Here is a 72089-nt window from a genome sequence, read left to right on the forward strand (position 1 = left end):
TTTTAATTTATGTTAGTGTTTTTAGTTAGTTTAGCATATTTAGAAACAAAACAACAAGAAAAGAATTTATTTTCTCCCCCAACCATTAATGGCTGAATTTACCATGTAGTGAGTGAGGATGAGTTTGATTTTATTCTAGGAGAATTGGTTAAGGAATGATGAATTATGAGCCTAGAAAAATAATGGGAATTTTCGGAGCAAAAATACGAATTTTTACCCACTAGGGGTATTTTCGTAATTTGCTGTTGGGACTGATAATTTGCACCACACTGAGGGACATTAAGTTAATTTGGGTGCAATTGAGGTATAGAAACTGAAAAGAATTAAATTGGAGTTTAAACGGACCCGTTAGGAATTTAATCGGGTGATAAGACGAATTAGGCCAATACCGGGTTTAGATAGTTACCAGTGCATTTTTGCATTCCATATCATGCATTGGTAGTCTAAATTAGTTTAATTTTGATTTAGTACCAACTTGGTGAAACTCTCGATTTTGTACTGTGTCAAGGTGGTGAGTCCTCCGATAAAGGCAAGGAAATTGCATCCGAGGACCAGTAGACAGAGTGCTTCGAAAGTCTGCATTCTAGACATTGTGAGTAAACTTACTGTCATTTTAATTATCTAGGGTGGTTTTTAGATGCTTTCATGAATTCTATGGAAAAAGGAATTTAAAAAGATAAATTTTCATGTTTTATGAATAAATGAGTTTCAATGAAATTAAATTATAAATTGTTTTGAAATTAATAGTGATTTTGAAAAATAGAGTACACGGAGACTGTTAATTGTGGCAATTTGATTGTTTAAATTAACTGGCTTATGATAAATCGAGCATGATTGGCTAGTTGGCAATTGTATTGAAATGCGAATTGTTTGGTTACCTTGAAAAACTACGAATTACAAAATTGCCATATCATGTTATTGAGTTTTATTATATGGTGGATTATATATTAATTAATCACTGCAGTAGGGGGTTTCTGTGGACCAGCCTTTTAGAGGGGCACGGTAAACCCCATTATATTCTTACCTCGAACGGAGAGGCGCGTAGGGTATCTCCTGGGGTAAAGTTTAGGGTTCACTTCACGCTAAACCACCACGTGAGGGGGAACTCAGCCAACGCCAAGGAACGGCTATGTTTTCAAAACAAAAACATGATTTATGTGAAATGTGAATTTTAATAGCCTTGGCGGTCTCGGTAGGATGCCTCGGCCAAGGTGTCCCCGAGAATGGATTTATGGCACAAGCCTAGATTTTTATGAGATTCATAAGCCTTTTTACGTATTTTGAACGAGATGTGTTCTAATTGTATAACCCAGTTTATGATGATTTACTTTATTGTCTCCATGTACTCAACTCTAGATGTTTATGATGATGTTTGTTTACTCATTGGGATTTTATAATCTCACCACCCTCCTTTCCACCCATTTCAGGTTCAGTATAGACTGTAGATAGCTGATCTCATCGAGGACTACAGTGGGATCTGCATTTTCCAAACCGTAGGTTCACAGTCCTCTTTACTTTTGTTTATTCGGGGGCACTCTTGTTATTGTAAATTAAATTAAATATTTTGGCTTACTGTATTTAAGTATGTATAAATTTATTTAGCTTTTACGCTATAAAAATTATTCACGTATAACTCTATAAATATTGTTTTATAAGAAAATAGAATATTTTACTTAATATTTCTTTTATTTTCTTATTATATTCAAATAACCATAATTTCGTTTTAAATGAAGATTTTAGACTTTTAACTCATTTTGAATTTGAATTGTGTGTTTTGTACTTGTATATATTACGTTTTAGCCAGTTTTTAAATTTTTGAGAAAAATGACCCAAATACCTTGTGAGACGAAAAATTAATATTTTATTTGTTTAAAGTTTGGAAACAACTTAAAATCTTTTAGAACCACGATATTTGACAATGGTTGCTCACAAGGAAACAGAGAAACTGATAGTAAAGCCTTGGGGGGTTTCGGGTTGACATTCCGGGCAATAAGTGTCTACCGGGCACCGCGGCGGTTGTCACGAGCTCAAAGGGAGTACCGGATCGTGACAACAAAGAATCTCTATATCTTACATTAAAAATAGTGTTTTAAGTGCAAAAATATACTCCTGTGGTGATACCTACTAAGTATCTATATCAGCAAAGTTCACTGATGAATAAAATTCAAAGATTACCTCTAATGACCAAGGAGGCTGTGCAGACAGAGATAATTCTGCCAATTGGTTGAGATCTACATTTTTAGGGAGAAACATGACAATTCTGCCAATTGGTTGAGATCTACATTTCTAAGGAGAAACATGACAATTCTGCAAGCAATTTTCTTTGCAACATCAAACAAGAAATATCTACAGGAGTACAATTGGAATGAAATTAAGACAACTCTTAAGAGGTACCAATAGCAAAACTTAAATATTAGCTTTACGCAAAACGTTTTGGTAGCACAAAAAGGAGTACCCATCACGTGGCCTAAGCATTGTCTTGAGGTCATATATCTTTACTTTAGTGTAATCCGGACCACCCCAAGGAGGTGATAAGAAGACAATGTCTGCCTACAGCACTAGAAATATTGATGTAAAAGACATTAGAATAAAGCTAAATAGAAAGAAACAAATACATGAAAAAGATTTATATGTTTTTTCCTAGATTTCAGCATCAATCATTAAGAAGCAATAACAAGAACTAAAAATCAAATCAGCCACAAAAAAAAATGTGTAACTACTAGCAGCTGGAACCACAATCCACAACAATAAAAAATCCTAGCTTTCTACCAACGATACTGTTAAACCCACAATAGAAAAGGAAATCATAGAACAATCAAAAATCACAACCAAACAACAACCAAAACATACCAAAAAAAAAAGCCAGATTTGAAAGCTTCTGCACGCCGGCGGTAGGGAGAGAATAAAATGAGGTTTTTGGGTAGCCAGCCAGCAAAGGACAAAGGAAAGGTGCAGTCGTTGGTCAGAGTAATGGAGAAAGGGAGAAAGGGAGAAAGGGTGTGGCGCCAGTTGGAAAGGAGCTCGATTTGGGTGTTGCGTCGATTCTGCTCGCTGGTCGAAAGAAAGAGAGACAGAGAGGCTGAAATTTTCATAAATAAGGCATAGAAAGGGTTGCGGCTAAAAAGAGAAAAAGAGAGTAAAAAATGAGAAAGGAAGGGGAAAAAAGAGCTTAAATACTTAGGGTTAGAGTATTCAAAATGACACCGTTTTGAAGACTCTTAAGTGGCCATTGAAGCACCAAAACGGTGAGTTTTGACAGTAGCAGTTTGGGCCTCTAGAAGCCGATCCGATACAGCATATTTGGGCTTTTTGTGGGTTTTTGAGCTGGGCCAATTTTAGCCCAAAAAGGCATAACCTCTCTCCTTGATTTGGGCTTGTTTTAATTAGTTTTGGGTTTAAACCATTTTGCTTAAATAAAATATATATTTTTAGTTTCATTTTATTCCAGGGAAAAGTTGTATATTTAAATATATAAGTTTACTTTAGTATTAGAAAATCAAAATAAACAAAAAAAAAGAAAAGGAAGAAATATTTATACTGTAAATATATTTAGATACTCGTAAATATAATAAATAATCTTATGCACCAAAGAAGAGCTTATATAGGCTCACGAAATTAACAAAACATGCGGTTTATGTCACTCACAACTGGCGAGTCATTTTTAATAATGTTAAGTTGGGGAGTTTTTAAATTAGTTTGGGTGGGTGGTACACTTAGTTAAAGTCTAATTCATTTTTCATCTGGACACAGGTTCAAGTTGTCATGACCCGAAACTCCCCATCGAGCCCGTGACAACCTCCGCGAGGCCTCGACAGACATTCTTCACCCCGAATACTGATCGAAACCCCGCAAGGCTTAGCATCAACTTCTGCATCTCCCTAGTGAGCAACAATTATTAAATCTCGCATTTTAAAAAATCATAAGTCATTTTCAAATAAGAACAATAAAATATTATTTTCTGGCTCATAGGGGCATTTTCGTAATTTTTGGTCAAAAATCCCAAAACTTGCTAAAAATGTAGTAGGTAAGCAGAAAATATATATTTAATGATTTAAAAACAAAATAAGTATCTAAAACGTTCATTTGAAAGCAAATTGTTAACAACTAGTACTATTCAAAAATAATCAATAAAATATTCTATTTTCTCATAAAATAAATTTTTATAAGAAATTATTTAGTAAATTAATTTTTCGTGAAAGTAAAGTAAAAATTGTATGAATAGAAATACAGATAACCAAAATATAAGTTTTGATCTGCAATGACACGTGGGCTCCAATTGACCAAGAGGATGTAAGACTGTGAACTCTTACTTTCTATAATGCAGTTCCGAGCTTAGTTCTCGTCCTACTCGACTATCTACAAACTGTCCTGAGCCTGAAAAATGTATAGGAAGAAGGGGTGAGATTTTATAATCCCAGTGAGTAAACAGATACCATCTAAAGTATCTAAAGCCGAGTAAATGGAGACAATTAAAATAAGTCATCATACCGTAATTTCATTACCTTTCAGTTCATTTCAACCAAATAAAATCAATCCATATAAATCGAGTAATCAACTTGGCTTATGAATTTCTTAAAACTTTGGCTCGTGCCAAAACTCATACTCGGTGATACCTTGCGCAGGGCATCTAACCGAGTCCGCCAAGGCTGTTAAAATTTTGTATACACTTAAAATATATTTTTGTTTGAGAAAAATACAGCCGTTCCTTGGCGTTGGCTGAGTTCCCCTTCACGTGGTGGTTTGGCGTGAAGTGAACCCTAAGCTTTACCCCAGGAGATACCCTACGCGCCTCTCCGTTCGAGGTAATAATATAATGGAGTTTACCGTGCCCCTCTAATAGGCTGGTCCACGGAACCCCCTCTGCAGTAAATAATTAATATATAATCCACCAATCAATAAAATTCATTCTAGCATGACATGGCAATTTATCGCAACCTAGCCTCTCAAGGCTGAATACACAGTATAAATAATTCTAACACCAAAATCAGTTTAGCCATTCATGCTCATTTATTGTCATAAGCCATTCAATTCAAAACCATAAATTTGCAACACAAACTAGCAGTCTCCAATTACTCTATTTTCAAAACCAATATTCGATTTTCCAGAAAATTTATAAAATCATTTTATAAAATCACAATTTCTCTTAAAACATAGCAATTTACCATTTAAACCCATTTTTCATAAAATCACACAGTTGTATAAAACTACTCTAGATAATTAAGACGATAATAAGTTTACTCACAGTATTAGGAGTAGAAATACTCCTATCTTCCGCCCTCGGGTGCAGTCTCTTACCCGAAACAATTGACTCACCACCTATCCATAATCCATGACACAAAATTCAATAAATTGTGTCAATTTATCATAAATTATTTCAGGCTCTTATCCATGCGTATGCACTAGATAGGATTTGAAATGTCTAGACAATCGCTTAATTGCGGTGTCCGACCTAACTCGCCTATACACGGTGTAAATTCCTAAAATCCCCAATTCGACTCCAATTCCATCCATTTCAATTTCAATTATCCAATTATATCCACAATACCTCAATGACTGTGAATTTGGTCCAATTTATCAGTCCGGACTATAAATTACGCTTTTACCCCTAGTGGGTAAAAATTTCAATTTATTGCACCGAAAATTCCCATTTAATTTCCAACCTCATAATTCATCATTTTTCCACCCAATTCTCTTAAAATAAAGTCAACCTCATCCTCACATACCATTGGCTAGATTCGGCCTAGGGAAATTCATGGAGAAGATAAATATTTTTCTTGTTGTTTTACTCATAAACATGCTAAACTAACACTAAACACTAACATAGCTCAAAATCAAATTTATCTAACAACTTTCTCTCTCTAAACCCATATGACCAGAATTCAAATCATCCTCAAATCACATGATTCAACCATGAAAAATGATGGAAAATGCATGGGAAAGGTAAAGCACAAGACAAATTTAAGAAATGTTACCTTTTTTCACTTGATTTTTGAATTTCCACCTATTTTCCCTTTAAATTTCTTAGCTAGGGTTTTATTTTCTCCTTTCTCTCTCTTGTTTCTTGCTTGGCCGAATGTTGAAGAAGAAGAATGGGTGGGCTGATTTTTTTATGCCTTTTTTATTGTTTAATGAAATAATATTATTTTATTCATATTTTAAATATTTTATTAATTCATTTTTTTTTCTAGCCATCCATTTGTCCTACTTTTTCCACCATGCATTCCCTTTGACTTATCCAAGTCTTAAGTGAAATTTCCAGATTTTTCCAAAGTTTTGGTGGAGCAAATTCTTCAAAATTACACTTTTGCCCCCGAACTTTTCAAAAATTACATTTTTGCCCCAAAAATTGAAAATTTGCCATAATGCATAATTTGCACTCCTCATACTCATTTCACACTCCAAATAATTAAATTTGATCAAAATCCTTTCAAAAATTAAATTTTTGATTTCGAATGGTAAAATTACCATTTTACCCTTTTACTCCAAATTATACCGAAATTAAAATTTTTCACTTCTAAACCTCAAATCTTACTCCAATAAGTCAAATGGGGCCAAAAATCTTTTCTAAAAATTTCCATTTTGTCCCCAGGTGGCAAATGACCATTTTGCCCCTAGATAGCGAAAATTCCAGTTTGACTCCAAATTGATCCTCGAACTCCGAATCACCATATTAACCCATTCTGGGACTTTAAAATTCTTAATTTCATTGTAAATTCTCTATTTGATCTAGTTCGAGGCTTAAATCAACTTTATTGTACCTCTAGGTACAATACCGACTTTTGTAAATTTTTCAAGACTCTCTTAGCATGTAAACATGCTATCCACCACATGTATGTCATCACAAATATTTCTGTAGAGTCGGGCTTGTCATCTTCTCCCCCACTTGGATCAACCATATGATCCTCCTTCTTGATTGACTTCGACATCCGGCTAAATATTAATATTTTAATATTATTTTATTAATAAAATATTATTTTATTCTAAAAATTTTATCTTGTCTCCTTGGTACCCAAAATACCTTATTATGCCTCACTTGACTTCCAAATCGCCTTTTATCTCACAAATTCTCCTCCGATAAAATTATTATTATTTTATTATTATTTTCTCACTTGCGAAACATTTTATCCTAAACTACTCCTTTCGTCTTTTATCACTTCTAAACATTTTAATTGACCTCAATTTGCATTCGATCAACTTTATTTATCACCATATCAAAGTATGGGGTATTTCAATCTCCCCCACTTAAATAGAATTCGTCCTCGAATTCCCGTCGATGTTGCGTTATCAATCTCCTTCTATGATCCTACTCCTTGTTCCTTCTATAGGGACATTCAATTTATTTCCCTCGTTCACCTTCAGTTCAATTAAATGCTTTATTTACGGCAATTATCATCCTTTGGAATCGGATCAGTAATACTTTTCACAACCATGATCTCTTATATCTAGACACTAAGCATGCCTTTATCACCATTATTACATTTGAACCATAACTTCATCTCAATTATACCGATTTCGATCACATATCATACTTACTTATGTATACCTATTCATCGTTTTATTAATTTGCTCCATACCAATTTTCTCAACCTTGATTCATCCATCTTATACTGGTCCAAACCCTTCCTTTAATGGAGTTCCATTAAAAACTTAAACAATTCAAGGTTTACTTTCAAAGTCATTCATAACTTTAATCGTTCATTACATGTCTGTTAACACTTTAGCTCACTAACCTCTCTGGACACTATTTCAAAATCTCCCAATTACCGAGAACCATTCTTCACTTCAGTTAGTAAAATTATCAATTTCATATATACATATATACATGCATTTTCAAATGTCAACCTCTCTCTTTATATATAGGAATCCATGTGTTCACATGCCTTGGACTACATTCCCCCATTATTCATCCGTATCCCAATCCTAGTTTCAATATAATAATTCTTATAGTGCATGTCAACCTTCTTATTATACTTGTGTATAACTTCATATCATTCATATCATTTCCAACCATATGTTTGAGTTTCCTTATACTATATATCATTCATCACAATGTCATCTCCATTGAATTATAATCTATTATGCGTGTATGCTTTATAATCCTATTGATGCCTCAAAGATTTATCTCAACTTGATCATTGCATCTCATGCAATACCACAATTCCTAAGAGTCATCCTTTTGTCCTTAATCATCTTTCATGCCTCTATATTACCTTGTATCTTTCTTGCATTACGATATTGATTTGTCACTTAAGACTCGAACCCATTTGAATCATGTATGCCTTAAGCATTTTCGAATTCCAATTTCCATAATATATTAGGAAAGTTTCATTATCTGACTTCATTTTCAAGGTCAACTTCTATCATCCTTTGTTCCACTCCTTCATATGAACATAACATCATTCTTCCTTAACTAATTTATAAATTGTACTTGAAATTGTAAAACTTAAAACTAGATTCTCCTCAAGTATTTTTCAATATTAATACTAATATCACTCTCAGCTTACAGCTTCCTTTTTATAATCACATAACTTAGTGCTTGCTTTAACGAGATCCAGAGCAAAACTTCTCTTGAGTATTTCCTTGGGAATATCTATCTTAAACTTATGTCTCACAGCATGTGATCCCTTAACTTGTGATTTAGCCGTTAGGCTTCTCAGCAAGTTTTAAAAATTTTACGTTTCATACTTGCTGTGTATGATTAGAATCTCTTCTCAAAGATGTTTATGTATTCCTAAAACACTTAATCTTAAAGATATATAAATACGTACTCATCCATTCAATCCCTAACTCATCTTCATAGGTTTCTAGGGTGTCACACAATTAGCCTCATGTTGTTCCTAACTCTTGTCATTTTACTGTATCAAAACAGATATTACAAATTCTCGTAATGATATTCTATATAAACTGATTTTCTATACCAGTCTCGTAATTCTTCCTTCACACTTTCATTATTTGGTATCTCATCTCAATATAGTCATCTCAAGAATCTTTCAATTTTTTTTTTTTTTTATATACCCATATACAACGCAATAAAGAAGTTTTTCAATTCATTTGGGTAAACATTCTCCAGAATATTTAAGACTCCCAGATAACAAAACACAATGACCAACAACCAAAATTCAATTTGTAAGCTCATTATCGTGTCACTCCCATCTTACTCATGCATCATAGGCGTGAGGTATTCGGAGCATTATAACGTTGAACAGTCAATGTTGAAGCACTGTAGCTATTAGAAATTTTCTCATCAAAGCTATTTGTCTGCATTCAAAGTCACCACATCAATCATTCTCAACCAGTGGTTTCCCTTTTAGATATATATCATGAGTTCCATAAGTATAGGTACCTTCTATTTTCTTGTCATACACACTAAGCCAGATTAATACTTTCATCTCATGTCATCTTTTGACTTTTATCAACATTCATAAAATTCCACCTCAAAACATCCTTTCCATACAGTGTAATAAATTCATGATACATATACCACTCCACACATAAGTTGCTTACTATCTACAACTTTCCTCAAATTTATTGTCATCCCTATCCAATTATCTTCTTTGTCTTATACTCCAATAATCTTATTGACTTTCGGTATAATTAACTACGAAAATAGCCCAGCTTCCTCCTCACTTTATTCTCACAATCCTTACTGAATCAAAATTTTATATTCCCCATATTCCATAATTTAACTTCATTGGGTTATATTTGTGCCCAACTATTACCTCATAGTGTCATAACATCACTGAATAATCCCCTTCATGCTTAAATTACAATCATTAACGTAATCACATTATCCATTCCGAATGTCATTTATAACCTTATTGCTTCCTTCTATAACCTTCCTCAATAATTATATTACCAATTTATCTCTATCATACTAAAGATTCCCATATACCTTCAGTTACTTAAACAACCATTTTATAATACATTCTAGTCCTATACTTTAAAAGCCAAACTATTTTTACTTCTTTGTATAGATAATTATTATCTCTTTTACACAACATCTACTTAGAGTTAAGGTAGTGTAAAATCCTACGAAAATATTACATGTCCTTGGGATCATCATCTTAATCTGATCTTATCGGAAGATTCTACTCCGAGTCCTCCTAAAGATCCTCTTCTGGGTTTTCCTCCTCTTGAGATTTTTTTCCTTTGCTCCTCAATCCAAGCTTGTTGTATTCTCCTATACTCTTCATCACTCACGGGTGCAGCATTTCTTCCACAACCGGGAGGAAAATGTCGTACACTTGACACTTTTCTAAGGGGTCTACTTGCCACTGTTATTTTCTCCTTATCCTTTTCTGGTTGTCCCCTTACATTTCTCCCACAGCCTGGTGGAAAGTGTCGGACTACTCTCACACTCTTCCTAGAACGAATACCTCCTTCGGCTATCCTTAATTTTCCCTTTCTTTAGTATATTCCTTAGATTCTCTCAAAAGGGAACCTCTTATGCTTACATTAATATTATTACTATCTGCACTTTTTGGACTACTCGGTTCGGGCTGCCATCGGCTCCTAACAGTAGAATCTAGAGATCCCTCACTAATACTATGAGAGGCGTCGGGACTACCGTCTCTCCTAGATATGGTGTGTATGTCACCAGTGCACCTCAAAACCTATATGCAATCAAATAGTAATTGTTTAATTATTTATGCATCTCAAAAGTAGGTAGATTTCTATATGTAGATGCATACATTCTATTCAATCTAACCTAACTTAACTTAACTTAACTTAACTTAACTTAACTGGACTTGGGGCCACGCAGTGTCAGTGTAGATTTCTTAAAACAACCTTAAAATCAAAAACTTTAAAATCCAAAGCTTTAAAATCAAAATATCTGATCTTTAAACCATGCTCTGATACCAATCTAAATTGTCACGACCCGGAACTCCCCATCGAGCCCGTGACAACCGTCGCGAAGCCTCGACAAACATTCTTCACCCCGAATGTCGATCGAAACCTCGCAAGGCTCTCGTATCAGCTTTCGCACTTCCCCGGTGAGCAATAGTTATCAAATAATCAAAATACGAAGGATTACAAATCATTTCCAAATCATAACATAACATTTTTTTTTTTTTTTCTCACAGGGGCATTTTCGTCATTTTTATCGAAAACCTCGAAACTTGCTAAAAATGTAGTAGGTAAGCCGAAAATATATATTTAATGATTAAAAAAAATTAAGTATCTAAAACGTTCATTTGAAGTGAAAATTTGACCATTTGAATATGATAAAAATATTCAATAAAATAAACTATTTTCTTGTAAAATAATTTTCATAAAACTATCGGTACATAATTCTTATAGCGTAAAAGATAATTATATTCATATATACTATAAAGCAAATAACCAAAGCATAAAATTTCTTTTACAGTGACACGTGGGCCCATATCTATCCAAAATGCATCGGAAGCTGGAAACCTACAGCTTTTACCGATTCGAGTCCAAATGAAGGTCCTTGTTCAAGTCAGCTAACTACGAAATTCCCTGAGCCTGAAATGTGAGGAAATGAGGGTGGTGAGATTATAAAATCCCAGTGAGTAAACAGATACCATCTAAACTATCTAAAGTCGAGTAAATGGAGACAATTAAAATAAATCATCATACTGTAATTTCATTACCATTCAACTCATTTCAACCAAATAAAATCAATCCATAAAAATCGAGTAATCAACTTGGCTTATGAATTTCTTAAAACTTTGGCTCGTGCCAAAACTCATACTCGGTGATACCTTGCGCAGGGCATCTAACCGAGTCCGCCAAGGCTGTTAAAATTTTGTATACACTTAAAATATATTTTTGTTTGAGAAAAATACAGCCGTTCCTTGGCGTTGGCTGAGTTCCCCTTCACGTGGTGGTTTGGCGTGAAGTGAACCCTAAGCTTTACCCCAGGAGATACCCTACGCGCCTCTCCGTTCGAGGTAATAATATAATGGAGTTTACCGTGCCCCTCTAATAGGCTGGTCCACGGAACCCCCTCTGCAGTAAATAATTAATATATAATCCACCAATCAATAAAATTCATTCTAGCATGACATGGCAATTTATCGCAACCTAGCCTCTCAAGGCTGAATACACAGTATAAATAATTCTAACACCAAAATCAGTTTAGCCATTCATGCTCATTTATTGTCATAAGCCATTCAATTCAAAACCATAAATTTGCAACACAAACTAGCAGTCTCCAATTACTCTATTTTCAAAACCAATATTCGATTTTCCAGAAAATTTATAAAATCATTTTATAAAATCACAATTTCTCTTAAAACATAGCAATTTACCATTTAAACCCATTTTTCATAAAATCACACAGTTGTATAAAACTACTCTAGATAATTAAGACGATAATAAGTTTACTCACAGTATTAGGAGTAGAAATACTCCTATCTTCCGCCCTCGGGTGCAGTCTCTTACCCGAAACAATTGACTCACCACCTATCCATAATCCATGACACAAAATTCAATAAATTGTGTCAATTTATCATAAATTATTTCAGGCTCTTATCCATGCGTATGCACTAGATAGGATTTGAAATGTCTAGACAATCGCTTAATTGCGGTGTCCGACCTAACTCGCCTATACACGGTGTAAATTCCTAAAATCCCCAATTCGACTCCAATTCCATCCATTTCAATTTCAATTATCCAATTATATCCACAATACCTCAATGACTGTGAATTTGGTCCAATTTATCAGTCCGGACTATAAATTACGCTTTTACCCCTAGTGGGTAAAAATTTCAATTTATTGCACCGAAAATTCCCATTTAATTTCCAACCTCATAATTCATCATTTTTCCACCCAATTCTCTTAAAATAAAGTCAACCTCATCCTCACATACCATTGGCTAGATTCGGCCTAGGGAAATTCATGGAGAAGATAAATATTTTTCTTGTTGTTTTACTCATAAACATGCTAAACTAACACTAAACACTAACATAGCTCAAAATCAAATTTATCTAACAACTTTCTCTCTCTAAACCCATATGACCAGAATTCAAATCATCCTCAAATCACATGATTCAACCATGAAAAATGATGGAAAATGCATGGGAAAGGTAAAGCACAAGACAAATTTAAGAAATGTTACCTTTTTTCACTTGATTTTTGAATTTCCACCTATTTTCCCTTTAAATTTCTTAGCTAGGGTTTTATTTTCTCCTTTCTCTCTCTTGTTTCTTGCTTGGCCGAATGTTGAAGAAGAAGAATGGGTGGGCTGATTTTTTTATGCCTTTTTTATTGTTTAATGAAATAATATTATTTTATTCATATTTTAAATATTTTATTAATTCATTTTTTTTTCTAGCCATCCATTTGTCCTACTTTTTCCACCATGCATTCCCTTTGACTTATCCAAGTCTTAAGTGAAATTTCCAGATTTTTCCAAAGTTTTGGTGGAGCAAATTTTTCAAAATTACACTTTTGCCCTTGAACTTTTCAAAAATTACATTTTTGCCCCAAAAATTGAAAATTTGCCATAATGCATAATTTTCACTCCTCATACTCATTTCACACTCCAAATAATTAAATTTGATCAAAATCCTTTCAAAAATTAAATTTTCGATTTCGGATGGCAAAATTACCATTTTACCCTTTTACTCCAAATTATACCGAAATTAAAATTTTTCACTTCTAAACTTCAAATCTTACTCCAATAAGTCAAATGGGGCCAAAAATCTTTTCTAAAAATTTTCATTTTGTCCCCAAGTGGTAAATGACCATTTTGCCCCTAGATAGCGAAAATTCCAATTTGACTCCAAATTGATCCTCAAACTCCGAATCACCATATTAAACCATTCTGGGACTTTAAAATTCTTAATTTCATTGTAAATTTTTGATTTGATCTAGTTCGAGGCTTAAATCAATTTTATTGTACCTTTAGGTACAATACCGACTTTTGTAAATTTTTCAAGACTCTCCTAGCATGCAAACATGCTATCCATCACATGTATGTCATGATAAATATTTTTATAGAGTTGGGCTTGTCATCTTCTCCCCCACTTGGATCAACCATATGATCCTTCTTCTTCATTGACTTCGACATCAAGCTAAATATTAATATTTTAATATTATTTTATTTATAAAATATTATTTTATTCTAGAAATTTTAACTTGTCTCCTTGGTACCGAAAATATCTTATTATGCCTCACTTGACTTCCAAATCGCCTTTTATCTCACAAATTCTCCTTCGATAAAATTATTATTATTTTATTGTTATTTTTTTCACTTGCGAAATATTTTATCCTAAACTATTCCTTTCGTCTCTTATCACTTTTAAACATTTTAATTGACCTCAATTTGTATTCGATCAACTTTATTTATCACCATATCAAAGTATGGGGTATTTCACGGAATGTCAATCGAAACCTCGCAAGGCTTTTACATCAGTTTTACATCTCCCCTGTGGGCAACAGTTATTAAATACCATGTTTTAAAGAAATATAGACCAATTTCAAATCAAAAATAATCAAAAAGTAATTTCTACTATACATGGGTATTTTGGTCATTTTATCCAAAATTTTTGAACCCTGGTAAAAATATGATATATGAGTAATAAGCATCCATTTCATGTCTAAAAATAAGTTTCGCTGTCTAATTCATCAATTTAAAGTGAAATTATAGCTATTCAAATTAAATAAAATATTCTATTTTCTTATAAAACAATATTTATAGAACTCTGCGTAAATAATTTTTGTAGCATAAAAGCAAAATAAATTCATACATACAGTGGCACACTCAGCCAAGTATACAAAATATTCTACAATGACATGTGGGTCCCCAAAATAAATATATATGTACAAGACTATAGACCTGCGATTTCTAAGGGTGCAAACCCAAAAGCAAACCCTTGACATAATCAGCGGTCTACAAACTGCCCTGAGCTTGAAATGGGTGAAAATAAGGGGTGAGTTTTTATAAACCCAGTGAGTAAGCAAATTCATCTAAAACATCTAAAGCCGAGTAAATGGAGACAATTTAAAATATCTAATCATAATATGATTCATAACATCAAATCTCATTTCAACCCATGTAAATCAATTTCATTTCATCAAAATCAACAAGGCTTATGATTCTCTTAAAACTTGACTCATGCCAAAAACTTGCACTTGGTGACACCTTGCGTCGAGGCATCCAACTGAGTCCGCCAAGGCTGTTAAAATAACATATGAGTATAAAACTCATTTTTCTTTTACATTTAAAAGCACAGTCATTTCTTGGCGTTGGCTAAGTTTCACCCTCACGTGGTGGTTCGGTGTGAGGTGAACTCTAACTTTACCTTAAGAGATACCTTCCGCGCCTCTCGTACCAAGGTAAAATATAACTGGGTTTACCGTGCCCCTCTAATAGGCTAGTCTACTGAAACCCGCCCACTGCAGTAAGCTAATCAAATAACCCACCAATTCAATAAAATTTTTGACAACATGATATGGTTAATATAATATTACCAGCCTATCAAGGCAAAGCAAAATAGTTCATATATTCCAACAAACACAAATCCAGCCATGCTTGCCATCACATTGTCATAAGCCATCAATTCAAACCATATGTCAAAACATATATATAACACAAGTATACAGTCTCCACTTACTCAATTTCCAAAACCAGTATTCAATTTCAAAACAAGTTATAAATCTTATTTTGTTTAATCAACACTTCAATTATAAAACATAATAGTTTGCAATTTAAATTCATTTTTCTTTAAAACATAAAAATGAGTATAAACTACTTTATATAGTTAAGATGAAAGTCTGATTACTCACAATAGCAGGAGTTTGGAGTACTCTTATTTTTGGTTCTCGGGTACAATATTTTTACCCTTATCAAAGGGCTCACCACCTATACATAATACACGATACGCAATTCAATATATTTGTGCCAAACTGTTATAAAACTATTCCAGGCTCTATATGAATGCATGACATTGAATGAGAATTGTCCGAATAATCACTTAAAGACGGTGTTCTACGTGGGTTCAATTGTGATCGGAATGAATTTGTATTCGACTTAATTCAAATTATACACCATTTATTTAACCAAAACATCCGATTCAACTCCAAATATATTCATTACACTCCCAATAATCTAATACACCAAAACATTACAATGAACTTGATTTTTGACTAACTTCACCATTTTTCGAAATTCATTCCGATTTCGAACTAACATACTAATCAAGGTCTACACAGTCTCGTAAATCCATATATATCATTAGGAATCAAATCCAAGTCCATTTACTATGATTTTCTCATTTTCCATCAAGCTATTTTCTAAACTATATTTTTTAATAACCGATTTCGATATCCAACACCATAATTCATCAATTCCTAGCTAAATAATATGAAATACAACCAAATCCATCATCAACATGTCCTATAGAAAATTCAGCCAAATGAGGGTGGTTGAAGAACATGTGATTTTCTTGCTTGTTTTTCCTTCCAAACATCACAAAATGACTAAAAACACTAGGATATTATGAAATCTAGCAAAATTCATCACCAAAACTTCTCTCTCTAGATTTGGCCAGCAAAGGTTCCCTCTTGAAAACTTGAATTTCAGCCATGGAGAATGAAAAAGAATGCATGGGAAAGGTAGATCACAAGCTAAAATTAAAAAATCTTACCTTTACTTGCTTGATTCCTTGAAATCCAACAATTTCTCTTGAATTTTTCCTTCCTAGGGTTTGTTCTTCTCTTTTTCTCTTTGTTCCCTTGCTTGGCCCCCATAAGAGTGAAATGGGAGAAGCTTAAGTCGGTTTATAAAGGAAAATCATAAAAATATTAAAGCTTGACACATGTCACCACTTGATTGGTCCATGATTAAAAACTTAACCATTAAGCAATTTCTCACCACCACATGTAATCCCATAATTATCCAGAGCATAAAGTGATAATAGGTGAAATTCATGGGCTTGACAAGTGTCATGGTGGTATAAAATTTTAATTACGTCCTCATGGACACGTGAAATGACCGTTTTGCCCTTATACTCGAAAAATATCGGAATTGAAATTTTTCACTACACAATTTCAAATTATGCTCCAAATAGTCAAACTTGATCAAAAATCTCCTCCAACATTCCAATTTTGCCCTTGGGTGGCAAAATAATCATTTTGCCCCTACGTTATGAAAATTCTCGAATTAACTCCAAATCAATCCTCGAATTTCGAATCATCATATTAAGACATTCTAAGATTAAATAACTCTCAAATACATCGTAAAATCGTTATTTGGCCTAGTTCGAGGCTTTAATCAACTTAATTGTACCACTAGGTACAATACCGACTTTTTACGATTTTTCAATACATTCACTTATGCATACATTCTATCAAGCACATGAATGACATGACAAGTATATCATAGAGTAGGGCTTGACAAGAAAAATAGAAAAAAGCTATTTGTCCAAGCAAATGATATTATAAGTATTTTGTATTGATTATAGTTGAAAAAGGAAGCATAAATAGTTAAAAAGAAAAAAAGTATAAAATTAATGTAATTAAATAACAATTTTTTCTTAAATAAAATTAACTTAAAGTTGCCTTTAACTAGTTAAGATTTTCAACACTTTTTCGTTGAAAATCTTGTTTTAAGTGATTTCTAAGATTGACTTATCAAATGTATTGAAAAGATTAAACTATTGAAAATTTTCAATGATTTATCGTATATATAAACAAATAATTTATATTAAAAATTTATAAATTTTTGTGTCTCGTGCATTGCATAAGGTCAAAGCTAGTTATTTTATAATCCATCAAGGAAGCTAGGAAATTAGGCAGAATCATATCTATAAACTGATACTGGTGTGGGTTATTACATAAGAATTCTTAAAATGAAGACGTTCATCCATAGTTCTTTTTCTCTTCCTTTTTCTTATATGTAGTTAATAAAATGGCATATATGCAAGGCCACCACAAAAGTCATATTTGTGTATAGTTTCTTACATATGCTCTATCAAACATATTTAACAATCATGCTGAAATTGCTTGTCAGCGAGAGCTCAAACCAGGTTTTGATAAGGCTCTAGTGTAGGCTAAGGGTAACGTCAGAAGTTTCTTAGTCCTTCCAACATATGCTCGTTTTGTCAAGTTATCATAATTGTTATCCTCAATCGCATCCAGGATCTTTCGATACAATAGCAAGGATGACCAAACCTGCATATTGTCCAAATGTTATTAGAACTCATAACTATTATCAAACTCACGTTAAACGTTATGAATATGTGCCTTTGGCAAGGCTTAGTGATTGGAACATGTTTCTCTTACTATAGTTCGATTTGTTCTAAACTAGTTATGATGCAAAAGAAGGTGCTAGAATTTTGTGTCTGTGTATGGTGGATGCCCAACTGTTGTTAAGGTGTATACCGGCCAGCGGCTAGCCTTGTCAAGCTGTGAAGCTCCCTCCTCAGCTAGATTGAAAAAGAACCTTGCCCTTGTAATTTGCTCTTTCATGAACTCTCTCCAGGCATCAGTTACCTTCTTGGACAGCACATCCTTGTCGCATAAACCAAACTGTGCGAGCTCATCTTGAGGAAGATAAACTCTGCCTCTCAACGCACTAACGAAAGAAAATCATAAGGGAAAAGTGAGATAAGCAGGGGATTTGACCAGGTAAACTTAAATAAAGTAGGTAGCCTATATAAAGACTTACTCTTCTCCTACATCTCGAAGAATGTTCGTCAACTGATTTCCAATGCCCAAGTAGAGTGCTGCGTTGTATATACTATGAGCAGAAACAGAGGACTCTGGTGCAATTCCCATTACTGGAACGCTCATTAGACCAACAGTTCCTGCTACATAGTAGCAGTAAAGATAAAGCTCTTGAAAATTTTTATATCGCGATTTTCTTGTATCCATTCTCATGCCCTCAATCATGTCCCTGAAAGGCTATACCATAAAAAGACACAATGCCCTAATTAGGTGGATTTTCCTTATGCTTTACGCTTAAAGTTGTACATGGCATGTTAGGCGCAATAATCATGACCAATAATTAATTTATTTCACTACATGCCAAGTATAGAGTGGCGTATAAACTTTGAATGAATTGATTCTTAAGCAAATGCTTCTGGTAGCAAACATCTTTGGTATTATGGTATACCTTGATGTCCAAGGGGAAGTTGAAAACAGTGTCGGAGAGTGCAGCATCGAACATATCATAGGGGCGTCCATCAAAGATATCCTGCAGTCTCTCTTCCCACCTTTCAAGAACAGCAGAACTCATGTAATCTGCATTTGGCCCGTCAACCAGTTCATCAGTCCTCCTGCACCAAACTGAAGAGACATATTTCAGTTCAGCCGCAAAACTAGTAACAATTTGGAATTATGGAAGAATCCCCTTCCTCCTAAGCCAAGAAAAAGCAATTACAAACTGCAAGGATAGATATGCATTTTTTAAGTTACTGCACATTCTCAAGCATTAAGATCTACATACCTTACATTCAACCCCCTTAACTATTTCCAAAATGTTGGAGTTATTCTATATCGAACGTTGTACTACTCCAGAACAAAACTCTGACATAATCAGCTGCTCTACTTTGCTTCTAAATTAAATTTTAGCTCACTAGGCAATCTGTAAATTTAGTAATCACCAGTTTCTTACCATAAATTGCCCATATGGCTTTCTGCCTCTCCTCTGTCATCAACAAGGTGCCTGCATCATATAATAAGCATCAGAAACATCAAACTCCAAGAGCGGAAATATCAAATGTCATTTTTGAAAGAAATGGAAATGAAAATATTTGAAAGATGTTCCCATTGTCAGAAACGGTTCTAAAATTTAAAGAAGCAAAGTCGAATTGAGACTCCACTTGCAAGACTTGTAGAAATTTTGGGTAACTCTTTTAAGTTGATGGAGTGAAAGGGAAATGAGGCTGGACCTAGATAGAAAGTCTTGGCATATTCTGCACAAATGTTCCTGCACTTGTTGTAAGCTTCTTCGAGGAAAGTAGGATGGAACCGCGGTTTTCTACAATTGCCTTCCTTCGCTAAGTTGTTTGGCCAAGATTGCCTTCTGACAATTTCTTGTACTTGTAAATTGGTGTGGGGAATGCCATGCTTTGTCAATCCAGGGAGGGTGATTGGTATTTTTGGAGCTGTGATCACTTCTTCTCTTGCTGTTGTAGACATGGATTTTCGAGACTGTAAGTTTCCATTGCTGGCTCCAATGCAATGTTTTGATGCCAGTGAAAATGTTATACACATCTGGCAATCCTAGCAAATATTTAGAAGGCTGAGCAGACTAGAAAGAGAGAATAAACAATAAATATTGGGATGGGAAAGATATGTAGTGAAAGAAGAAAGTTATGTAGAAATGCCTCTCTTGTTCCATTGCATAGTTTGATACATAATCTGCATAGTATCCTGGTTTCGAATCTTTTATTTCACGATCTGACTGGTCAGAAGTTTGTTCACTAGTAGTTGTTTCTTTATGATCAATTATGTTTCGAATCTTTTATTTCACGATCTGACAGGTCAGAAGTTTGTTCATTAGTAGTTGTTTCTTTATGATCAATTATCAGTAAAATAAGTACTTCCAAACAAAAAAAAAATTATCAGTAAAATAAGTAATTAAAAGGGGAGATGCAGCAAATTCACATGGCCATGTGTACTACAGTAAATCAGTTAAAATATGAGAGATCTAAGGATCATTAAAAACAGATGTTTCCCGCTTGATTTATATTTGTAGTATATTTTTAGAGAAAATTATGAGAAATAACCTTCGTAATAAGGTCACTTTAAAAATAACATTCACTATAATTTTAACTGTTTTTAGACAACTTTTGACATGACTTTACAAGAATACCCTTTAAACCATTTAATCCAAATTAAGTGGTCTCGATTTTTTTCTCCTCTTCCGCTATTTAGATAAAAATTTCAAAATAAAATCTCGATTTAGCTATCCCTCCGTACAGCTCTCTAACAACATCGGGGTATATATATCGCTGTCTAGCTCTCCAACGCCATTGGGGTATATATCTCACCGTCTAGCTCTCCAACACCATCGAGGTCTATATCGCCATCCAACTTTTGACCCCAACAACACCAACAATACCACCTTCATGTTTATATTCAACAATTTCAAACAGCAAGAATATCAATATGAACAAGCAATATGTATAGGTTTATGCTCAAAAACCATAAATGAAAAACATAAAGAATAACAATAGCCCTAAAAACATTTCTCCACATGATTCAAAATAAAATAAAAATATATTATACCTTTCTCCGCGTAATGTGAACTTCCTCTCACTGCTCAATATGTGAACTACCTTTATGTGAATAATAACCACTCCAAAATGCTTCTACCACTGCGAAAAATGCTCGAAAGTTGAACTGGCGAGGAATACTTTCGATAGAATTGCTTTTGAAGGGATGTACGGTCTGTCGATGAGAACTGAGGAGTTACATACCTTGTAAACATGCTTGACTCGTTAATAGGTTTCGGGTTGAGGCGTGAAGCTAAACAAATGGGGGTTTTATTAAGGAGCATTTTGTTCAAATTTTAATTCTCTTGGCTAAAAACAGTTAAAATTATAAAGAAGTCTATTGCCAGAAACGCTTTATGCATGGAGCCCATTTAAAAAAAAAAAAACTCATGTTTTTATACTTGTTTCTTTTCTTCTGCCAATAATTTTCAAATAGCATATTGTGATGACGCAGATCACATCTTTTCTTGGGAATATTGAGTTGGACATAGATGCTAGATTTGTCCAGACCAACCTAGTTGAGCATTGTTGGCAACCTTGTCCTTTTATGGAAACTAGATGGGAATCTTGATCTTGCTTGATACCTTGTTACACCTTTCACTTGGATTATGATGATTATGTCCTTAATGATCTGGAGTCTAGTGCACAAGGCTTATTCGCCTAGGATCCGAGCTAGACTTTTCTCTCACCAAGGCTGTCGCTTGTAGAAATTCAAAGTTTTCCACCCCACACCCCTAACCCCCCCCCCCCCCCAAAAAAAAAAAAGAGAAAAACTTAGTCTCTTCTCATGTTAACTAATCTCAGATGCATGAGTTTTATGGGAGAAGACACGCCTTATGTGTTTAGTTCAGGACCTTATATAAACCCACTTCGATAGTAAGTGGTCAAGTACTAGCTATTAAGTAAGAAAAGGGAAAAAGTTCAAATTGAAAAAGCTCAATAAACTAAATAAAACTATTGCAAAATATGTAACAAATGATGCTAAAAAAAACTATGGTGATAAGTGTAATATGTTGTTGTCATTATCTCATTTAGATTGGCTCATAAAGTACAAATAAGAGCTTTTACGCATCTCAACATAATGGTTCAGTCCATGAGCAATTATCAAATTTAGGTATGGAGTTTCTCCTTGGAATTATGCTGACCAATCCAAAGCAAATACCAAGATCAAATTATTTGCCTTTGGCTCAACCAAAATCCAATATTGAATTCCATTATAAATCCTATGGAAACCCAACCACATTGGTGAAAACAACAATGGCTGATGAAAGTGATGTGAGAACTTACAGTCGAGGCGTGGACTTCGATTATTACTTCATAGAGGAAACACATTGGAGACAACAGAAAAAATGGAAGGCTAGCTAAATGAGGACATTTTGAGAGAATGAACCGATAAAATATAATAGAAACCAAAAATAAAACAGATTCAAGTATAGGTTGATTGTGAAAGTTTACGAAAATAATGAGTAATCAACAATTGGGCTTGTTGATAATGGCATAACTGCTTCGTTACATTGGAGTGATTGTTTTATCTATTGTCTCATTTCGGGGTTTGTATATTTCTGGATCATCTTTTTTGAAACACAACATGCCTTGAGAAGCCCATCGAGAACTAGTTAGAAATTTTCCTATAAGGCACCAAAAACTCAAAAAACAATAAAAGAAGTGCATAACATCCTACTTCTGCATAAAAGATAAAATTCAATCTAGCCATCTCAAATTTCTTTTTGCCCGATGCATAAAGTTTGAACATAAAAATATCAAACATTTAATTTGAAATGAATGGAAATATTAAGTAGAGAAGCCAATTTGAATCTATTCACAACAAAATCAAGACTTAACTAGTATCTGACTAAAACAGTAGCTTAATAGTGCGTAACCTTTTAAGCTTAATTGAACCACACATGAAATTCTTGAATGACAGTGTTTGAATTATACACAATTCGTGGCATAAATTTCAATCTAATTATGAACATAAGTCACCAAAAAACACATGTGTGTGGAGAAACTCAACCAAAAGGTAATGAAAAACTAACTAGCTAACTAGAGCAGAAGAGAAAGCAAAACCAAAAATCAATTATAGTAACTTAGCAACAAAGTAAATTTCTACAGTAATAACTTATTAAACATTAGCATGTCAATCACATGCTCAGTATAATAGATCCATGTCTTTTGCTCTTCATCTTTTCTAAATAGAAACTATACTTTCTTCTTTAACGTTGGCATCCTTTCTCGTTTGCATTGTCTCTCAAGATGTATGTGAGTATTGTAAACACACATTTTGTTAAGTGATGACATTGTCGTGGTTGCAAGGCTTTAGTAAGCAATATGCAATTTGGGAACTTGTATGCACACACACAAGTTCAATTCGTCCTTGCATCACTTTATCTTGAATGAAATGGCAGTCCATTTCAATGTCTTTAGTTCATTCATGTACCACAAGATTCTTACAAAGATGAATAGTTGATTGATTATTACAGTAAAGTTTAATGGCACCTTTATGATCAAAACAAAAATCAGTTAACAAGAACTTTAACCAAATAACTTCGCAGCATGTTGATGCCATCGACCTATATTCAGCTTCTATTGGGTTGCATGCTACCATTGATTATTTCTTTGACTTCCAACTAACTAAAGAATTCCTAAGAAACACACTAAAATCTGTTACAAGTCATCTTGTATCAGGGCATCTTGCCCAATCATTATTTGTATATGCTATGATGTTTAAGTTTAAGTCTACTTTCATTTAAATTCATTGCCCAAGTAAAGCTTTCAAACATTTCAATACTCCATGTGCAGCCATTAAATGTATATGTCCCGATTTATCCATGAATTGGGATAAAACTTGCATCGTATATGCTATGTTAGGTTTTGTAAAAGTCAGATGCAATAAATTTCCAATTAGTTGCCTATATTCTATAGGATTTGATATCTTCTCTTCATCTGCAATTTTACTTAGTTTGTGATTGTAGTTAATAGGTATAGACAATGGTTTTGTTCCTAACAAACCATGCTTTTCCAACAAATCTAGTGTATATTTCCTTTAACACACCAAAATGCCTTTTGATGATCTTAACACTTCAAGTCCTAGGAAGTATTTTAATTTCCCAACATTTTTCAGTTTAAATTGTGTACTAAGATATGTTTAACATCATTTATAGCTTGTATTGATGAATTTCGAATGAAAATATCATCCACATACACCAGTAAGGCAACAAAATCTTCGTTGTTTATGACCATGGCGAATAATGAATAATTTGATTTGGATTGACTGAAACCATATTTGAGCAAAAAAGCTGTAAACTTTGAGTTCCATTGTTGAAAGGCTTACTTAAATTGATATAGTGATTTATGTAGCTTGCATACCATCTTAGAAGTCAGTAGAGACTCCCTCTTGATGACATAACCCTGAGGAAGGTCCATGTACATAATTTCATCCAATCACCATTCAAAAATGCATTATTAATATCTAATTGAGATGGAAACCAATTCTTAATTGTTGCGAGTGCTAAGAATAATCTGATAGCTATGTGCTTGGCAACTGGACTGAAAGTCTCTTAGTAATCAAAACCTTCACGTTGGTTATACCCTTTTGCAACCAAACGAGCCTTATACCTCTTTAGTGAACCATTAGTATTCATTTTGATCTTATAGACCCATTTGCACCTTATAGCACGTGCATTTGGAGACAAAGGAACCATACTCCGTGAACCATTGTTTTCGAAGGCTTCCAATTCAGTTTTCATTGCATTTCTCTATTAAGAATGTTGAATAGCTTGGTGGTAATATTATGGTTTAGGAATTTGAGAAAAAAGAAGTAGTAAAAAGTCTACGATCACTAGAAAGCTTACTATCTGATAAGTAATAAGATGTGCTATAACAGCATGAGCTCCAAAAAGAAGTTGATGACGGTAAGTTTCTAAATACTTAGGTGGTTGTTTAATTTGAGTAATTGTCCTAGGTAAAAGAGGAATAACAAGAAAAATATTAGTATGACTAAAAGCAGAAGTACTAAAAACAGGAATGTGTATATGCAAAGTAGGAGAATTTGAAGAGTTGGCAACATTAGGAACTTGTTTAGATGATCTAAACAAGTCTGAAGAATGTTGATCAGCTAATGTATTATGAGAAAAAACAAAATTATTAGTAAAGGAATCAACAATATGCAAATTCGACTTATGTATGCCAAGTGTTGTAAAAAATCCAAAATAAGTCAAAAGAAGCAGGTAGACACTCCCCTTTGTTGACATAACCCTAAAGAAGGCTCCTCCTTGTTGACATAACCTTGAGGAAGATCCATGTACACAATTTCATCCAAATCACCATTCAAAAATGCATTATTAATATCTAGTTGAGATCGAAACCAATTCTTAGCTACTGCAAGTGCTAAGAATACTTTGATAGTTTTGTGTTTGGTAACTGGGCTAAAAGTTTCTTGGTAATCAAAACCTTCACGTTGGTTATACCCTTTTACAACCATACGAGCCTTACACCTTTCTACCAAACCATTTGCATTTATTTTGATTTTACAAACTCATTTGCACCTTATAGAAAGGAACCACACTCTATGTACCATTGTTTTCCAAGGCTTCCAATTTAGTTTTCATTGCATCTCTCCATTAAGAATGTTGAACAGCTTGGTGGTAATATTGTGGTTCAGGAATTTGAGAGAAAAAAAGTCGTAAAAAGTCGTAAAAAGTCCATGGTCACTAGAAAGCTTACTATTTGATAAGTATTTAGTAATAGGATGTGTTGTAGCAGCATGAGTTTGAGACAGAAGTTGATAATGGTAAGCTTCTAAATACTTAGATGGTAGTTTAATTTGAGTACTTGTCTTAGGTAAAGGAAAAATAATAGAAGAAATATTAATAAGACAAAAAGCAGAAGTACTAAGAATAAGAATGTGTATATGCAAAGTAAGAGAATGTGAAGTGCTGGTAGCATTAGAAACTTGTTTAAATGATGTAAATGAGTCAAAAGAATGTTGGTCAGCTAATGTATTATGAGGAAGAACATAATTATCATTAAAGTACTCAAGAATATGCAAATTTGACTCGTGCATGCCAAGTGTTTGTAGAAAATCCAAAGAAGGTGCAGAAGTAGAAACAGTTTGAAAAGATAAAATATTTTCATGAAAAATCATGTTCTTTAATATAAGAATCTTGCGTGCATCAATATCATATACTTTCTAACCTTTTGTACCAGAAGGGTATCTAAGAAACACACATTTTGTAGCTCGTTGTGTAAATTTCTTTTTGTTATGTGTTAGTGTGGAAGTAAAACAAAGGCATCCAAAGCCTCTAAAGTAATCATATGAAAGAGGTTTTTGAAATAATATTTCAAAGGGTGATTTGTTTTGAAGAGTGAAAAATAGTATTCTGTTAATAATATGAACAATAGTGAGATTTGCTTTTCCCCAAACCTTAACTGGTAAGTAGAATTGAACGACAAGGACCTAGGTACCACATCAGAGTTTGATGTTGTCGTTTTATAGCACCATTCTACTAAGGTGTCTCAACACAAGAGTTTTGATGCACAATACCTTTAGAAGCATAAAAATCAGTTAAATTGAATTTTAAGCTATTATCAGATCTTATTTGCTTGATTGAAATATTGAACTAATTTAAAACCAAATTATAAAATGAAAGAAGTATAGACAAAACATCTTATTTGACTTTCATAAAAAAATCCATGTAAATCTAGAAAAGTCATCAACTATTGTAAGAAAATAGTGATGACCACCTATTGTGCTAGTTGTGTATGGCCCTTCAATATTAGCATGTAATAGCTTAAGAACAAAAGTAGTATTTTGAACATGCTTAGGAAAAGCTAATATTTTTGTTTAGTTGGAAGACATACCTCACATGCTTCACATGGTAATTCACTATTACAAGAAACTTCTAAAAATTTTTGTGAATCACCTTTATTTTATTAATAAGCAAATGACCAGGTCTAAAGTGCCATAAATTGAAACATTAAAAACAATCTGTTTTACAAGCATTGACTAAAACAATTGATGGTAATTTCACAAACTTCTCAAAACTAAATTGTGCAAGATATTATGTATCCTGGTTGTGATGCAAGAAGTGAAGTTTTGATAAAACTTAGCAACTCTAGTCACAGTCCATTTGTTGAGGTCTTGAATTACAAAGTAAGTGTTAATAAAGAATATGAAATGACTATTTGTTTTTGTGAATTGACTTATTGAAAAGAGATTGAATTTAAAAGTGATAACACATAGCACATTATGTAAGATTAATGGTGGACTTAATTGAGCAATGCTTATGTGTGAAATAGCTACTTTTGTATTGTTAGGTAATTGAACAACCAAAATGATCTTACGCACTTATGTCCATAATTTAGGAAATATGTTTTATCATGAAATTATTTGAATGACAACTAACTAGATAATAGCTAGAGTAGCTAGAAAAAATACCCGTTAAAACTAAAATAATCAAAGAAAGTTTGGTTTGCAAGGTGTTTGAAGAAATCCATTTTAACTGTTTGGTTCATCTTTTTTTATGAGTGTAAAAAGTTTTGAAATTGAGTCTTTCTGTTAGTCATCTAGGACATAGAATTGAAATCTAGGTCCACCTTCTATTCAGCTTGTATATTAACAGTTGAAACACTATTAACTGAAGTAATGCAAGATTTAATAGAATTTCTCTTCTTGAAATTATTCTTCCTTTTAGTGAACTTGAAATTTTCAAGAAAACCTATTAACTTGTAACATTTTTCCTTGAGATGTCTTTTTTTATTTTTCCATAGTGACTACACACCATTTTTGACCTTTTTTACTTCTTACCATCAATAATTGCTAACATTGCTGCAGATTCTATCAGAAACTGAGATTGCGTTAACAATTTTCTTTGTGATTCTTCTCGTAACACCAAGTTGTATGCCTTGTTCAAAGTAGGAAATAGTTTCATCAGAAAAATCTAAGATCTTAATGCAAAATATGACTCATTAAGTCCATTGAGAAACCTTAAAATAAGATCTTTTTGACATTGATTAGCAAATTTTTTGAAAGCTCCACATTCACAGTAAGGTAATAGACAGTAGTTCTTAAGTTCCTTCTATATAAAATTCAATTCAATGAAGTAGGTTTTCACTGATTTAGTTCTTTGAGTAATATTTCTCAAAGAGAATTGTAGGTTATAAACACGTGTATCATCTAGTTATGAATGTCACTGTTGTAATGTATTTCAAATTTCAAGAGCAAAATTCATAAAGAACACTATAGATGCAATTAATATAGTAATAGACTTTAAAAGCTATGCTACAATAAGATCATTGCAACATTTCCATGAGACACATGGATCATCAATCAATTTTGGCTTTTCAATTGATCCATCAAGAAAACTAGCTTTATTTCTTATGGACAATGCAAGAATGAATGAACAACTTCATTAAATATAATTTTCTAAAGTTAATTTTGGATTGATAACTACTGATCCATGGTGATCAATATGGTGCAAATAGAAAGAAGAATTAATATCCTCGATCTATGAGGTTGATCTTAGATTTGTGTTGTTTGTAGTAGAGGCACTCTAATATTAGCCATTAACTTTACTTAAGGTTCAAGAAATCTCAAGATAGAAAAGTAAAAAAAACAATTCAAGAGAAACAATTAAATTTTGTATAAGATTTGTTCCATTCTTAATGGAATTTGAAACTAAACAAGACATCTAGTATAATTGTGTAACAGAACAACAAGATTCTTAACGAGGAAAAGCAAGAATCTCAACCAAGAAAACAAAAAGACATATTCAAACAAGTGAAAAATTAAGCTATAAAAGATTGCACTGGAAGATTGCAAACTTCCCGAACATTAGCTAGCTCTTACGAAATTTGAATGTACTAGAAACCTTAACTTCCGCTCTGATACCATGAAAGTTAAGATGGGAATGCAAATGGGAAAAGAAATATTTGGGAAATTTTATTGTATCATTCAATTCTTCATATGAATGATAAAATCTCTTTTTATAGTCTGGTATACAAGCTTTTAAAGAGAAGAAAAACTAACTAACTGGAATGAAAGAGAAAGTAAAAACAAAAATAAGTTACAATAACTCAGAAACAAAGTAAATTTTTATAGTAATAAGTTATTAAACATTAGAATGCCAATCACGTGCTCATTATAACAGATCCATGTGCTTTCCACGTGCTCTTTTTTTCTCTAACTAGAAACTCTGTGTTCTTCTTTAACTTCTACATCATTTCTTATTTACATGTGTTGTGATATTAAGATGTTATTTGCTTTTATAGAGTAAATGGTTTGTCAAATATCATACAAATCTATTGATGTGATTTTGTACTAATTTTTATAGTTGTTGACTATTGTTTGTACAAATGTAAAGGTGATTTTGTCATGATTTTTAGAACATGTGAGGTGTAGTTACAGTATTGCTATGCTTTTCTTTATGATAATGCAATGGGTTATTTTGTGATAAGTGATCTGTTTCTACACTCCCTTTTAAATTGGTTATGGGAAGGTCCCATCGATCAAGTTTGATACCAAAACCTTTAAAGGTGCTGTGAGGTGGAGCTTTTGTGAAGATGTCAACTATTTGATGAGTGGAACAAATTGAGTGACAAAGGAACCTAACGCCACCTTTTTATAGACAAAGTGATAGTTAATTTCAATGTGTTTTGTTTATGCATGAAAAATAAGATTGATGGTAAGATGAAAGACTAATAAATTATCGTAGAGAAAAAATGGTGGTTTGTCCATGTTTAGGCCAAGGCCAAGGTCATGGAGAACATAAGATATCCATGTAAGCTCATGGTTATCTAATGCACGATACTCAATTTATGCATTAGTTCTAGTAACAAAGGACTACGTTTTTAGGCTCTAAGAAATACAGTTGTCACCAAGAAAAGTACAATAGCTAGTGGTGTATCGTCGAGTAAATGGACATCTTGCCCAATCTACATCAAAGTAAGCATGAAGTAATAGAGGATTGTGTGATAAAAGCTTAATGTGAAATGAGTTGGTCCCTTTAACATAACGTAAGCTTTTTTGCACAAGTTGGAAATGATATTTTGAAGGAGAATGCATAAATTGAGATGCATAATTAACATTAAAGGTAATTAATATCGGGTTTGGTGAAAGTTAAATATTGTAAGCTACCAACAATGTTTCGATAAAAATGTAAATTTTCAAAAGAATTAGTAGAGCAAGGATGAAGTTTACAAGTATGGGAATGGATATAGCTTTACAGTTTGTCATTTGAGCTTTTTCAAGAAGATCAAATGCACATTAAGTTTGATTAAGAAGTAGGCCTTGAGAGAAATGATGAACTTTTATGCTTGAGAAATAATGAATGTAGCCAAGGTCTTTCATAGAAAATTCATTGTGTAATTCTTGAAAGAGAGTGTTTAAAGAATGATTAATAGTGCTAGTTAATAAGATGTCATAAATATAAACTAATAAATAAATGGTGTTATTAGAATGATGTTTAATAAAGAGTGATGAATCAGTTGTACTACAAGAAAAACCAATTAAAAGTAAAAAAAAAAAGTAAAATAATCAAACTAGGTATGTGGAGCTTAACGAAGACCATACCAAGCTTTCTTAATTAAATTTTCAGAGATGATGGATCTTGCTATGATCTTGGAAACGAAGTGGTTGCTCGATGTAGATAAGTTCATTCAGTTTTTCATGAAAAAAAAAAAAACCTTTTTTGACATCCAATTGTTTAATTTCTCAACTATGGGATAATGCAATGGTAACAACAATTCTTATACTGACAAGTTTGTGGACAGGAGAGTAGGTTTTTGAGAAATCTAATCCTTATACTTATGAATATCCTTTTGCAACCAATCAAGCTTTTAGTCTTTCAAGTGAGTCATATGATTTTAATTGGGTATTATAAACCCATTTGCTACCAATCACATGGAAATTAGAAGTTCTTGGTACTAACTCCCAAGTATCATTTTCTTTTAATGTAATGATTTCTTCTTTCATGGCATAAAGCCACCTAAGATGTTGAAATGCAAACTTGATGGTTTATGGTTTAAAGGGAATACAAGTTAGAAAGGTAGACACATATTTAGCATTTTGTTTAAAAATTTCATTCTTTGATCTAGTTGTCATAGTGTGGAGGTTTTGTTGAGTAAAGGATGTTTTAGGAGGATGAGATAAAGATTTTCATTTTGTTGAACGAGATGGACAAGTTGTTGGAAAACTTTCATTGTTTGACAGAGATGATTCAAGTGGAGAGTTTATGAGTTGAATAGATTGAGGTAGAGTTGGTTCAAATTGAGATTGAAGGAGCTAAGTTGTAGGGAATGGTTTGACGGGAAAAGGTGTAGTGGTGTTTGCTTTTGTTACAATAGTTGAAGAGCTCATGGAGGTGTCTGTTTGCATCTAGCATCACTGGAAAGCAAAAGAAGGAAGCAATGAAACATATCTAATTTTTAACATTTGAGATATTTGCAAATAATATTTGTTACAAAATATACAACGATTGTTACATAACATACAAAAAAATGCTTGACAACGATTAATGAGCATAATGTTTTTTTAAAAAAAATTAATAAGCGTAATGTTATCTAGAAAACATAGTTCAATAATTGTCTGCAGCAACCACTTCAAACAATGGCTTTTCATTTTTTTGGATAACATTGTGTGAAATCAAATTATTTCAATAAGAGTGTTAGCATGCTATGTAGTATAAAACAAAATATGAATTAATAACGTTTAGAAAAGCTCTTTAGAGATGTTTAATTTGTGCACAGCAAACACTTATATAATATAAACATGTTTCATCCATGCGTAACATGCTGTCTCTAAAACAAGACATACTCAAAAACATGCTGCTTATGTTTTTGACAACATCGCAAACATAGTATGTTATTCAATATATAATAAAAACTAAATTGGTAGTATTTTTTTGAGCTTGTTTTGAAGGTTGATTTATATATAGCCATCGTTATGAACATGATGTTTTAAGAAGTGTTATAAATGGGTTATTGTCGTGTAAAGAGATGAAAAACTTTATAAGTATGTTTTATGGTAAAGCAATAACAAATATGAGCATATGCATATAAGAAAAGTTTAAAGTTAATAAACGGAATTCTGACGAAATTTTCATGTGACCTTTAACGATGGATTTTCAACGGATTTCTAACAGAATAATTCCAATTGATAAATTTTGTTGAAAATTCCAAAACGGATTTTTTTGCACAAAAAAAATTTGTTGCCTCCAAACGTTCCAACGAAATTTCTGACGGATTTTCGTTGGAAATTTCCAGCGAAAAATAATTCATNATTTGAAATTCGTTGGAAAGTTTAAAAGCAAAAAAAAAATTTAAAGCCAGCTAGATTTTCCAACGGAATTTTCCATTAGAAAATTCCATCGGTATTACTATTCTTTAAATTTTTTATTTAAAATATATTAAGATTTTTTTTAAAATTTTATTAATCGTTTATAGGAAATATATTAATGAAATTAAATATATACATATTGTATTTTATAATATTAAAAATATAAATATGTTTTCTTTCATAAAAATAGGTGATAAAATTCAATAATATATTAAAAAAACTAATAATAGTTTGTTAGTAATTATAACCTTTATTAGTAACTTTATTAACTTTATTTATATGATTATATTTTAATAACTTTATTAGTAATTATTATCTTATTTTTTATAACATATATATAATAATAAAGTAATACATATAAATATATATTATATAAAATTAACATATTAGTGATTAGTGATGGATAAGGACTGTAGATATCAAAATTCAAGTTGAGTTTAATTAGCTTAAGTAAAGTCCTGAGTAGGATTCTTTGGTTCAATTAGGAAAAAGTCTTAAGTTAAGTGGATCACTAAAGTTTATGATTGAATAGGACACGGACAGTAAGGAAATACTTTAAATGGCTATGGGCTGTGAATGGTTAGCTTCTAGTAATAGACAGAAAACCGTGGATTGAAAGTTACTATAAATGGTTGCTATAAATACTTTACATGGTTAGCTTCTAGCTGTATTAGTGATAATTGGTGATTGTAAATGAAAGATGGTTTTATAATCCTTTAATTGTATTATAGGATGGGGAGTTATTATATTAGATGCCTAATATCTTTAAATTGGATTTTTTGAGTGCTTTGGGGTAATTTCATGTTTATATTTTTATATGTAATTTATAAAATTCAAATTAAGTTATTTTGACTTTGGTATCAAGTAATAAAATTTCGTACGTTTTTATGCTTATTATAAATAAGTAATTAATATTTTACAAATTGATAAATTTAGTTAAAATTAATAAATATTATATTATAAATAGATAATAAAATAATATTAATTTTGTTTATAATTTAATAATAATAAATATGTTACATTGTACATTAATGTCTAATATTTTATGAATATCTAAAGATATTATTATTATTATTATTAAATATTCATTACATAATAAGTTTAATATAAATATATTAAAATTTATTTATATTTTAAGTTTATTTATTTATTAATAAAATATGAATTATTTAAACTTTTGTTGATATAGAGATTATAAAGACTCAAACTTGTGTGTGAATGAAAATAAAATGAGCTAAAAAATATAAAAAGGATCTAAAGACTTATTCAATAGGTTGGATTTAAGCCCAACACCCTTGGACTTTCCATAATGGGCGCATTCATGGGCTAGAGCCTTACTCCTTTTTACAGGACATTTGTTCCACTAAACGGTGTGCGGCTTTCTCTTTCTTCCTCTCCTTTTGTTCTTTTGTTTATCAATCCTTCTTCCCATTCTCTAAAACCTAAAAACAAATTGCTCTTCCTCCGTCGTCCCTATCTGCCACTGGGCTTTCTACTGCCTCCCTTCACCTCTCATTTCCTTTTGAACCAAGGTCTGAAGAAACTCCTCCTCCGTCGTCCCTATCCGTCGCTGGGCTTTCTACCGCCTCCCTTCACCTTTCCTTTCCTTTTGAACCGAGGTTGAAGAAACTCCTCCTCCGTTGTCCCTATCTGCGGCCAGGCTTTCTACCGCCTCCCTCCAAGTCTCCTTTCCTTTTGAACCGAGGTCTGAAGAAGCTCTAAAAGATACCAGAACCCGAAGCCAACAACTCCCAAAGAAAAATTGAAGTCGAGCCTCGTCGATTGTGAACCCTCCAAACTCTGGGTTGGAACTTTTTCCTTTTGTTTTTGTATGATTCTTTTGCTTCAATTTTTCTTTTTGTGTTTGGCTGACTGTGTTTTGAATTGCATAGTTTTGTACGGTTTGTGATCTTATGTTTTGTTTTGTCTTTTCACAGGGATTTCTCTCCCTTCGATTTGGACATTGTTTGGTGTGACTCTGTTTTTGGGACAGAATTGTCATGATTGGATGATTGTTGTTTTTGAAGGTGGCATTGTTTGAAAACTCTTCTCTGTTTTTGGGAATAGATAAGAAGTGGAAATTGCTTTGTTCGTCACCCACTCTGTCAATATTAGGCTTATTATTAGGCCTTAATAGCAATAGAAGGAGACCCTAAGAAAAAAACAATTAGAGGAACCATCAAATTTTCTTGAAGTTAATAGTTACAACTCAGGATGGAATCACCCAAATTTTTTATTTATTAATGATCAGGGTCCTAAATATTCATCACAACCTGTTTTTCATCATGATTTTTAGTCACAAGTTAAAGCCCCAATACCTAAAAAGAAGTCAACTTAAAAAAAAACGTTTATACAATACATGACAAATATAGATGCAGCCATTTAAAGTCAAGCAGCTTCACTAAAAAATATTGAGATTAAGCCTTTTTATTTATTTTCAATTTTAAACCTTTCACCCTTGAATATTTTGACTTTGAATGATTGCATCCATATATGCCATGTATTGCATAAACATTTCTTTCAAAGTTGGCTTCTTCTCAAGTATAGAGGCTATAACTTGTAACTGAAAATCATGATAGAAAATAAGCCATGATGAATATGTAGGACCCTGATCATTACTCAGTAAAAAATTTGGATGATTTCACCTTGAGTTGTAACTACTGGAATAAGAATTGTTTTGCTACCCATTGAAGTTTCCATTAAATTGCATTGATTCATAATAAACTGGACAACAGTAATTTAAATGCCAATCTCCACAAAGTTCGCATATCACAAAAGAACTCTAAAAAACATTAACACCCTAAGTGTTAATTCTTTAAGACAAAGCATCTACTTGAACTATCAAAGCACTGATAGCCAATTTATAATCACTCACAACCTTCTTAGGCTCAAACTGTTCAGATAGCCACCGACAATTATAATAATCCATCACCTCAACCCAAAGTACTTAAAAATAAAATTAAAAAATTACATTAAGACAAAATTTGTTTGATATTAATATTAGTAAAAATTCTAAAAAACAATTCTCTAGCAACGGCATCAAAACCTTGTCAGTTAAAATTCTACCTTCGCAAGTTTACATATCGAACAAATAATATATTGGTAAGTAGAGTATAAATTTCATAGAGAATTAATTTAAAATATTACTAAATACTAGAATTAAAGCAATTTAATTTTATTCAAACAATCAAAAATTTAATAACTAATTAAACTAAAAATTAATCAACTAAAACTAAACTAATTAATACTAATAATCAAAGCAAAAAGATAACTGGCTAAAAATCAAATTAGAAAAACCTACAATTACAATATCTCTCACATTTCATTTAAATCTTACCTCTCTCTTAACTTATTTCAATGGGTTGAATTATTAATCTATAGTCTTTAATTATTTATAATGCTCTCCCCAGTCTCTTATAAAAATATCTATTTTAACCAAAACACTATATTCATATGTGAATTGAAATTAAAATAAACACATTAAGTTTAGGCTTTGATCCTGACTACATACAGCATATAGGTATATTCTTATTTTATACACAAATCAATTTATTCATTCAATAAATAAATATGATCATATGCTATTTCAATTTTAGTCTATACTAAACTCTCTTTCCCATGTTTGTTTAAGTTTCTAAATCAATTTAATTGGTGATCAAGCAATTAAAAACATTAAGAGGAAATTGAAATAAACAATTCAATCTCATTGAAAATAAACTAGAAAAAGATTAAAAATTAAAACTACATGTGAGTTTAATTGCAATCTTAGAAAAACAAATTTAACAAGACATAATTGCAAAAGTAAATAAAAATATATGAAGTTTAGCCATCAAGAATAATAAAAAATAATAAAAGCTAAGGAATATAAATAAATATTTTGCAACCTTGATCTTCAATCTTCAACCCCAACTTCTAGATTCTTGAATCTCTATTTGGATTTCTCGTTAATGTGTGTATCTATATGTATATATATGGCTAATTTCTCCTTAAGCTAATTATTTATAACCTTACTTAACTAAATTCTACCTAAACTAGATTACCTTAGTCTAAAAATTCTTAATATGGGCTTAGAACAAATGTAGAGCCCAATAGGGACTTTGTCAGTCGGTAACCTGCTCTTTTCAGCCTTGTTTTTTCAAATTTTTCAGTTCAATGCCTCAGCATATCCCATCTAAGCCGAGGCGCTCCCTTTTCTTTGTCTTCTTCTCACTGACTGCTACACTGTGTCAACTTTGATTACAATTGTCTCCATCTTTGAGGCAAAAATGGTCAACGTGATCTCGTAAAAATTATAGTACTATCTCTTAACTTTCCAATAGTCCAAAAATTGCATCATTTGAACATCTGGAGTTAGAGTTATGCTAAAAATACCGTGACATATATGAACAAAGTCTGAACTTAAAACACTTTTCTTCACCCATTTTGATAGAATCTTACAATAACATAAAAACTAATAAATAATAATACAGACAGCCGAGCAATTTACCGGTAGCCAGTGAGCACTGCCAGGAAACTTTTCCAATTTCTCAAAACTTAGGAGACATCGGCAGTGGTTGAGCAATATGCTTAGCAAAGAACTGGAAATGTCAATGATTGAACCAGCCTGCAAACCGAGAGCTTTTCTTCAACACGTTAGCAGTTGCAGCCGAAGCACCATCGTGCCCGCAAACCTGCACGCTAAACCGTAAGGGCAAGGTGCATTTACCCTTATAAATGGGCATTCGGTCACCCTCCAAATCTTTCTACATTCAAGAAAACAAAATCTATTTATTAAATCTCCAACAAGAATAAGAGAAATATTGAAAAATTAGAATAAATTTTGAAAAAACTATCCTTTTTGTAAAAAGAAGACGAAAAGACAAAGTTTTGTGGGTGTTTTTTTTTTGGAAATTTTAATCATTGAAGACTAGCACAGCAGCGGCCGGAATCTGGGCTTGGGGCTGAGCTAGAGAGAAGAGGATAAAAAGAAAATGGAAAAAAAGGACTAAATTGCCGTCCCACCAAAACGACATAGTTTTGAGCATAAAGGAGAAGAAAAAACAGGGAGAAAAAGTATATCAACATTGCTAATATTTTTTACCAAAAATTTGTTTTAATCTAACACATTAACACCATGCCAACATCAGACCCAATTGCATACAGTGTGCAAGTACAAAAATAAACTAAATTGACCAGTCATTAAATTGACGACACCGTTACAGTTCTCCAAATTAGATGTAGAATTACTAAAACAACAGTTGGGATCAAAAATTAAAAAGAATTTATTCGTCCAGTTTGCTTTATCCTATATCATTCTCGATCTTATTTACCAAACACAACTCACCAGGCTAAGCAAAACTATTGTATCGGAAACCCTAATAACTGATTTCAATCAAGAAGGTAATGATTTCGTGAATATTTTCATTGTGTCTTAAGAGCTTTTCAAAAAGAAGAAAAAAGAAAAACATTGAACCCAATACAATTCTATTTGACTGTAAAAAGAAACAGGGTTCTGTTAAATAGAGAGAAAAACACCTATTTGATTGGCACTGTGGAAAAAAATATATTAAAAAAAAAAAAACCAAAGCACCCATTATAAGGAAAATGTTGTCAGCATCCCTCTACATATCCCAACCCTCGAACAGCCCATGCCCTTTCTTCTACAGATTAAAAGAAACAAAAATTAAAATCAAAGAAAATAAATAATAGTGTCACATTGTCTGCTGGAAAATGGTACATATGCCCCTACAGTGTTACCAGCTCTTTTGCCTCCTCTTGCAGAAACCCAAGCATAATTCAAGGAAACAACCCTGACCAAAGAAGCCCTCATCAGCCATATACAAGCTCGCTGCCACCCAACAACCACCATTGCTAATTATAAATCTTATCTTAGATTTGAAAAAACCCTCAACGCAAACCCATTGATGGACACTGGCCACCAGAGACTCATCAACCCACTGCCAAGTTACTTTATAAGAAGTAATCGGGTGTCCTCCGGGTTACATCCGGCTCTCCTCTCCTTGGAGCAGGCTCAAACTGCAAAAACAGAATAGTTCTAAAATGTTTACTTCAACCCATGTTTTGAACATAATATATGGAAATGCAAGCATTTACATACACATACAATGAAAATATTAGCATTGTGTGAAAAGAGAACAGCTCACCTGAATGAATGTATGACCCTTGCAGTCATCAACTTCCAGGATGGAAGCCATGTTTCCACATCGATAGCAATAATTAGGTGCGCTAAATATAGTAACAACCTTTTGTTCCTGTCAAATCATCAATAACACAAATTTCGTATCAAAACTCAAAAAATTCTGGAAAAGGCACCAACACTGTGGAACTACTTACATGACCCCAATTGTATCCTTCCATGACCAGCTGATGAGCCCTAGCAATCAGCTTCAAGTTATTTGTATGGTTAAATTGCTCAGATATGTCCTGAAGACATCATAAAAGGTTAGCACACCAAAGGGAAGATAAAAACATATCCTTTGACCATTTCCAAGAAAAACAGGAATAAAACCAAAAAAGGAAGCAAAGCAAAAAATCAATACTTGGCCAAAGGTATATCCAGCACCCCTTGGAGAAATACCCCAACCACAACGATCGTCTGGGTCAGACCACAAAAGATCGCACATGGGACCCTCATGAGGGACTTCTTGAACACGATCAAAATTACGTATGTTATCCAGGGTTTCAATGGATGGAGACAACCCACCATGGAGACAGAAAATTTCAGATTCAACCTTCAAAACAGAAGAAAGTCTGCAGGTAAGAACCATTAACAAAAACCATACATCTATAGTTCACCTATAACTGATTCTGGTGTCATAAACTAACAAACTATATCAAAAGTTAGACATCAGCGGCATTAGCTGAGCTTAGCTTAGCTAGATGTTTAGTCCAACATGATCTATGCAAATTGAAGCTTCAAGTGATAAATGATGCTGCTAATAATTCTGGTAAAGATATACTAGTGACAGATGCAGGAAAAAACAAAATAAAAAGTCCTGGCAATGTTGGAAAAAATGATGAGAACAGTGTGCTAGAACTAAGGTAGTATCACTAGTTTGCTTTCGTCTCAAACCCTTTATGGTTACAGTTAAAAGTTAAGTCATTATGTGGTAAAAGAAGGCATCTTGAAAACCTACATTACTTGGATTGGGGGTAAGTGTTGGATAGAGATATGTCCTCGATACAGGTATGATCAATTTTTCTAAGTTTTTCCTTCTCTTTGGAGGGTCAGACCTCCATACTCAAATCCATCAGATATGTGTCAAACCTAGGTACTTCATGGAAAATGAAGAGTTCGAGCAACATAGTTGATAGCAAGGGATCACTTTTCAAAAGTTGTGCATCATGTTACTGAAAACACTGGAATTATAATCCATGACACCATGATAGCATGCCATACCAAGTGTCTAATTACTCACATCCAAGTAATGTCCCAATTTCAAGTAATCACAACAAAAAAACTTTACCGAAGATCATTTCAAACAACATCAAACACTAAATAACTAGATACTAACCAATGCTGTTAGTGGAAAATAGTCAAACAGATCAGTAAAGATCTTCCATACGTTGGCATTGCCATACCTGCAGATAAAATAGAAAACATATCTTCAAAGAAAAGACCAATAACTTAATAAAAGAGAAACTTCCTAACCCAAAAAAGAAAATGAATGAACAATTAACATAGGACCAGTATATGTCAAAGAGTAACAGAGAATGTAGTTCCTGAGTTATTTAAAATTGTTTCTGCAGCCCACTTCTATTCTCAGAATAACAATTATTTATGAAGTGAATTCTGCTTCCTAGCACAAAAAACTGTAGACACCCTTTAAATTAGGCAATTGAATGAGAAATAAGCTTATTCATGGACGAGATCCAATTGCCCCAACACTAGCATTGGCATCACCTACTTCCATATTTGACATTCAAACCAGTTCATTACCTAATTGGTTCATTAAGAAAGATAACTGACATGCCACCCTAACAAATATTGCATGAAAACTTCTTTGGTTAACAAAGGAAGATCTGGCAGCTATTGAAAAAAATATCATAAATCCAGATCAAAATACATTTTTTAAAATTCTGACATCAAGCCGGTCCCTATAATAATCAGTTCTCTTTATTTTATCTATTTGCAACATTAGGTTCATGAATCAAAGCTACACATGAACCACAAAATATAACCAGATTACCTTCCCAATTAATCACGATAATCAAATTGGGCCTTATGCCCACCTTTAGAAACCACATTATAAATGAAAAGAGTGAACAGGAAGGAAAGATAACAAGCAGTATTTTACAGTCAAATTAAAGAAAACCAGCCTCAATCTCAACTCTCAAAGTTAATGTATTTCTGCATTAAAAAAAAAGCCTATATAGCAAGATTCTAAGATACTCACTTCCTTAGGCATTCATCATAAAACCCATACACTTGAGTAATCTGCATTCATAAACAGAAAACAATTAACAGGAAATATAAGAATCAAATGGATATAAGTAAATTGCAAAAGAAAATTGGAAAACAACGAAGACAACCAAGTTTTTCTTACATGCATTACAGCTTTTAGAAAGAACACCAACAAATCATTCCTACTTAAATAAGCTCTTACAAGAAATGTTCATAGCTTAAATATATATTAAGAACAATCATTTAGAAACATAGCATACCTGACGGCTCTCATGATTTCCCCTCAGTATAGTTATCCGTTGGGGGTAACGCACTTTGAGGGCTACCAAGAGCTGAACAAAAGTTAATCACAAACAAATGATAAGTTGCAACCACAATTAAACATAATTAACAGCAATTAGTCAAGACCCTGCATTAATTCATAGAATGAAGAACCACCAAAATTACATAAGCAGTATACTTGAGACTCCACCTTAAGTTTTCCAGATTGCTTATGGTCATAGAAAAAAAAAAGGTCAAATTTATAGATTACATTCCCATCCTTTCTACTGGTTTGACTCCCATTATTGAATGATAAAGATGCATAAGAGACACAACAAATAAAACGGTTTTATGAGCCACAAGTACGACAAATAACATGGATAGTAAAGCATGAAACCAGACAGCAGATAGGTCTCCTATGCCAGGGAGGTAGAGGCATAAGAAGCAAGAACAAGATTTCAACACGTGTTACAAGATATAAAAATCTGCAGTAATAATGGGACTGTTACACAAAAAGGCCAATCAAACTTGACCTGACCACATATCAGTAGAAAAAAGTTTCAACATAGGTCAGTTTGAGCAACCATGAAATATGTTCAGACAGAATATCAAGTGCATAAATGTGTCTTTGGGCATTTGACATAATTCATACACAAACCCACATTTATGTATATGTCTGTATGAACATATATATGTAATAATTGCATAGATACACGTAAACATGGATTCAGACATACATACGCATATACACACGCATAAGAAAATCAATATGAAACATATCTGCCTCCTATGATTTACTAAAATTTGTTTGAGCATCGATGTACAAAGCTCAAAAAGAATACCAAGCATGTGGGTCCGTGCGTATGCACACATGAGTACACACACATCGCCACCTAAGATCTATAAAAATCTGTCAAATCCGGGAGACCCATGTAAATTCATCATGCAGTAAAGCATCATTAAATGGAAGAAGGGCAATTAAAGTAATGTAACCACAAAGCATCCCCCCCCCCCCCCCCCCATCTAACCCTCTGGCTTTATCCAAAATCAATACACACTCAATGAACAAAAATAATGTAGGTTTTTTGTATAAAAATATCACTAGCAGAAAAGAACACAATCAGTAAAACAAAAAAACAAACATTCCAGGTGAAACAACCAAAAGCTGAAAATCAAAGACAGTAAATCACACTTACTGTTACAGTTTCAACTGAATAGTAACCACGGTCAACATAATCTCCCATGAACAAGTAATTTGTATCTGGACACTGACCAGAAAATTTGAAAGAAAAAAAAAAAAAGAAAGTATAAATGTTAGGAAAAAAAAAGAACAGTGAAAAAGAGCTAAAAGAAATAGGAAGTGCAAGAAACAGACAAGCTTAATTGATGAACAAGCAAATTGAGCAAATCAATGCACCTAAAATTTTTATGAAATAGCTAACAATATGCAAATCAATTTGAACTCAAGAGAAACTATGGAAGTTATTCTGATTCCGAGTGCATTACATTACATTCCAGGCATAACAGTTCCATCTTACACCATCTCACAAAGTACTGAAAAATCTTTACAACGGAACTATAATTAGATGTGCGTGATAGCTGTGTTCATGATTTATAAATGTTTGTTGAAGACTAGACAAAAGAAACAAAGTACTAGACGCATTGCAAATAGTTCACAAAAGTTAGCATAACATTTAAAACACAAGATAGCTGCCTCAATCAGAACAATTACCTTCCCTCCAATTCGAAAAAGTTCTGCAAGATCATGAAACTGCCCATGAATATCACCGCATATTGTGACAGGACTTTTGACAGGCTGCATCGCATCAAACAAAAAAACATACAACTCATAGTAAGCCAACAGCAACTGTCACAGGAGCAGGCAAATCATGCATTCATTAAAGTAGTTGAAAGGATCTGGTAGTAAGCCTTCAAAATGAAAATTTAATCAAGAATTTAAGGTCCCCAAGGGGACACCTGACACCCGAACTATAAGAACTTGAGACTTTCAACTTAAAGATCTTAGGTTCGAATCATGGGAATGAGAAGATGGGGTTTATGGGATGGGAGAGACCTACCTATCCAAAGCACAACGGACTTCCATTTGTACCAAAAGCCAAAATAGTATAGGAGTTAAAGATACCTGATGACCATATCAGGAGTTCAAACAACCGGTAGAGACACAGAGAGGTATGAAAGCTGACAATTGCTTTAGAAAGCATTTAAACTTTTGCGGTCCATTCTAGCTATTCATTCTTTTTTTTTTCTTTTCCCTCAGAGTCTTATCAACTATAGAGTGAACCATTTTTATCAAACTATTCTTTTTTGTACCTTACAAGTCATCAGGTAAAGAGAACAAAGATTTTAAAACAACAGACTCAGTACATTTCCTTTTCAATAAAAGAAAAGACATATTACATCAGTGAAAACAAATCTTCAGCAGTTCCAATCTCAACATAAACCTCTACTAAACCAACTAATTTTTAAACTTATATTTAAGAAAATAGAAAAGCATTAGGCAACACAAATATGGAAACAAAAAAATGTAAGGATTAATGTGCAAAAATTCAGAAATGCAACACTGCCGATAACAAATAAAGGTTAACAAAATGGACATCACCATTAAAAAATACTATTTCAGGGGGAAAAAATAATAGAAACAAAATAGTAGTGAGAGTCGTGACAGAAGCAATGGATGATAAGGCACACCTGAACATTGCTTTCCTCCATCAGTATCTCCTTAGCCTTGTCGCATAACACCCTAACCTAAATCATAACAAATACAAAGGACAAAATCAGGTAACAATAAAAAAAAAAAGTGAAAAAGAAAAAGATTGTCATCTAAAAAAAGGGAGTGAGAAAACAATGAGTTCAACTAATCCATAAATGACCGTATTAACAAGTATAAAGGCTGTAAAGAAAAGGCTACTCGAAGGTGCAAGGCAAACTAAAGGTGGGAAAAAACACTCAACCAATTGAAGAAAGTTGTTAATTTAAAAAAAAATTAATAAAAAATTTCAAATTTGTTGTACTTAATGACTTCAAACATAAATTTTTCATAAACTTTAAAAAGTTGACTCCATCTCATACCCTAAAGTTGACTTTAAAAAAATTTGTTGAACTTAATGACTTTAAAACGTTGAAAAAGAAACGTTGACTCCATTCAATAACACCATTACATTCTAGCATGAAGTTCCCGTCATTTCCTTCTCCACAGGAACTTATAAATGGACACTATATCCATAAACATGAAAAAGAAACATTCATTTTCTGTTTTTTTCTCAATCAAAAATACATCCCATGTAAGGACGAAATTTGAAGAAACAGAAAAGAAGCCAACAACGGTAAGCCTGTTGGCTTTCGAGGTGCACGCATCAATAAAGGTTTACCTTTGCTAGATTAGTACAGTGCCTTGGCACCAAAACACGCAACTTGACCACACTTAGAAAACTGTCCAAAAAAGGTACAATGCTACAAGCAAGAAATAGATTAATCACAACTCAAATTACGGAACCTTGCCCATTTAAAAGGGACCAAATCCATCTATCTGTGCAAGTATTACTACTTTTGGAGCTAGATGACCAAGGCTTGTTGTGTAAAATCTTTACAGAGAGAAGCACAAGTATAACCAAATGTATTGAATGAGGCAACTGATAACCACAAACATCTCTACCCTCTAACAACATTTCCCCAGGCATTTAATTCGTAGTCTCAAAAACAAATCCTTTAGCCAATTGAGTATGGCTTCCAAACTGTGATAAAATTAAGGAACTAAAATAATTTTCCTACTACCAAACCAGAAATTCCAGGAAGAGTATACTTTTGTAATGGGAAATGAAAAGCAAGCAAGAAAATTAACAAACAAAATGCATCAATATCAGTAAAAGCAAGCAAATAAAGAAAAAACTGATTCTACAAAGATCTTATCTTTCTTTTTTTTTTTCCTATAAACTCCTCCAGCAAATAAAATGGATCTGGTACAATATCCAGAAAATACTGAAAGAAAAATGGATCGGTGGAAAACGTCACAGATCAAGTCCTAAATCAAGAAATTTCAAACAGATCCGTTTCATTTCTGAATGAAAAATAACTACCTCCTGCTCCGATAAGGGCTTGCACTGCATCAGCTGCGAAATCTGTTCGTCCAGGTTCCCATGGGAGTTCGAACTCACCGAAGAATCCATCTCTCTTTAATAATTCCTAAACCTAGATTCCTAAAATTTCCCAAACAATTGTTCTTTTTAAAAAAAAAAAAACTCTAAATTTATTTCTTAGAAGAAGAACCAAAGAAAGAGAGAGAAAGAGAGATTTCTAGTTTTCTGAAGAGAAAAGGAAAAGAAAGGAAGTGGTGGTGAAGAGCCCAATGTTTTTGTGAAGACAGAGAGAGAGAGAGACTGCTTCGCTTTCTTCTCTTTTTGTTTCGATCACTCACTCCTTCTAACAAAAATCAGTTTTCTTTCTTTCTTTTTTTTTCCCCTAATTGAGTGTTTTTCCAAGGTAAAAATGTAAGGGGCATTTCAAAATTGTTTTTGGGTGGAATGTTGGTGTCGTCCAGATTAGCGAGTGGAAATAACGGACCCATCGTAACGGAGGGAAACATGTGGTGGAGGGCTTGGATAAGAGCGTGACAATCACAGTACAAGTAGCGCGCGGGTTGCGATTTGCCTTGTGGCTGTAGATGTGATTGGCTCATCTTAACAAGGATCTTATTGGAATAACAGAAGCTTAGAGATGTACAAGCAATCTTGGGAGAGCTTCGGTGAGATCATAAAATCATGCTCATAATAACTCATAATAAAGTGATAACACAAGTCTTTCTGTTTCATCCAAAAATGGCCTCGTCCCTACAGCATTAATACTACTTCACTAGTATAGTAGCAAAATGCAAAAAAAATTGCTTAAAATGAACCATTTTTTCATTTATTAATAAAATTTATATTTGATATGCAGATAATATATAAAAATTATACACCACTAAATCGTCCATGATGTCACTTCATTAAAAAATAAATCTGATGTATTATATTGTCATAGTAATGTTTAAAATTTGTGTGGTATCCAGCATGGCACACATGTAGCTTTTCAGTTTTACATTACAAAAATGAAATATCACCAAAAAAAATTATAAAGAAAAATAATGAAGGACATATCTCTTTCATTTAATTTTATTCATAATTTGAGACATATTTACCGTTTGAATTCTTTCTTTATGCTATACTTGAAACTTAATTGGAAGCGGAGAAGATGGATGGATGGGGAATGGGAAATGGGAAATGAAAAGACAGGAGATAAAAAATTGACGTACAAAGATTCGGGAAGTGAAATGAAAGAATGATACTTAATTTATTTGGTTCACAAATATATATATATATATATTAAAAGGATTGATAAATTATATATTATAATTTACTACCACACGGAGTGTAGGTTGCCCTGGGTAATTACTCCTTTTTGATTGATTGGTGCAACAAATAATAAGACTAATTTAATATTATAGATTATAGATATATGTATATGTCAATGTCATAATCTCATTCTTTCTAAACTAACATCACATGTGAAGCCTACACTTTAATACACTTGCATGCTTTTTAATGTAAATTTTTAAGTTTTCAAACTTTATCTTTTAAAATAATAAATAACAATATGATAATATGCACTATTTGAATATTAATTATTTAAATTTTGAAAGATGTGAAGTTATTAAATTTATGTGTGTGTGTTTTTTTATAATAGTGCCCTTCATAATTAATTGAGAAAACTAAATATAAATTTTGTGAACATTTTAACACAAACCAAATTGTTTTTCTTAATAAAATGACAGATGAGGTAATAATTTAAATTTAGGATTCATTTGGTAATCGTAAAATAGCTTATTGGGAAAAAATTTTTCTATGCAAAGTATTTTACAAGAAACTTTAATATTTTTTACTATTTGAACAAACTGTTGTAAATATTTTTCGTTGTTTGGGTCATCTTGTGGAATATATTTTCCACCATCACTCAATTTATAAAAATTTTATAAATGCCCAACATCTTTATAGATCTGAAAATATCAATATTTATCAATTGTGTAAAACATTTAAAACTTAATTTTTAATATTAAAATATTATATAATAAGAAATTAACTAAAAACATATGCATCAATCAAATTTAATAATCCTACGTAATAAAAACATTCCATTTATAATAAAACATATTAAAAATATGATTAAGTATCCCACAAATTCATACTATATATATAATATTAAAAACATCCTACAAATATCCTACAAATATTATCCTCAATAATAAAACCTACTATGAATATAATTAATCATCCTACATAGACCTACTAGGAATATAATTAATCAATTTACATTACAGTTACTACATATATAATTAAAAGCATCCTACAAATATCCGACATAAGTTCTTCAAATTAGAAAATCTAATCATCATTCCTATGAAACATGAAATTGTTTAGCCAAGCTATTTTTAGATTGTCAATCCTAACCATGTATGTTCTTGCTTGCTTCTCAAGTTTCATTAAATAATCAAATGCAAATAGAAGAAGTGCTCTTTATGCGCATCTGTATTCATCACTTGAGCATAAACAAGAGCATCATCAATTTTATCATCACTTAGCCTTCTAATAGTAGATGCAATCTCTCCCAAAATTTCTAACATGAATTTAATGTTGTCATCTTCAAAAGGATTATTGCATGATTTTTTGTACCGAGATTGTGGTAATGAAGTTCTCACTGATAAAGATAATTGCCTTCCTTTGATCTCCTCATCAACTTCCTTATCCAAGTCAACAAGCATTGCATCAGCTTCGGTATTATTGTCCAAATCTATATCAGCAAATGATTTGAAATTATGTTAATAAGGCTAAAATAGTATTTTCAATACTTATATTGTTTCCACACTACTTCTTTGAGGAAAAATGAGTTTTAAGCATAATTTTGAAATATAAAAGGTTGGATAATGCGATAGAAATATGAGCATACTTGATGAGTTACACTCACACTTATTCAAGTAGCCTAAAAGAAGGAAGATTGAGTTAAAAGAAAAAAATTGTCCTTGATTTCCTTGTGCTTAACATAAGTTGACCATTTGAACAATCTTGATTTACATTTTAGAACTTACTTGAATAGTTCACGATGATTGATAATGAGTTTGAAAGTTTTGATTACTTTAATTGCTACTTTTAAAGCAAAATGAGCTTATATGAGAAAAATATTGCCATCCTTTAAGTTTAAAATGATTTATGAATTGAACAAGTTTGTTTCGTAATGAAAATACTTATGACTTATTCTTATTGGATGTGCATGCTTGCTTGTAAGCTTGAATGGTCATAAGGGTATTTTTGGCACATAATTGTGAGATATTTGAAAATGACCCTTGACATGCATAAACACGATTCATTATGCTCATTACAAATTTCAAAAATCATTTCAATCCTAATTGAACAAAATTGAATAACATTGAGCTCATGATTTTATACATAGCATGTCCAACTCAAATCTTGTATATATGATTTAAGTGCAAAATCTTGGAAAGAGAGATTAAATCTTTCTCGAATGCTTTTCTTGCAAAACCTTTTTGTCCTCTTTGATTGAAAATGAATTACTAATTCTTTATTTTTAATGATATAGCATGGTTGAACAAAACTTGATTTGATATATTTGTATAAATTGCACAAATTCGATGTTGCTAGGTATTTCTCTCATGATTGGTGAAATTGATTGAAAAGGATTTCTAAAGTATGATCTTGAGTGTGATAATTTAACATTGATGGTATTTTTCAAGCAAAGGAATAGATCTATTTGCAATGTTTGACATCCTTAAGATTACAATGATTTCAATAATATATAACTTGAACAATTATACCTTGTGTTGAAAATGCCATTATATCTTGTTCTTGTTGCAAATGAATGCTTGAATAACCTCCAGGGCATCTTTGTCTATATGTTGAAAAATTGTTGAAAATTTTAAATTTGATGCTTATTATGCTTAAACGTTGTTTAAAATGCTTGTACATTTTATAAGTCATATTCATGCATCATGATGAAAATTGAACATGCTTGAGCATATTAGAGACATAATTCTATAAATGAGCATTTCAACCTTTTAGCACTTGTAAACAGTGAGCAATAAAAGCCAAAATTTGAGTTCACATGTTTTTCTTGAAGAATCTTTTATCATACATGTCCAAAATGATATTCCAAACATGGTTGAAATGAAATTCTGAATTATTCTCACACAAGTCTATATTTTGAGATCGTTGTACCTTGGAACATTGCAAGTTTTGCATTTTTTTTCTAGCTTTTTAATATACAAGGATCAAGCATAATCAACTCTTAAGCATAGCTAGTCAACTATTGGAGAACAAAATGCAAAAAAAAAAAAAAAATTACTGCTGGAATGATAAAAAGTCAACCCCAATGATATGTAGTTGATTCTTGAGTGCCCTAAAGTCAAAATAGATAGGTTTTGAGTTCCAAAATGTCTTCTTACTTTACTTCTTGTCTATTGTAATATTTTCTTCCATGAACTTCCTTTTCAAAGATGATTCTTGACTCTTAAAAACATGCATTATGAATACTTTCATGATCATTTGGTGCAAGCACATATTATTGAAATAGCAAGACTTGTTGAAAAATGGGAAATCCTTTTTGATTACTTAAATCTATCTATTCTCATGCATAACACTCATATTGATTCCATAAATCGTCATGTGCTTACATTGAAAAATCATGTCTTGAGAAATGAACTGTTCATGTTCTTATGTTGAAAAATCTTTACAATGAATTATAAGATCAATTCTTGAAATATGCTCTATGATTGTGCTTCAATGATTGTTTCAAGATTGATTCTTTGATTATACTTATGAAATTGATCATGATGAACTTGTTGAACTTCATGAAAATAAATTTTGGTTCATCTATTATATTGGTCAAGATGCATGCTTACGTGATTTTTCATTTTGCTTGACCTTAAGGTTTGAAGTCTAAAACTTGACTTAAGCTATGCATTTGAATATGAATGTAATTGTCAAGTTTGACCATGACATATATTGTGAGTTGGCATAGTTGAAATTTATTTTGAACATACATTTAAATGTTAACTATGTCTTCATTGAGCCTTATTGCTTACATGATCTAAAGATTTGGTGTGCATCCAACTTTAGCTTATAGGTCACCATAAACAACTTAACATGTCAAACAAAATATGGCCTTTAGTTTTACCTAGGAATGAATGCCTAATGTGCTTTGATTAAATATCTTTTTCTTGAATCTTGATAATTGGTATTCATTGATGATTGAATGTTCACTTTGAATATATTCATGAGTTGACTGCTTTATTTTCAATTTTCTTTAGTATTGTTGGTCCCTATAATATGTGTTAGAGGGGGGTGAATAGCACAATTTGGCTCTTGACAAGATTGGAAACTAATTTTCAGAACTTAAGAAAACAAAAATAGAGTATAAAATGCACAACAATTTAAAGTGGTTTAGTCTAAGACCTACATCCACTACCTTGATTATCCAACCAAGGATTTTCCCACAAATCCACTATGGATCGGTGAAATTCACAAGCTTTCACAAAGCTTTACAATGGCTTTTACCAGGTTCAACCAAAAACCTTTTACATTAGTTTTTCATGAGCTCAACTAAAACCCAATGTGGTTTTCAAAGGCTCAACCACAACCTACAACAATCAAGTTATCCCAAGCTTGAACAACCCCTTAGAATGACTCCCTCACTCTAAGAATACAAGAGAAGTAATAAAAAAATATCTATGATCACTTATTTTGATCTAGATGGTACAAAATGAAGTGCTGAACTCTATTACAAAGATTGGCATTTGAATGTAGTCAAATGCAGTGAAGCTTTTCTGGTTTTTCTACTTTCTATAGCTCAAATCTCATTCAAAGCTTCTAAAAAACTTATTTCTTATTGTTGAAAAACCCTTTTATACTTGGAGATGCAACTCTGATGGCAGTTTGGCAGTTTATATCCGTTGAAAATAGTTGAGGATGAGTTCTAGTTGTTAATCTGTCTTGTAGTGCTCTGGTTCAATTTGTAGACAGAGAGCTCTTGGTCGACTGACTTGGTTGACTAAGTTGGTTCTATTTCTGGTTTGCAGATTCTGGCAGAGAGTACTTAGTCTACTAACTTGGTTGACTAAATTGTATGTTTCTTAAATTCTTCAACCCGCCATTTCTCCAATTTGAAATTTGGTCAACCAATGTTCTTCCTTGTTTCACCAATAAGCTTCCTCCTTATTATTTAGTTACATCTTGATGATTTTATCCTTCTTTTTCTTTCAAAAATACTCTTTGAATAGTCAATAAATTAATTTCATATATTAATTTCCTACACACTCAAGTAAAGGTATTAGACACAAATAAATGGAAATGTTTTATTATCATCAAAAACTAATGGAGCCAACAATCTCCCCCTTTTTGATGATGACAAAACACTCATTGATTAATAGCATAGTGTCATTTTAAATTCTTTTTAGTTTTCTGCAATAATTGAGGATTGGTCCCCCTTAAGTATAAGCTCCCCCTTAGTGTGTGCATATTTTGTTTATTTTATTTCAGCCAGTTTTATTCTCGTCATATAAAAAATGATATTGTATATTTAGAGTATACATATGTTCAACAACATGGAGTGATTTGCAGCATGTACGTATTAGCAGATCATCATTAAATTTTCAGCTTTAAGTGTTGACAGATTTTAATCACTATTCCAGTAGCTGTCAATCAGCTTATTGATTTAAGATTTTGTATACATTATTCATGTTTCAATTGATATGTTATATACACCATCTATATCTATTTTCAAATAGAAATTATTCACAATACCACAACAAAAATCAATTATCAGCATATAATTCAATATCAATGCAGTAGTAAATTTTGTCAACAGCAGTAAAAATACCAAAGATAGCAAAATATCAACAGATTTCAATTTCCAGCAGTCAAACATCATAATCATATCAGCATCCATTTGTTAAACAACCATATAGATAACAAGATTAAAACCAAGTGTTCAAGTGCCACCATGGCACAAATAACAGTTAACCAACAAGTATTTCGAAACTGCCCCTGGACTATTTTTGCTTCCTATCTCCTACTTTTCTAAGTTCATTCATCTTTGATTTTGTCTTCTTTCCTTTCCTAGGTTCCTTCCTGGTTCCTCTACCCTAACATTTTTTTTAAAACTTCTATTCTTCTAGTTCCTAGTTCCTGCACCCATTGTATTCTACTCCCCCTTTTTGTCAGCATCAAAGGGAGGGGCTTCTATTCATTTGATGTGTCAAAGGGTGAAGTTTCAATGTTGTAGAAAGGGTTGAGAGGAAACGGAGAGGGCTGTCGGAGAGGTGATGTTTGTCTTGGGGAAGGTTTTGGGGATGACTTGTCTGAGACAGGGATTGGAGAGGAGGCTGAAACTGGTCTGGATTTCTCTACCAACCTGGAAGACTTTTTTCTTTTGAGAAAAGCTGTCTTGGTGGCCATAGTCTTCCTGCCTTTGGTTGGTAGTTTTCCCTTAGTTGGTGGTGCTGCAGTGACTTTGGCTTTCCCTGCTTTTGTCTTTGCTCTAGCAATTGATGCAAATTTCTTCCCTTTTCCTACACCTTCACCAACCTTTTGAGTTTCTGTCCTGGTAATGTCCTTTTCAACTTCTCCCTCTTTAACCATTTGGTGGAAGATATCCATGATGGAGACTTCCTCTGAGTTTGAAGGAGAAACCTGGTGTTTCTCTATTTCTGAATCATTTTTGCTTTGAGATTCAGGGGAGGTTGTCTTGGTTGGATGATCAACCCCTTGGTGTGAGTTTACAGTCTGTAGAGCAGGACTGGCAGATTTGTAGGTGGAACTTCAGCCTGAATGCCAAAACTTTCAACACGAAGAGCTGATTTTTCTGCTGACTTAGATGAACTTTCAACACCTTGTTGTACAAGTGTAGTGCTGGATGTGGCAGAACTGTTTGCAGCCACAAGTTCAGATGGCATGTTTTCCTTTTCCTTCAGCTTATTTTCTAACTCAGTGATTTTATCTTCCATTTTCTGTAGCTTCACTCCTTGGTCAGTCAGTTTACCATCAATCATCATAAGCAAATTAAAAATCATCTCATTTGAAAATCTGGAGGGGACTTCTTCAGGTTGAGCAGGTAGGCTGTGTTCTTTTCTTAGACTAGTCTTGGAGGTTTTAATGAACCTTTCTCCATCAAGTACATACCCCATTTTAACCAAGTTGCCATACTGAATAGCTTGATCTTTGGTTTTTACTAGATCCATATCATACCTCTTTGCCCATATTCCCTTTTTCTATACAAGGAATGTAATCACATTCCCATAAGGTAGATTTACCTTATCAAATCTACAGGCACTTCTCATTTTCTCAATCATAAATCTTTCCAAATTTAGAGACACTCCATTGAAAGCATGCTCCATTAGCCAAAGGTCTTGGAGGCTGATGTAGATAAGGCTTCCACTTCTGCCTTGTATATTTGATGCTATGAAATAGTGTAGAATTTTGATCTGAGGGCTGGTTATCAAACCAGAATTACTTTTCGAAGAGTATTTTTCTTTATTTTCAGTAATGATCTCCCATAATAAGGACGGATCATATTGTTCAGGCAGTTCAAATTCACCTTCTTCATACTCTATTTTCAGTAAGTTCCCTAAATCCTCAATAGTCATAACAAACTCTTTTCCGTTTAGATAAACATTCAAACCATCTTCTACATAGTCATCAGAATCTATTAATTCCTTTCCTTTCAACGTAATTCCAGAATAAAACTCTTTGACCAGACTTGGACTGTAAGATCTATTCTTAAAGGTGCTGTAGCCTTTTAGTTTTAGTTCATCAAAGTACTCAGATAGACTGGTATGGATTTCTACATTTTCCTTAAATCTCTTCCAGTCAATGAATTTTTCATAAGAGATTGGTGCATTCTCGATATTTTTGAATCTATACTCATGCAACTTATTCCTAAATTTCGAAGAAGATGAACTGGTACCTTTGTGGAGTGAGGGCTCTGTTTCTTTCTTCTTGCCAGTTTTCTGCTTCTTTTCTCTAAGTTTCTTAGATATATCTTTCACTGAACTAGGCATGATTTTCAGTTTCTTCTTCACACTTTCAGTTCTTGTTTCTTCCTCCATTGGCCTTTTCCCTTTCTTCTTTTCTAATATCTCTTTGCTCTGAGATGTTCTGGCCATGTTGGTTGCAGAAATTTTTGAGGGTTTGAGTCGGTTTCAGAGGCAAATAGGGAAATTTAGGTTTTTGTTTCTAGAGCAACGGGTTTCAGGGGAGAGAGGAGGAGAGGTAGTTTGCAATTGTTGCAAAGAAAAACTGCTCACCTTCCTTTAAGTACTGCCCTATTTCATTTCTTAATAATTTCAAACTTCCCTCTAAAATTTGGTTATTTACCCTTGACAAATTTTCTTCATTCTTTTTGCACTCGGTAAACACATATTTTTACCACATTTCACTCTTCTTTCTCTATACTCACTGAGTCTTATTATTTAAGGCTGTCAGATCACTCTTAGTTGACTGAGAAATCTTTAGTCGATTGAAAGCATTCTATTTCTTATGAGAAAGCCAAAGGTTTTCTTATAATTCCTTCACACTAATCATCCCTAAATTTCTCCTAATCTCACAGAATTTATCTTCACTCAGAGGTTTGGTAAAAATGTCTGCTAATTGATGTAAGGTATTCACAAATTCTATCTTAATATCATTTTCATCACATGGTCTCTAATAAAATGGTGTCTAATTTCAATGTGCTTTGTCTTAGAGTGCTGCACAGGATTTTTTGATATATTGATTGCACTTGTGTTATCACAGTATATCGATACATTATGCATAGTTATTCCATAGTCTTTTAATTGTTGCTTGATCCAAAGGATTTGTGCACAACAGCTACCTAATGATACATATTCAGCCTCTACTATAGACAGTGCCACTGATTTTTACTTTTTGCTGGACCAAGACACAAGCATCATTTCTAAAAATTGGCATGTTCTACTAGTGCTTTTTCTATCAATTCTACTACCAGCAAAGTCAGCATCTGAATATCCAACTAAGCTAAGAGTTGAGTTTCTAGAGTACCATATTCCTAGTTCTTGAGTGTCTATGAGGTATCTAAAAATTCTTTTAACAGCTGTTAGGTGTGATTCTTTAGGCTGTGACTGAAATCTAGCACATAAGCACACACTAAAATGAATATCTGGTCTATTTGCTGTTAAGTAGATAAGAGAGCCGATCATACCTCTATAGAGCTTTTGATCTACATCCTTACCTTTTTCATCTAAGTCGGGTTTGGTGGATGGACTCATTGGTGTGGAAATTGATTTCAGCTTTAGCATATTGAATTTCTTGAGCATATCATAAGTATATCTTTCTTGGTTGATGAAGATTCCTTCCTCACTTTGTTTGATTTGAAGATCAAGGAAGTGTTTCAACTCTCCCATCATGCTTATCTCAAATTCACCCTGCATTTCGTTTGCAAAGTTCTTTCATAAAGCTTCATTGGTTGCACCAAATACAATATCATCCACATATATTTACACAACAATTAAATCATTTAGATATCTCTTAATGAACAATGTAGTATAGATGCTGCCTCTATTATACCCTTCTCAACTAGAAATTTTGAAAGCCTTTCATACCAAGCTCTAAGAGCTTGTTTCAATCCATACAAGGCTTTATGAAGTTTGAAAACATGATCAGATTTTTCAAAGTCTTCAAAACCAGGTGGTTGTTCTACATATACTTTCTCTTGAATTAATCCATTTAAGAATGCACTTTTGACATCATTTGGAACAATTTAAAATTCATGAAACATGCAAAAGCTAGCAACAACCTTATAGCTTCAATCCTAGCAACTGGAGTAAAAGTTTCATCATAATTTATTCCTTCTTCTTTGTTGTATCTTTTTGCTACCAACCTAGCTTTATTTCTAACTACATTTCCTTGCTCATCTACCTTATTTGTAAATACCCATTTTGTACCAACAATAGGGTGATTTGAAGGTTTAGGTACCAATGACCATACATGACTCCTTGTGAATTGATCAAGTGCTTTTTGCATGGCCATTATCCAACTTTCCTCTTTTTCAGCTTCTTCAAAGTTTTTAGGTTCAATTTGAGATATAAAAGCTGAAAAACTCACATGTTTCTCTAGTTGCTTTCCTAGTTTTAACTCTTTGTGAAATCTCACCAATTATTTGGTCTTGTGGGTGATCTCTCACAAATCTCCAACTCCTTGGTAGATCATCATGTTGATTTTCTGCTATTTACAGATTTTCTAGAGGTGGAGTTTCATTTTCTCTTCTAGGTGAGCTTTCTTCATTATTTTTGGGTGGACTTCTAGGTGGACTTCTACATCATCATCATCATGAACGTTTTTTTGCAATGCATTTGACTCATCAAAAACTACATGAATTGATTCTTCTACGGTAAAGGTCTTTTTGTTAAAAACTCTATAGGCCTTTGAGTTTAAAGCATATCCTAAAAATATTGCTTCATCACTCTTTGCATCAAACTTCCTTAGGGGCTGTTTTCCATTGTTCAATACAAAGCATTTACAACAAAAACTCCTAAGGTGAGAAATATTTGGTTTCCTACCTTTAAAAAGTTCATATGGAGTCTTTGAAATCAAAGGTCTTATTGAGACTCTATTAAGAATATAAGTTGTTGTATTTACTGCCTCAGCCCAAAGATATTTAGGTAGGTTGTTCTCACATAGCATGGTTGTAGCCATTTCTTTCAAGGTTCGGTTTTTCCTCTCTACAACTCCATTTTGTTGGGGTGTTCTAGGTGCAGAAAAATTGTGATCCAACCCTTTTTCATTGCAAAACTTTTCAAACTCATCATTTTCAAATTCTCTTCCATGATCACTCCTTGTGTTAACTATGGCTAATCCTTTTTCATTTTCTACTTTCTTACAATGACTTAAGAATGCATGTAGAGCATCATTCTTATGAGCAAGAAAATACACCCAAGTATATCTAGAATAGTCATCAACTATAACAAAGCCATAAGATTTTCCTCCTAAGCAAGTTGTGCTTATTGGACCAAATAGATCAATGTGAAGCAATTCAAGAGGTCTAGATGTTAACATAATTTTTTTGGACTTGAAGGATGTCCTAACTTGTTTTCCTAGTTGGCAAGAATCACATATCCTATCATTTTCAAATTTTACTTCAGGCAGTCCAGCAACAAGATTTTTTTTAATTAATTTTGACATAGTATTTATGCTCACATGTTCTAATCTCTTATGCCATAGCCAACTACCATTTTCAGCATTTGCAATAAGACATGTTTCACTATTTACTTCAAGATCTTCAAGAAAAATTACATACATATTTTTCAATCTATTTCCTATAAATGAGATTTTATTTGTACTCATATCTATCACTTCACACTTAGTTGAATCAAAGCACACTCTAAATCCTTTATCACATAATTGACTAATACTTAGTAAATTATGCTTTAAGCCTTTAACCAACAATACATGACTAATTTGAGTTTGGGAATTCTTACTAACCTTACTTATACCATGAATTCTTTCTTTTGAATCATCTTCAAAGGATACGATTCCTCCATTTCTCTTATCCAACTGAGCAAACATCATCTCATGTCCTGTCATGTGTCGTGAACAGCTATTGTCTAAGTACCAAGGTTGTTTCTTTTTGAGTTTAGTTTTTAAACATGTCTCCTTTAAGTCCAACTCAACCTACAAAACAGAATTTCAATTTTTCTTTATAGGTACCCATACTTTGATGGGTCCTTGAGTGTTAGTTGCAACAAAGGATCCTTTAGGAACCCAGATTTTCTTAACTTTCTGCACTGTTCTTTTCTTAAAACACTCATATGATAAATGACCATGTTTACTACAATTATAACATCTAGGTAATGCTTTAGCTGAATTTTTATTGTGGTATACATCTTTTTTTAAGGATTCATTTTTCAAACATTTAAGAGCTGTATTTTCATCAAGAGTTATTTGCAAAGCTTCAGATTTGTTTTTCAGCTCTTATTTTAAAACCTCAAAGTCTATTTTTGAGTGTTTTAACTCAATTTGTAAAATATTTCTTTGTTAAAAAACAGAAGTAAATTCTTGTTTGATTTGTTCCAAATCATTTTCAAGAAATGTAGCCTTTTTCTTTAATGATTTGTATTTTGAAAAAAGGTTTTCAAATTCATCATAAAGGCACTCATACTCATCCTGTAAATCATCATAAGAATTAATGTAAGGGGATGAGGGTACCTCTGTTTCATCCTCTTGTGCCATTAAACAGATGTTTGCTATTTCTTCAGATTTTTCATCATCAGTTTCAGAGCTTGATGTGTCACTGTCCGACCATGTAGCAGCCACCATTGCTTTCTTGAATTTCTTATTTTTCATGGGGGTTTCATCTTTCAGCAATGGACATTCGGACTTGAAGTGACTAGGTTTCTTGCATTCGTATCAGATCATCTCTTCCTTTTTGTTGGAGTCATTTTTCTTCCTTATTTTTCATGAAACACCTTGGTCTTTCCTGAATCCTCTTCTAGTTAGCCTTCGATTTCTTCTGCTCATTAGCTTTCTGAATTTTCTTGCAACTAGAGCTAATTCTTCATCATCATCATAGGAAAGCTCTTCCAGCTCTTCTTCAAGGATGCTGGCTTTAAGTGCAATACTCTTTTTCTTTTCCTTTGCTTCCCTTCGGTCTTCTTCTTCTTCTTCCTTAAGCTCTAGCTCATGAGTAAGAAGAGAACCTCAAATCTCATCGAGTATGATAATGTTTAGATCTTTAGCCTCTTTAATGGCAGTCACTTTTGGTTTCCAGGATTTTGGTAGGCTTCTAAGCAGTTTCTTAACTAATTCATGTTCAGGGATAAGCTTACCTAGCTAACTTAATTTATTTGTGATGTTTGTAAACCTATCAAACATGCTGGTGATGTCTTCACCAGGCTCCATTTTGAATATTTCATAACTATGTGTTAAGAGAGCAATTTTAGACTCCTTTACTTGAGAAGTCCCTTCATGGATTATTCTAAGTTTTTCCAACACTTGTTTAGCTGTTGTACGGCTTGAGACTTTGTTAAATTTAGTGGGGGTTAATGCACAATGCAATGTGTTGATAGCCTTAAAGTTTATTTGAACTTTCTTAGTTTCAGCTTCAGTCCATTTAGACTCTAGCTTGGGCATAAACTCATTTGTCACTACATTCACGGTTGAGGGCATAAAGGGTCCATCAGTTATGACGTCCCACATTTCATAATCTATAGCCCTAATATAAATTGACATTTTAGTGCTCCAATAAGGGTAATTAGAGCCATCAAATAGAAGTGGTCTGTTTGTTGATTGTCCTTCAGCAACTATGGTTTTTTGTTGAGCCATTTGGATCTTCTCAAAGGATGTAAAGCCTTAAAAACAGGGAACTAGATCTGATACTAATTGTTGGTCCCTATAATATATGCTAGAGGGGTGGTGAATAGCACAATTTGGCTCTTGACAAGATTGGAAACTAATTTTCAGAACTTAAGAAAATAAAAACAGAGTATAAAATGCATAGCAATTTAGAGTGGTTCGGTCCAAGACCTACATCCACTACCTTAATTATCCAACCAAGGATTTTCCCATAAATCCACTATGGATCGGTGAAATTCACAAGCTTTCACCAAGCTTTACAATGGCTTCTACCAAGCTCAGCCAAAAACCTTTTACATTAGTTTTTCATGAGCTCAACTAAAACTCAATGTGGTTTTCCAGGGCTCAACCACAACCTACAACAATCAAGCTATCCTAAGCATGAACAACCCCTTAGAGTGACTCACTCACTCTAAGAATACAAGAGAAGTAATAAAGAAGTACCTATGATCACTTACTTTGATCTAGATGGTACAAGATGAAGTGCTGAACTCTATTACAAAGATTGGTGTTTGAGTGCAGTCAAGTGCAATGAAGCTTTTTTGGTTTTTCTACTTTCCATAGCTTAAATCTCATTCAAAGCTTCTAAAAAACTTATTTCTTATTGTTGGAAGACCCTTTTATACTTGGAGATGTAACTCTGATGGCAGTTTGGCAGTTTTATATCCGTTGAAAATAGTTGAGGATGAGTTCTAGCCGTTAATCTGTTTTATTGTGCTCTGGTTCAATTTGTAGACAGAAAGCTCTCAGTCGATTGACTTGGTTGACTAAGTTGGTTCTGTTTCTGGTTTACAGATTCTGGTAGAGAGTACTTAGTCGACTGACTTGGTTGACTAAATTGATTCTGTTTTATAAACTCTTCAGCCCGCCATTTCTTCAATTTAAAATTTGGTCAACTAATGTTCTTTCTTATTTCACCAATAAGCTTCCTCCTTGTTATTTAGTTACATCTTGACGATTTTATCATTCTTTTTCTTTCAAAAATACTCTTTGAAGAGTCAATAAATTAATTTCATATATTAATTTCTTGCACACTCAAGTAAAGGTATTAGACACAAATAAATGGGAATGTTTTATTATCACCAAAAACTAATAGAGCCAACAAGTATCACTCATGAATTATGAAGAATATTGAGAAATAACATGTACCACATTAAAATCAATGCTTGTTGTTTTTTTTGGTATATGTCTATATATTTATGAAAATTGGAATCATGATTAATGAAAATGGTCATTTTATTTTTTGTAATCATGTTAGTGCTTACTTGATCACAATCTCTCTTACATGATTGAAATGAGTGCAAAATACTTTGGTCATGCTTCATTAATAATGATAGGCATTTTGTGAAAGTTCTCATTGAATTGATAATTTCATTTATAATCTGGAGAATACATCTTGCAATGCTTGCTTCAAAATGACTTGGATGAATGACCGCTTGAAAATAATTTGGAAAAATACTCACTAAAAATGCTTTATGATAATTTTTTTTAATTTCTCCTTGAGTTGATATTTTTATATACGAATTAGAGAATTTCCTGAAAATGCTTGATTGATACTACTTGGCTGATTGATATTGAGAATAAATAATGAATGCTTGATGATGATTAATAATACTTGATGATAATTGAGAATGATGCTTGAAGACTAGTGATACCTTAGACATGCTTAAGAACTACTTTGCAAATACTTCTTGAAAATATAAGTACTTGATGCATATGTTGAACATCTATTCAAATGCTCATACTTGAATACTTGAGTATTAGGGAAATAAATTGAATATCCATATGAATGCTCATTTATTTTAGGCTCATGATTGCTCTCTTAATTTTTGATCTATTGAGGATCTCTAACAATTTATGTTGAGCTTATGATTTCTTAAGGGGGAGTCAATCATTGTGCTTGATATCATAAGGAATTAAGATCTTCAGTAACAAGATTTGGTGGGAATTCAACATTTGGTGTTCTTCACTACAAATAACATCTTTCTAAACACCAAAATAGATATTGTGCCTTATATTGCTTCTCACTGAAACATGAATGTTGAAATGCATATTTGGTATCAAGCCTTAAGTTTTCTCAATTAGTGTATAGCTTTAAAATTAGCATCAAGCTTTATAATTGTCTCTTCTCACTTGTGCTTTAAATTGATCATATCTTTCTTGAATGTTTTAAGACTTGAAGTTGATATGCTTGGAATGCTTAATGATAAGGGAAGTCTTTACTAGTTCTTTACCAATTGATATAATGAACTGTTAAATGATTCCATCTCTCATAATTGATATTGTGTTTTTACGAAGGGGGAAAGTTTACTTATATCTATCAATTGGTATATTGAGCTTTAACACTTGGTGTTGGAGTTGAAATATGGCTTATGTGCTTATTGAACATTTTTATCTTTATCTTTCTTGAACTTCATAAATGTTATGTCCACATTTTGCTTACAAAGATATATACATGTGGCATTCTTATTGATGATTCTCTTGATGAATTAATACTTGAATGTGCTTAATGGGTCTATTTCTTAATGACTTGGTTAAGGATATTAAGTGCAGATATATGATGACTTTGGTGACTTTATGGTTACATATTCATGGTCTTAATGGTTATATTCTTGATGGATTTTGCTAATCATTATTTCTTGAGCTTAAGTGTTTAATGCTCACTTTTCTTAACCTTTTTGATATAACAAAAGGGGGAAAAGGTTTATGAGTAAATTTAATTTTATGCATATGTTGAGGGGGAGATTTTAAAATTGCTCGAAGTGCAAATTATGCTCATAGTTTTGTCATATCAAAAAAGGGGAGTTTGTTAGCTTTAAAATTATTGTAGTTTTGATTATGACAAAATGTTCAAATTTGCTTGAACACTATTTGAGTAATCCTTGACAATTTCTTAAAATGATTTAACTTCCATACATTTGTTCTTACATAGTTATAAGCTTGACTCTTGAAGTTGTTGAACTATATCTATAAGCTTGTATGACTGAAGTATATGAGTGCTTATGATTCCTATTCATTAAAGTATGATTTAAAGATTAAAGGAAAATCTAGATGCACTTATTAAGGGGGAGTTTTGAATATCTTTTTTAATGATGATTAAAAAGGAGAGAAGGAAGACTAAATTAAATAGAGTTTAATAAACTTCATGTTTAATTTATGTGTGTGATGCTTAGTTGTGGTTTTGCTGAATATTATATGTTAGTTATTATGGATATTCAATATATCTTACTTAGCTACTGTGGATATTGTATATCTTGTTTAATTATTGTGGATATTATAAATAATTTATTGCAAATTTTTAAACAAAACTAGATGCATTGACTAAGGGGAAGCAACTCATTATGCATAAAAATTTGAAGCATTCATATTGAACATAGACATTGTACTCTTAATCTATGAGTGTTTTGTCATCATAAAAAATAAGACAGAGAGAATGTTGACACTATAAAATTTTGATGATAGCAAAACATTCTCATTCATTGGTGTCTAATTATATTGTTTAAGTGTGCAGGAGAAAGCAAGTCCAGATACTTTTTAAGTTGCAAGATGGGTTAATTGGTCAAACAAGCAAAAAAAAAACAAGAGCTTTAATGAAGATAGATTAGTCTTAACTGATTAACACAAATCCTTAATCAATTAAGTAATTCTAGGTGCTACACTAAGGATAGACAGAAAGGTGTTGACTAGTTAACACAAGGTTTAATCAATTAAACGGGTGCTGGATGCAAACCAAAAGCCTTTTAATCGGTTAAAGGAAATGTGTTAACTAGTTAAAGGTCAAAGTTAAAGTGTCAAGATACACCAAAATTCAAATTCAAAATATTGATGACCGTCCACGACACCAAACCAAGAGATTTAAAGTTGAAGACTTCTTAATTGGTTAGAGTCCATTTTAATTAGTTAAGGAAGAATGGAGAGAAGGTTCAATCAGTTAAAGGGAGAATTAATTTGTTGAATGGAGGTTGGCAAAAAACAGTATTTGAAAGTGCTTGAAAACAAAAAGTTATTAATCAATTAAAGTTGCTATTAATTGGTTAACACAGAGAAACAATGTGCGAGACAAAGAAGACTTAATCAACTAAGAATTATGGTTAGTCAGCTAAAAGCTCATTGTCAGAAATTTGAATTTAAGCAAAAAATGACAAAATAATGGCTAGAAATGCCTAGTTTTTGTCTCTAACGGCTAGAAGTGATTTTACAAGTATTTAAAGCTTTTCCAATAGTCAAAAATAAGATAAAGAAGCTATCCAAAGTGATTTTAAGCTTAGAAGACCAAAAACCTTCTCTTTACACTTGTATTTTACTCTCATCCTTTGAAAAACTATTTGAGCTTAACTTTGTATATCTTAGATCAGCTAGGTGATCAATTATAATTCATCTTTTCTCTATTTCTTGTTTACTTAGAGTGTGAGAGACACTTTAAGCGGTTGATCAAGTTTGGGTTAGCTTGGTTGTTATGGTAGGTTGTAACTAAGCCTCAGAAAAGTTAGTTTTAGGTTTTGGTTGATCCCGGGAAAAACCATTGTTAAAGGTTGTGGCTAAACCTGTGAAAAGCCATTTTGGGTTTTGGTTAATCCCATGAAAAACCATTATTCAAGGTTGTGGTTGAGCCTATGAAAAGCTATTGTAAAATCTTGGTGGAGGCTTAGGAATTCCATTGATTTTAGTGAATTGGTTTGAAAATCCTTGATTGGGAGATTGAGGTAGTAACTGTAGATCAAGGGGACCGAACCACTATAAATCATTATGTCTTGTCTACCTTTTTTTATTTTCTTCTTACTCTTAGCGCTTAAATCATTCCTCCAACAAACTTTAAACTTCCATTTTCAAACTCCTTGAATCAGCTCTTTACTACGAAGGAATTTTAGTGTCATTCCAAAAGTGCTATTCACCCCCCTCTAGCACGCTCTTTAAGACCAACATGTTTTTCAGCAAAAGTCAAACTTAATCTATCGATACATCCTCAATTGTATCAATAAAATTGAGACACAATGTATATTGACCTAAAAGTATTGATACATTTCTCAAATGTATCAATAGATTTTCAACAGAATGCTAACTGATCCAAAAGTATTGATACATATTTAAGCAGATCACAAAGATCCTTACAGGTAAGTTCAAATATATCGATACATAAATAAATGTATCGATACAACTAAGCTAGAATTCAAAACAAAAGGCAATGTATTAATACATTCACATATGTATCGATACAATATGACTGTTGAAGTCTTGGATAAAGAGAAGAACGATTATTTTCACATTAAATGCTCTCCCAACTACCCTTGAAGCTTCAGCAACTATAAATACAAGCTTTCTCAGCATTTATAAAGGTTAGAAGACTTGAAAACACAACTCAAGAGAGGAGAATTAGCTAAGATACATTCAAAACCTATTGTACTCTTCTTAAATTCAAAAATTCTTCTCGTTAATCATTTATTAAGCTTTTAGTCAAGCATTTTAAACTCCTTAGTGAATATAAGGGAGAGGACATAGGCAAAGAGGTCGAACCTTTATAAAACGCTTGTGTTAATTTCTCTACTATTCATTTTGCTTGAAAATTCAATTCTTTTTCATTGATATAAAAGCCAATTAGTTTGTTTTTTTTCTAAACTTAGCTTTTGAATGAGAGAAAAGATTTTGTTCAAAAAGGAAAATAACTTTTTTTCAATTTCTTAAAATAGTCCAATTTACCCCCTCTTAAACCTAATCATATTGAGCTAATTAACATAACAATTGATATCAGAGTGAGGGCTCAATTTTGTAGGTCTAGCATCCTTGAGTGATTCGAAAAGCAAAGCTTAACTTATCAAATGGACTCCACCGCAGCTATTCTTGGCGAAGGGCATGCAATTCAATGACCTTCATTGTTCTCAAGTACGAACTATCCCTATTGGAAGAAAAGAATGGAAATGTTCATTCAATTAGTTGATCTTGATGTTTAGAATGTTATCTTAGATGGCCTCTATGTTCACACTAGGAAGTAGATGGAAAAACCATTATAAAAACTAGGAAAGAATGGGATGACAAAGAAAAAATGTTAATACAAACAAATTGCAAGGAATTCAATACACTTCTTTGTTCTCTAAGTGCTAGTGAATTCAATAAAATAATCCATGTGTGAAACCACTAAACAAATTTGGGATACTTTAAAAACAACGTATGAGGGAACAAACCAAGTAAAGGAATCCAAGATAAGACTTCTCACGCATGATTATGAGCTATTTAAGATGAAAGACAATGAGACCATGAATCAAATGTATGAAAGATTCACTCATATAGTTGGAGGATTAAATCCTTGGGAAAAGATTTCCCCGAATGCCCAAGTTGTTAACTAGATACTTTATAGTCTTCCCAAGTCGTGGATACCAAAAGTGATAGCCATAGAGGAAGTAAGAAACCTAAATGACTTCAACTTAGAAGAACTTATAGGATCTTTACTTACATATGAGATGACAATAAAACATGAGAATGCTTTAGATGACGAAATGAATGAGGACAATAAAAAGAAAAGATTAGCCTTAAAATCCAAAATTGAAGAAGATGAGAGAAATGTAAAAGATAAGAGTGAGGAAAATAAGGATACAACCATGCTAGCTAAGAGATTTAGTAAATTTATGAGAAAAAACTATAGGGGTAAGTAACCTTCTAGAAGAGACATGCCAAAAGGGAAACATAGTAAAGACCAGTTAATATACTATGAGTGTGGAAAAACAGGACATATCAAATATGAATATCCAAACAAGAAGAGTGTTTCAAAGAACTTCAAGAAGAAAGCCATGGTGGCCACTTAGAGAGATAGTGATGACTTTCAAGATGAAAAGGATGAAGTTGCCAATCTTTGTTTCATGGCACTTGAGGATGCCAAGGTATGCTTTACTTCTCATGATTCAAATTCATACACCTTAGATCAAGAATCATACACATTTGATGAATTACAAAATGTATATGATGACTTAGTATTTGAATTTGAAGAAAAAACATTGAAATACAAGAACATTATATCCAAGCTTAAAGTAGAAAATGAGTTTTTAGTCAAAGCAAAAATAGAACTAGAAACCATAGTTAAAGACTTGGAATTTAAGAAAAATGAGTTAAAAAGGGAAAATGAAAATTTGCATGCTGCATTCTTAAAGTTTAATATGATTTAACAAAAATTAAATAATATACTAGAAACACCAAGAGCATTCTTTCACAAAGAAGGAATAGGCTATGATAGAACTCAAAAGGAAACACATTTTAAAAATTTCCTTGTTAAAGAAAATGTAAAAGTTGGATTCTTTATCATATGCATTTATTGTCATAAAGTAGGACACTCTACTTACATTTGTCCTTTGAGAACTATTACTTTTAGAGGTAAAGAAGTCAAAAGTGTGTGGGTTCCACAAGGAACAAAATCTCCACATGGTAAGATAGTGAAATTGTAGTGGGTTCTAAAAAAAAACCAAGGGCACTAACATATATGGGCCTAAGAAAAAATGGGTATCAAAGTCAAATATTTGATTTTGCTTTTGTAGGAAGAGCTCGCTTGCTTGAAATCAAAAGCACAAGAAAAAGGAAAGTGGTATCTCGATAGTGGGTGCTCTAAACACATGATCGGAACCAAGGAATTCTTCAAGAAATTAAGGCCAAAGAAAAGAGGAAATGTAACCTTTGTTGACAACTCAAAAGGTCACATAGAAGGTATTGGCACAATTGGTAAAAACTCCTTCTCTCAAATTGAAAATGTTCTATTTATAGATGGTCTTAAACATAATTTGCTAAGCATAAGTCAACTTTGTGATAAGGGTCTTAGAGTCATCTTTGAATCTTCAATGGGTCATGTTGTTGATATCAAAACAAATGAAACTTTATTTGTTGGAAATAGATAAGGCAACACATATGTTGTTTTCTTGGATGATTTATCTTCTAATAATGTGTGTTTCATGGTTAAAAAGAATAAGGATAATTGGTTGTGGCATAGAAAACTAGGGCATGCTAGTATGAATACAATTTCAAAATTATTGTCTCTAGATCTTGTGATAGGACTTCTCAAGCTAAGTTTTGAATATAATCAACTTTGTGATGCTTGTGCTAAAGGAAAATATTGGAGAAGCTCATTTAAATCTAAAAAGGATGTAATTACCATTACAACACTATAATTACTTCACATAGATCTTTTGGGACTAACTAGGACCACTAGCTTAGGTGGAAAGAACTATAGCCTAGTAGTTGTGGATGACTATACTAAATTCTCTTGGGTTTTCTTTCTTGCACACAAAGATGAAGCTTTACAAAATATTTACTTCTTTTTGCAAAAGGGTTGAAAATGAAAAAAGATACAAAATAACAAATGTTAGAAGTGATCATGGGAAAGAATTTGAAAATTTAGGCTCTGAACAACTCTGTGATGAAAATGGATATTATCACAAATTTTCAACTCCTAGAACACCACAACAAAATGGAATCGTGGAAAGAAAAAATAAGACTTTAGAAGAAATGGCTAAAACCATGCTATGTGAGAATATCCTACCTAGATACTTTTGGGCAGAAGTTGTAAATACATCTTGCTACATCATAAACAGAGCCATGGTTAGACCAATTTTGAAAAAGACTCCTTATGAACTTTACAAAGGAAAAAAACCCAACATAAATTATTTTCATCCATTTGGTTGCAAATGTTATGTCCTAAACAATGGAAAGGAAAATCTAGGTAAATTTGATGCTAAAGAAAAAATAGGACTTTAGAAGAAATGGGTAAAACCATGCTATATGAGAATAATCTATCTAGATACTTTTGGGCAGAAGCTATAAATACATCTTGCTACATCATAAATAGAGCTATGGTTAGACCAATTTTGAAAAAGACTCTTTATGAACTTTACAAAGGAAAGAAACCCAACATAAATTACTTTCATCCATTTAGTTGCAAATGTTATGTCCTAAACAATGGAAAGGAAAATCTAGGTAAATTTGATGCTATAAGTGATGAAATAATCTTTCTAGGATATTCCTTGACCTCTAAAGCATATAGAGTATTCAACAAAAGAACATTAGTTATTGAAGAATCTATTCATGTGTTATTTGATTATTTTAATCCTCATTTTAGAAAGGAACACTATGATGATGATGTAGGCATTCTTCAAGAACAAGTTGAAGGGCTTGATCTCAACATTGAAGGATCCAAGGTAAATGAAAAGGTATCACAAAAGGAAGAGCAAAGCATTGAACCAATAATTGAAGAAGGTGAGTCTAGCTATCCAGTGGTAACAAAAGAAGTTGATGAAAGCAAAATCATTAGTGATCTTAATCAAGGGGTAAGAACTAGGTCTAGAGTTCAAAATGTTTGTGAATATGCTGCTTTTATCTCACAAATTGAACCCAAAAACATTGATGAAGCTTTAAATGATGATTATTGGATATTAGCCATGCAAAAAGAATTGAACCAATTTGAACGATGTCAAGTATGGGAACTAGTTTCTAGGTCAAATGTTTACCCAATTATAGGAACAAAATGGGTTTTTAGAAACAAAATGGATGAGAATGAAATTATAACTATAAATAAAGCTAGGTTGGTTGCCAAAGGATATAGTCAAGAGGAAGGTATATATTGTGATGAAACATATACTCCGGTAGCTAGATTAGAAGCAATTAGAATGTTATGAGCCTTTGCATGCTATATAAACTTTAAACTTTATCAAATGGATGTTAAGAGTGCCTTTTTAAATGGATTGATTAATGAGGAAGTATATGTTGAACAACCACCTGGTTTTGAGAGTCTAAACTTTCCAAATCATGTCTTTAGATTGAGAAAAGTCTTATATGGATTAAAACAAGCTCCTAGAGCTTGGTATGAAACCTTATCAAAATTTTTAATCAAAAATGAGTTTAATAGAGGAAAAGTTGATAAAACTCTATTCATCAAAAACAAAGGCAAAGACATTTTAATTATGCAAGTTTATGTTGATGATATAATTTTTGGTACTGCTAATGAGGTTCATTGTCAAGAGTTTACTAAAACAATGCAAGAAGAATTTGAGATGTGCATGATGGGTGAACTGAACTACTTTCTTAGATTACAAATCAAACAAAAAAAAAGAGGGTACCTTCATAAGTCAAGCCAAATATACAAAAGATATGCTTAAAAGTTTGGTATGGACAGCTCAAAGATATATCACACACTAATGAGCACTTTAATCATGCTTGACAAGGATGAAAAGGTACGTCCGTTTACCAAAAGCTCTATAGATTCATGATTGTTTCTTTACTTTATCTCATTGCTAGTAAACCAGATATAAGTTTTAGTGTAGGTTTATATGCTAGATTCCAATCATCTCCTAAAGAACCACACTTGGGTGCTGTAAAAAGAATTTTCAGATAATTGAAAGAGACATCTAATCTAGGAATATGGTATTCAAGGAGTTCCACCTTCGATCTCCATTCATACTCGGATGTCGATTTTGGTGGATGTAAGATAGATAGAAAGAGCACATCCGAGACATGTCAATTCTTAGGTAGTATGCTGATCTCTTGGTTCTTAAAGAAACAAAATAGTGTAGCTCAATACACTATTGAAGCCAAATATGTGGATGCCGGAAGTTATTATGCTCAAGTGTTATGGATGAAACAAAAATTAGAAGATTATGGACTAGCTATAAATAAAATTCCCATAAAATGTGATAACACTATTGTCATAAATCTCACAATGAATCCCATCCATCATTCTAGAACTAAACACGTTGAAATAAAACATCACTTCATTAGAGATTACATTCAAAGAGGAGATGCTGTGCTTGAGTATGTAGGTACAAAAGATCAATTGGTTGATATCTTTACAAAAGCACTTGATAGAGAACATTTTTGTAAAATTAGGAGTGAACTAGGTTTGATAAATCCTATATAAAAAAGAAAAAACTGACTAGTAGATACCTATATGCTTGGTTATATTTATGACTAAATCCATGTTTAATATCCTAATTGGTTGAATACCTATTTAAAATGACTTCCTGCAAAGTGATTGCATGTCTTTTGGTATTGATGAACCTGCTTGTTCATGACATATCCATGCATTCATATCATGGTCATCTAATTCTTAAAGTTTATTAAACAATTGATGAGTGAACCAGCGTTTTCTTTCAAATTCTTGATTTTTCACCTGAACAAGTTCCAGACCTATTTTCAATAGTAATTTTAAACTTAACAACTCACACTAGTTTGTTTAACTTAAATGTTTAGACTAACTCACTAAGTTTTGGACTCAAAAGCATCTTGTTCACGGCCACAGAGGTTCATGTATCGATACATGAAAAACATGTATCGATACATTTTCTTAGTATATCAATACATTTTGTCAAGTAGCCAACATTAAAATCCCATACTAATTGTATCGATACATTCAAGAACATGTACTGATACCTATAAAATATATCAATACATTTCATCCAGTAGCCAAAATTAAAGCATTCTGTTTGGAATGTATCGAAACATGTACCCACATATCGATACATTATGGAGTTTTTAGTGCTTGACGGCTCATTTTCACCCCATTTTTCGACTTCTCCTTTCCAAATTCTTTCCCTCCATCCGTCACCTTTGATTTCTTACTCAAATCTACACCGAATACACCCTTTCTTACCTTCTTTCCTTACTTTTAGCAATCTTCATTTTCTAAATTTCCATCTCACTTTCTCTAAACTTTAAAATTTCTCACATTTTAAAACCCCAAAACCCTACCTTCCTCCCAACCTCTGATTCGTGAAATTGGTTGCCTTTTTCCACCAAAGTGCTCCACTTAAATCAATTCTCATGCCCCCCAAACACCTTCTTCCAGTTAATCTATTCATCGTTCCTTCCCCAAAGGCCTCTCGTCCAAAGTGCAAAAAAGCAACAGCCAACAGCACCCGGGCTTTCACTTTCGTGGCTTTTCCATCTGACCAACCACCACCACCGTCGGCCCCCCATTTCGATGATTGTTCATTCAAACATAATTTCTGTCATCCCTCATTAGAGCGACAGTTTGACGAAGACTTTGCCAAACAAGACATCAAGCCTAGATGGGTAATTGATTTCAACTACCTTACTATCATCAATTTTCCATATATTGATAATTTTTGACAATTAGATTGACTCAATTATCTATCCATGAACTGTACTTACTATGTTGACTTTGTCCTCGTCTTCTATTTCAATGCCACCACAAAATTTCAAGATTATGAGGTTAGTGAAACCATAGAGCACACTGATAGATTCTGCACTTATGTTATGGGTAAGTGAATTATGGTTGCACAACACACACTTGACTCTATCCTTGACTTAGAGATTCGTCAGGGTGATTTAAATTATGTTGAGGGTGTCATGTCACAGGAAACATTGTCCACTGTCTACATTTATCCTCCCATGAGTGAAAAAAATGTGACTAGTGTCAAACATATGTCATTTTATAATCGCATCTTCCACTTTATCATCTCACACATTCTTCACCCTTATGGCACAAATTACTCTA

General features: G+C 32.6%; 2 protein-coding genes and 4 long non-coding RNA genes across 8 annotated transcripts; 1 reads left to right on the plus strand and 5 right to left on the minus strand.

Moving 5' to 3' along the window:
- Positions 4346–6013, minus strand: LOC108663193. Its single transcript, XR_001929204.1, has 3 exons — positions 5973–6013; positions 5243–5316; positions 4346–4374 (listed from the first exon to the last, which is right to left on the minus strand). It is a non-coding gene; the product is annotated as an uncharacterized LOC108663193 (long non-coding RNA).
- On the minus strand, positions 11380–13126 carry LOC108663194. Of its 2 annotated transcripts, none has more exons than XR_001929206.1 (3): positions 13086–13126; positions 12356–12429; positions 11380–11487 (listed from the first exon to the last, which is right to left on the minus strand). It is a non-coding gene; the product is annotated as an uncharacterized LOC108663194 (long non-coding RNA). The 2 variants fall into 2 exon arrangements; XR_001929205.1 differs by lacking the exon at positions 11380–11487 and adding an exon at positions 11934–11973.
- On the minus strand, positions 15013–16660 carry LOC108663195. The gene is made up of 3 exons (XR_001929208.1): positions 16618–16660; positions 15758–15833; positions 15013–15377 (listed from the first exon to the last, which is right to left on the minus strand). It is a non-coding gene; the product is annotated as an uncharacterized LOC108663195 (long non-coding RNA).
- On the minus strand, positions 17838–20325 carry LOC18589622 (phytoene synthase 2, chloroplastic). 2 transcript variants are annotated; one of them, XM_007014671.2, is made up of 6 exons: positions 19864–20325; positions 19587–19637; positions 19086–19258; positions 18639–18874; positions 18335–18545; positions 17838–18142 (listed from the first exon to the last, which is right to left on the minus strand). In XM_007014671.2, the coding sequence occupies exons 1-6, from the start codon at positions 20186–20188 to the stop codon at positions 17978–17980; spliced, it is 1161 nt and encodes a 386-aa protein (XP_007014733.2). In that variant the 5' UTR covers positions 20189–20325; the 3' UTR covers positions 17838–17977. The 2 variants fall into 2 exon arrangements, with proteins under 2 accessions (XP_007014733.2, XP_007014732.2); XM_007014670.2 differs by having other exon boundaries at positions 18353–18545; positions 19864–20324.
- LOC108663325 lies at positions 33905–34620 on the plus strand. Its single transcript, XR_001929283.1, has 2 exons — positions 33905–34328; positions 34462–34620. It is a non-coding gene; the product is annotated as an uncharacterized LOC108663325 (long non-coding RNA).
- LOC18589621 (serine/threonine-protein phosphatase PP2A-2 catalytic subunit) lies at positions 37971–45623 on the minus strand. The gene is made up of 11 exons (XM_018128000.1): positions 45284–45623; positions 43899–43955; positions 42922–43005; positions 42386–42457; positions 41189–41260; positions 40921–40961; positions 40039–40105; positions 39064–39255; positions 38858–38947; positions 38668–38775; positions 37971–38539 (listed from the first exon to the last, which is right to left on the minus strand). Exons 1-11 carry the CDS (start codon positions 45371–45373, stop codon positions 38474–38476), a joined length of 939 nt encoding a protein of 312 aa, XP_017983489.1. The 5' UTR covers positions 45374–45623; the 3' UTR covers positions 37971–38473.

The sequence above is a fragment of the Theobroma cacao genome, chromosome 9 (genome assembly GCF_000208745.1).
Source record: "Theobroma cacao cultivar B97-61/B2 chromosome 9, Criollo_cocoa_genome_V2, whole genome shotgun sequence".
In the NCBI taxonomy this organism is placed as follows: domain Eukaryota; kingdom Viridiplantae; phylum Streptophyta; class Magnoliopsida; order Malvales; family Malvaceae; genus Theobroma; species Theobroma cacao.

What these genes read in the sequence shown, in the direction of transcription:
- LOC18589622 (XM_007014671.2), bottom strand. Translation starts at nt 20,188, where the DNA reads ATGTGTATAACATTTTCACTGGCATCAAAACATTGCATTGGAGCCAGC. An exon ending in CTTCGAGATGTAGGAGAAGA is followed by an intron (nt 18,546 to 18,638) that starts GTAAGTCTTTAT and finishes TTCTTTCGTTAG; the next exon opens with TGCGTTGAGAGGCAGAGTTT. An exon ending in CGGTATACACCTTAACAACA is followed by an intron (nt 18,143 to 18,334) that starts GTTGGGCATCCA and finishes GACAATATGCAG; the next exon opens with GTTTGGTCATCCTTGCTATT.
- LOC18589621 (XM_018128000.1), bottom strand. Translation starts at nt 45,373, where the DNA reads ATGGATTCTTCGGTGAGTTCGAACTCCCATGGGAACCTGGACGAACAG. An exon ending in AGCCCTTATCGGAGCAGGAG is followed by an intron (nt 43,956 to 45,283) that starts GTAGTTATTTTT and finishes GTTATGATTTAG; the next exon opens with GTTAGGGTGTTATGCGACAA. An exon ending in AAGGATACAATTGGGGTCAT is followed by an intron (nt 38,776 to 38,857) that starts GTAAGTAGTTCC and finishes ATGATTTGACAG; the next exon opens with GAACAAAAGGTTGTTACTAT.